The sequence below is a fragment of the Carettochelys insculpta genome, chromosome 9 (genome assembly GCF_033958435.1).
Source record: "Carettochelys insculpta isolate YL-2023 chromosome 9, ASM3395843v1, whole genome shotgun sequence".
Taxonomy (NCBI): domain Eukaryota; kingdom Metazoa; phylum Chordata; order Testudines; family Carettochelyidae; genus Carettochelys; species Carettochelys insculpta.
Genome location: NC_134145.1, coordinates 46,420,609 through 46,491,800, shown reverse-complemented (window position 1 = coordinate 46,491,800; position 71,192 = coordinate 46,420,609). Strand labels below are relative to the sequence as shown.

Genomic DNA, 71,192 nt, shown 5'->3' with positions numbered 1-71,192 from the left:
CCAGCCTGGCAGTGGTGGCCAGCCCTCTCAGGTGCCTCTGCTGAGCTGGACAGTTCTGGTACCTGGATGAGGCTGGCTGGCCCTAGCAGCAAGGTGGGGCTGGCCCGACCCTCCAACAGTGCAGGTATAAGGAAGAGAGAGAAGAGAAATGGAGAGTCATTCCCACAATTCTGTTAGTCTTGAAAGTGTTGCAGGACTGCTTTTTTGTTTTATTATTAAATGCATTTAATAATGCTTGTTTTTCTTATTGAAACTGAAGTACCACGATAACTCCACAAAATCTACAAATGTTTGTACATATTGCAGTTAACTTGTAGAGCTCTCTGCACTTTCTATTTGCTCTCTTTGTAATTCTTAAATATTTTTGCAATCTTTTAGCCTGACTTGAATTGAACTATTCTGCCTAGGGCACATTCACTGTACTATCCTTCAAAACGAAGATAACACGTCTTCCCGAGAGGAAGTCTTCCTAAAAAGTACAAGCCAAAGAAGCCAAAGCATAGGACAGAGCTGCAATAGCTCCTGTCCATATATGCTAGAGATGTAATAATGGATCAGAGAACTATCCCATTAAACATTTCCCAGATACGGTGGGGGACTCAACGAAGGAACAGGGCACTGGCAGACTACTCTTCCCACACCAGGTACTTATTATATATCGCACCGAAGTTAGCCCATGTCATTAACATGACTACAGTACGATACTACAGGTGATCTCATCTGCAATAATAGTAAATTATAGGAGACATCAACAGCTCTCTCCTGTTCACTAGTTACCATCTAATTATACAGTGACTTGTAATTACAAGCCACTGTCACAAAATTTCATGATAATTTAAAGGGCAGAGGAGATGATCTTATATAATATATGCAACTCCAGGGAAAGGAAGAAGGATAACAGTAAGGAATAACATATTTAATATTGGTCTCGCTGTTCTGCTCATGCTGCCTCTTTGATCCACCTCTGTAACAAGCACACTGGATATTGCCATTAATGAGCGTATGAGCATTACGAAAATTCAGACCATCCAGTTTCTGATCAGCTCCTCAAAGAGCTCCAATCTCCTAATCTGCTCACGGAAAAAATGTCCAGCCCCCCTACCTCCACTTTTTTTGTAGCCACTCTATGTCCAATCTGTTATTTAAAAGGAAAATGTTTAACTCTCTACTCCATTATTTAGAAGAATGCCAAAGGCCTGCGTCTCATCCACCCTCAAGATATGGCTAAGCTGTGGTTTGGACTGCGTGTATAGGCATACCCAGGTTAGCTCAGACTGGGCTAGAAACAGCAGTGTCTCCACAGCAGCACAGGTGCAGCAATGGCGTAGCAGCCCATGTATGTACCTTGGGAGAACTGTACTTGGCCTACTAGCCCAAATCACAACAGCTACACATCTACTTGTAGCAAGCAACCAGATCAAAGCTCGTGAGAGTATGGATTAGACAGACTGCAGTCGTTTTCCCCCGGTGCATCACAGACATATGCTAAAGTCTCCTTAGCATTGCTCCACTAGAGTGGAGGATGAAACCAGGGTGTAACTGAGAATCAGGGCCCATTATTCCCCAAAGTGCCTGACAATGGTAATATGGAAATCATGCAGGGAGAACTCAAGCTTAAGTTATAGGGCTTCAAAGCAAAGATTAAAAAATCAGTGTGGGGCTTAAATAATGCTGAGGCTCAGCACAACCCATATTTTATTACTAGTGATATATTTATTTACATGGGAGCAGTGCTCATTACTGCTAACCTCTCCATTATACTATGCATTATGCAAATGCAGGACACAGTCCCTAGTCCAAAGAGCTTAATGTGGGAGGAACTGCTGGCAGTAAAATAAATCAATGAAAACATTTCACAACTAGAGCACAACTGCAGTTGTTGCAGCAGAAGAACATAGCACTTAGCAAACAGGTAAGAGATGATAAGGGGGGAGGAAAATCATTTGCTGAACCCACGTGAGTATGGTTGGCTACATCAAACGTAGGAGCAGATATAGTCCATTTAGCATATTAAAATCACTTGGCTATACACCAACTAACAGGCTGTTTTCATTTCTGGATTCACAAATGCGTGGTATTTTTACACTCCAATTTGATCGTGCTATCAAGCTTAGAGAGCTGAAAAAGCAAAAGAGCTCATTGAGCAGCATTTCAGAAAAAATGTCTTCTTCCCACTCACAGAAAGGTCAGCTTGTACTGAAGCAGCAGTCTGCTGAAGGACACACTCACGAGGATACACTATATCATTTCCCAACGTGCCTCATAGATAGGGTGACCATACATCCCTGTCGCAAATATTGGACAGGGTGCTATGGGGCGGAAGGGGCGGCTCCTCCCAGGGGCACCAAGCCCCAGGGAGCCGCCAATCCCTGCCTCCCCAGCCCTGGGGAAGCGGCAGCCACAGACACTCCCAGCCGGGAGACCCAGGGGGAAAGTAGCAGCCACAGGTGTTTCTGGCCCCACCCTGGCCCCCAAGGGCCTAAATACAGGACACTTCATCCTGTTTAAAAGATAAATCGGGACACCTTTTAGGCATCCCAAATATGGGACCATTCCACCCAGTATGGGACGGTTGGTCACCCTCCTAATGGATGGTTCTCTGTCTGGAAGTGTGATTCTGAAGATATTGATAGTTCTTCCTCAGAACTCTGCAAGAAATACCAAGAAAAAATAGTGCCACACATTTAAAGGAACAATCTATTCTGACTGATGAGTAGTAAATCTACAGGAAGAGCTTCTGTTATGCAGCTAAAATGCTTCTAACAAACTAGGGAGGAGAGAGCTGATCTATGTGAAACACAGACACATTTAGGTACTGCCACGCTGGTAAGGGATTCTGAACAAAGAAAAAGCAGCTCTATCAGCAGTTCTACGAAAAGGTAGGTAAGAATCAGCTTACAGCTTGCAAGTTTTAAGCAAGGAAACACCATAAGAAGCATGAAATACTGAGTAAAACTACCAAGTCTGATGATTATGTAATAAAAATACTATCAGAACCCTGCACAGTTATAGCAGCGCTACAAGCTCAGCAAAGGACTGTACTACTGAGTTGCGAGATTGTCCCTTTTCTTGTGAGACTGGAAAGAACGTAGCTAGTACACTGGATTCAGCCTGGGTGCGTACATAAAATCAGGTGCTATGGTATCATTGACCTCTGAATTGTCACTACAGGTGTGTCTACATGGCAAAGTTATTCCAAAATAATGGACGTTATTTCAGAATAACTTTGCGAGCATCTACGCAACCCAACTGCTATTTTGAAATAATTTCAAAATAGCGGACGGCTTATTTCGAATTTGGTAAACTTCATTGTACAAGGAATAACGCCTATTCCAAAATCCATATTTCAGAACAGGGGCCGTGTAGACAGGGAATAGGGGCTATTTTGAAATAAGGTATTCCAGAACAGCTTATGCTGAAACAGTTCTGCTGCGTAGCCATGGTATTTAGGATGAGAGCCCCTGGCAGCACTGCTTCCAGAGGCTCTAATCTGAAATAGGCTCTACTGTGTGTAGACACACTATTTTGGGCTAATAATAGAGAGGTAGCCATGTTAGTCTGTACTCCAATAAAACTAAACAGTAGAAATGTAGCATTTTGAAGAATATCAAAATGATTTATTTGGTGATGAACTCTCATAGAACAGACCCACTTCATCAGATCAATTTCATTTCCAATACAGACTGACATCTATAAGCAGAGAGGACAAAAAAAAAAGCAATAGAAACTGAAAAATCAAATAGGATTGAAGGAAGGGCGTGAGGGGTGGGAGGACGTTAACTGTCCTGTCTGACATCCCCCCACCTCTCACCCCCTTCCTTCAATCCTATTTGATTTGTCAGTTTTTATTGCTTTTTTTTTTTTTTTGGTCCTCTCTGCTTATAGATGTCAGTCTGTATTGGAAATTAAACTGATCTGAAGAAGTGGGCCCGTCCCATGAAAGCTCATCACCCAATAAATCATTTTGTTAGTCTTTAAAGTGCTACATTTCTGCTGCTTGGTTTTATTTTGGGAAAAGTTTTAAGTTTTATTCTGGGGCTTTCCTGCAGTATAGATGCCTTATTCTAGAACATAACAACAACTCCAGAATAAGCTATTCAGGAATAACCTTGCTGTGTAGACATACCCGAAAAGCCCATACATTAGAATCAACCAAAATTCAACCACATGTGTCTAGAGACTCCAGAGATGTTCCCAAACACCTCCGGGATTTCCACGAGCAGCAATTTAAAGTCTGCACCTCTGGTGACCTCCTGCTCCTAGGCATACAAATAATCAACAGGAATTCTGTAGGTGAGACTGGGGATCTGGTTCTCTGTTGCCCTGCACCACAGGGAGTTTTTTACACCAGTACAAAGCCAAGTGCTATCCCAAATCAGAATGGTAGCTTTTCACATTCACTGTGCACTCGCAGAAAGCATCTCCTCTAGGAGCAGGGCCTGGTGATCAAATCAGTCCCCACGTGTTATGTTCGTAACTGTCCCATCTTGATGCCCTGCCAGCCCTTGGATATTTACTGATTCTAACAGCTTTGGTCTGATTTCAGGCACTTAATACAGAGGTACTATTTTGCACTTCACTTTTATTCTGAACACTAACATAAGGGCAGTGAAAAGGTACAAGGCAAGGATCTGAGAGAGGACCTCTCCCACACATTCTTGGACTCATATACTATGGGCTTGTCTACACTACCACCTTCCCTCAAAGAAAGGATGGTAATTAGGGTGTTGGGAGTTTACTGATGAAGTGCTGCTGTGCATAGGCAGCACTTCATCAGTAAACTCCCAACACCCTAATTACCATCCTTTCTTTGAGGGAAGGTGGTAGTGTAGACACAGCCAATATGTGGGCAAAATGAAAGTGTGGCAGGAGACCCTGCCCAGCTTGTACCTCAAGAACCTGTGGCAGGTTATTCAGAGGGAATAAGGCAATTTTCCTTACAGTCACAGGCCTCTGCGCCAATAGGTCCTACATGTCGGTCTCTTTTTATTGCTCTCACTCCCATTGCTTAGCCAAACAGCAGTTGTTGAGTAAGTGTGAGTGACATCAGTGGCAAAGCTTTAAAACTAGAGCCAGTCAGGAATTTTCAACTAACCGCTTTTGACCAAATCTGCTGATTCAGAGAAACTGGAACTGTTTACAGGAAAGGACCAATTTTGAAGAATTTTCCTCTTTAAAACATTTTTGAACAGTACAGCTTCAGAAAAGTTCCCATGTTGGCTTCAGTTTTAAGTTTAAAAGGTAGTGAGCAGTTAAAAATAAAAAAGACATAGTCCAAATAAAACACTGTGATGTATCTGACCTAAACAGAAATGTTAGGGATTAGAAATTTACAGATTTTAAGTTTGCAAAAATGTTAGATTCCAGACTGGGGGTGGGAACATTTTTTGCATTCTCACAAGACAGGAAAACAGTTGCCCACTCCACTCTATTTCAAATCTTGTATGCAAGTGCCTGAGATCTGACACCCCTAATGTTCTGGGCTTGCAAAGTCCCCATCCTATATGACGTGGTCACAGTCAAAAATACTGATATCAAACTCTGATGGTAAGCCAGGCCTCCCCCTCCCCAAATGTCAGAACAAGGGGGACTAAGGGAGAGCACAGCTCACCTTCCTGTGCAGGGAGTGAAGGCCTCTGTAACCAGCTTTCCCTCATCTCAACTGGTGCAGCCAGATTGCCCTCCCCTGTTTCAATTTACTTTAGCCACTGCCAATCTGCCCCGATTCTTACTGTCTTTTACCCAGCATTTATCACCTCTTCCAAGCTACCTGGAACACCAAAAAGGCTTTGACTGAACCTCCTTCCACATCACACTCCCCCCACTGTTCCCAGACCATAGCTCAAAGCCACTTGCAACTCCAAGGGGTTTGGAACACCACACTCCCCCATTTCAGAGCAATTCCCCCCTCCTCCCACCCACACAAACAATGGACAGCAAAATACCCCTAGCAATCAGCCCTTCCCAAAACGAAACCAGCTGCTGCTGCTGGAGATCAAGCTGGCATTCCCCTTCCACAGTTCCCTTTCCCTCTTGCATTCTGTGCCCCAACACCTCCACCTAACTCTGTGGACAGCCACTTGGCAGCTTGGTCTCAGCACATAATTCAGGATCTCTGCTACTCAATCCCCTCTAATTCCTAGCAATCATTCGTTGTCACTACTGTCAGGAGAGCACTGCTTGTCTGAAGTCTGGAAGGAAACTCTCCAGGCAGCTGCAATCTCCCTCAGGTTGGTCATAGTATGAGTGGTTCAAAGCATTCCAGCACCATCACCTGTTTCCCACGGCTACCCCAGCTCTGCCAAGGGTCTGATAATCCTTTCTCCAGATTGCCCGATCAGGACTGAAAACCCCAGTTAACTGTTCTGTTCTGAGCTGCTTCTATGACTTGCACCACATGGACCCTTTGAAAAGCAGCAATCATCTTACCTTGATTCATCACTCTGATGAGACCGGGAACACCCTCTCCAGCAGGCTGTGGGAGAATATCCTGTGAAAAGCTGCAGAAATCCCACTGCTTGAGTAATTTAAAACTGCAAAAATGGTTGAATATATTAGCTGGGACAACCCCCCATTGCAAGAGATAGCCTAGATGTGAAAACTGGCTGTTCCATAGGGCCAAACAACAGGCAAAACACCTGTTATATCAGTGACAACAGAGCAGCATCACATACTCTCAGCTTTAACCTGCTCACATTGACTTCAGTGGGGTGTCGTCAGACCCTGTGCTTATCATGCACCACGGCCTTTATTCAGTAAAATTCACACTGGTGTGAAGTCACTGAAATCAGCAGTTAGATGGTAGCACCTGGATGTCTATCTGGCTGCGTCTACACTACAGCGATCTTTCAAAAGAAGATTTTTCCGGAAGATCTCTTCCGAAAAAATCTTATTTTGAAAGAATGCATCCACACACAAAGAAGCGGATTGAAAAAGTGACCCGCTCCTTGGATAGAGAGCGTCCACACAGCCCCTGCTCTCCTGAAAGAACGTGCCAGGGATTGAAAAATCCCACACCATTGGTTCTGCTCTTCCTGAAAAAGAGCCTGCAGAGCGTCTACACACACTTTCTTTTGAAGGAAGCTTTTGAAAGAAGGTGCTCTTCCTGATCTGGGAGTGGAAGACAGCTTACAGAAGAAGAGCCACGTTCTTCCAATTTTGAATTGAAAGACTGCATTTTGGGTTTAGACGCTCTCTCTGTTCCTTCAAAATAGGGATGGATTTTCTAAAAGAACTTGCTAGTGGAGATGCAGACCCTGTGACAGGGTTTGTCACAGCATAGCAGATATTCTCAGGTGTTAAGCCACGTGGTCTGCAACCCCTCACTGCAAAAGTAATAGACGTGTGTGTTGGCTGGTTCCAGGGTTTCATGGCTGAAGTTCACGAGGAATCTATTCTGTCAAAATTTAAAAGAGAAGTGTCCAAACTCCCACAGATGTTAAATATGAAAAGAACTGCAGGAGAGAGGCCAATATCTGCATCAGTGAGCACACTTTACTGCATTCAATTTACTGACATTGACAACAAATAAACATCTGAAATAGGATATTCAGCCAGGATCTTAATTTGTGAAGTAGAATATTTTGGGTGACCAGGAGCCATGTCTACACGTGCACGCTACTTCGAAGTAGCGGCACTAACTTCAAAATAGCGCCGGTCACGGCTACACGTGTTGGGCGCTATTTCGATGTTAACATCGACGTTAAGCGGCGAGACGTCGAAGCCGCTAACCCCATGAGGGGATAGGAATAGCGCCCTACTTCGACGTTCAACATAGAAGTAGTGACCGTGTAGTCGTTGCGCGTCCCGCAACATCGAAATTGCGGGGTCCTCCATGGTGGCCATCAGCTGAGGGGTTGAGAGACGCTCTCTCTCCAGCCCCTGCGGGGCTCTATGGTCACCGTGGGCAGCAGCCCTTAGCCCAGGGCTTCTGGCTGCTGCTGCTGCAGCTGGGGATCCATGCTGCACGCACAGGGTCTGCAACCAGTTGTCGGCTCTGTGGATCTTGTGTTGTTTAGTGCAACTGTGTCTGGGAGGGGCCCTTTAAGGGAGCGGCTTGCTGTTGAGTCCGCCCTGTGACCCTGTCTGCAGCTGTGCCTGGCACCCTTATTTCGATGTGTGCTACTGTGGCGTGTAGACGTTCCCTCACAGTGCCTATTTCGATGTGGTGCTGCGCAACATCAATGTTGAACGTCGACGTTGCCAGCCCTGGAGGACGTGTAGACGTTATTCATTGAAATAGCCTATTTTGATGTAGCATTCACGTGTAGACGTAGCCCAGGTGTCCTGTTTTTAAAGGCACAGTCCCATATTTAAACCTCCTGCAGGTGTCTTGACTTTTTCTTATAAAGAGGCAAATTGTCCCATATTTTCTGTCTCCCCCGCTATCAGTACTAGTGGGTACCACTGTTGGCTGGATCCCTGCACGCTAGCAGCCAGCAACGTGGATAGGTTGGGGGGCAGAGGCGGATGACTGGGGTAGATGTGCAAGGCTGGTGGTCGGGAAAAGTTGAAACATGTGAGGCTGGCCACTCCCCCTGCTGGTTTGTTGGCACAGGCTCCATGCAAGCATAACCCTGTCCCTGATCACATTTCCAGCTGTCACTGACTGTTTGGTGCAAGTGGTCAGTTGCCAGCTGGCTACGGGTTGCCTCTGCTCCCAACCATTGACTCTTAATGTGATCCACCTCTTGCTGTCCTCTCCCTGCTTTGCACCTGCACCCTCCCACCCACAAGGCCCACTGTCCCTCCATGCCCCCCAACCGGGCACACCCTACTCCCGGTACTCTGCAAAGAACCAGCCCCTGGTTGGAGTTCTCAGCTGACCAACAGCATGGTAGGCAGGCTCCTTCCTTCACCCCACTGCCTCTGGATGGGCTGGCACTTCAGGAAAGCTCTAGACCTTCTGGCCCAGAGTGGTGGCCAGGAGAAGCCCAGCCCTGTATGTGCCAAAGCCCCGCACAGTATTGGCAGAGGGAAACCTCTCCACCCCAGGTGAACTCTGGAGTGCCATGGGGCAGAGGAGTTATTACCAGCCTGTTCATGACATGAGCCCTAGGCAGGAGCTTAGGACCCTCTCCCTCCCACACTTACCTCACCACCCTTGGGTCCTGCCCACAGGGACCATGGGACAGCTCTGTCCCCTAGGCATCCTCCACTGCTGATCCATATCTCTGGCCAGGTTCACAGAAGCCCCAGCACTGAGGTTCCCTGGGCCCTGGAGCACAATGCATCCTTAGAGCTTACCTCTCTCCTGCCCCTGCAGCAGCTGGGGGCAGGAGGTGGCTGGGTTATGTCAGTGGCTGTGCAGGCAGGTAGGGGACAAGCTGCTTCCAGTGATGGGGTGGGAAGAAGGAGAAAAGAGATGAGCTCTGCAAAGACACAAGCGAGGTCATCCCTTTCTCTGCCCTCCCCACATACAAATAACACAGTATAGATTTCACCGGTGTACACAGAGAGTATATCTTAATTTCATGTCAGAGATTATCTTGTATGTGTGGGTGTGGTTGCAAGGGATCGCACACTTGCTCTAACAACAAGGTGCCCGCTGGCATCTTAGGGACTAAGGGATATATGTGAGCATGGAAGGTGGAGTTTTACCCCCAAAAACTTATGACCAAATCAATTGGTTGGTCCTTAAGGTGCCACAGGACTTCATGTTGTTTTTTGCAGATACAGACTAGCGCAGCTATCTCCCTCTTACTTGCTGTGTGCGCAAATGAAAAGGACTTTATTGTGGAGCTGCGTCCATACAGCTGAATCCCTCCCATCTGCACTGGTGTAAAATCAGGAGCATGCTACTGGAACCAATGGAGTTACACGAAGCAAAACTGGTGTTAGTGAGAAGAGAAACAAGCCCAGTGAGTCTGTAAAAAGCCTGTGAATTGAGCACAGGTTATCTGACTGGTGACTACCTTTGTAGGAAACGAACTCAACTAACTAAAAGTTAGTAACAGGGTTATTTTAATAATGTAAGACAAAAGATCTATAATACACACTTCTAGTCTCTGCAAAACAAAAAGGACAACAAACTATCTAAACTACTTCATACCACAGGATCCTGTAACCTCAAAAACCTCAGCTCACCGGATAATATTGTTAACCTTTCCAGCCAGACTTAGTCCTGCAGAAGAGTCTGTCCTATCCCGGAGAATTTCTTTCTGCCCCACCACTCCCACAAACATGAGACAACTTTGTGGTGACCCTGAAGCCTTTTTTCACAGTCTCAGTCTGAGGGAATATTTCCAACGCACCAATGAATATCAAGCTGAGCCACTAGATACCCCTCTTCTAACCAAAAGAGAAGAAGAAGTCTATGTAGACTCTTCCCCAATGGTCATAATGACAGTCTGGACTTCTATACTCAATGCTTCCGCAACCGTACACAGGCTGACGTTGTGTGCAAATAGCAGCAAATGAGATAATCTCAGCTGTGTTGAACACAATGCTGTCCAGAGTCTCAGAAATAACTCTGACATTATAATTAAGCCAACTGACAAAGGAAGTGCTGTAGTCATCATGAATAAGTCGGACTATGAACAGGAGGTGGCTAGACAACTCTCCAACACCACATTTTACAGATGTCTTTCCTCTGATCCCATGGTAGACTACCAAAAGAAACTACAACATTAGCTTAAGAAACTCCCTGTCTCTACTCAAGACCAAATTCACACAGACACGCCTTCTGAGCTCTGGCCAGTGTTATTCTGGCTGCTCTTCAAAATTCATAAACCTGGAAACCCCAAACATGCTGTCATTTCAGGTATTGGCACCCTTACCACTGGACTGTCCTGCTATGTGGACTCCTCCCTCAGACCCTGTGCTACCAAAACTCCTAGCTATTGCCGAGATACCATGGGCTTCCTGAGGAAATTATAGAACATCCAAAATCTTCCTGACAATGCCATCCTTGCCACTATGGATGCAGAAGTGCTTTACACCAATATTCATCAGGAATAGCAATGCTACTATGGGCACCCTCATGGGCCCACAGTATGCTAACATTTCTATGGTTGACTTTGAACAATTTTTCCTCAGCTCCTGTCCCCTATTCCCCCTCCTTCACTTATGCTACATTGATGAGATCTTTATCATTTGGACTGATGGTAAAGAGACCCCTTGAAGTATTCCACGGGGATTTCAACAACTTGCATCCCGCCACCCGTCTCAACCTTGACCATTCCATGCGAGAAATCCATTTCCTGGGTATCACATGACAAACCACTGATGGCCAAATCAATACCACTGTCTACCAGAAAACCCACTGACTGCTACACTTACCTACATGCTTCCAGCTTCCATCCCAGACACATCACATGATCCATCATTTATAGTCAAGCGCTAACATATAACTGCAACTGTTCCAGTTCTACTGATAGAGACCAAAAACTTCAAGATCTCTACCAGGCATTCGTAAAACATAATTACCTACCAGTAATTACCCAGAGAAATAAAAAACAAATTGACAGGGACAGACATATACCCATAAACCAGGTAGTTCTAGATAGGCCCAAGAAGTTTATTAACAGCTTGTAGTCACCTACGGCCCCCAGCTCAAACCCTGCCCCCCCCAATGCATTATTGACAATCTACAAGCTATACTGGAACATGATGCTGCATTCTCACAGGCCGCAGGTGACAGACCTGTTCTTTCCTACAGACAGTCACCTACCCTCAGGAAAATTCTCACTAGCAACCCAACGGCACACCACAGAAATACTAATCCTGGAACTTTTCCTTGCAACAAACCCCGTTGCCAACTCTGTCCACATATTTACATTGGAGACAACATCACTGGAACTAACCAGGTCAGTTATATGATCAGGGGCTCATATTCCTTCACTTCCGCTAATGTGATATATGCTGTCATGTGCCAGCAATGCCCCCTGCCTTGTATACTGGACAAACTGGACAGTCAATTAGCCAAAGAATTAATTGATACAAATCAGACATTAGGAATCTAAATAAACATAAACCTGTAAGTGAGCACTTCAATTTAGCAGATCATAGTATCCGACACTTAATGGTGTGCATTCTAAAACAAAGACTTTAGCACCAGATTACAAAGGGAGACAGCTGAACTGGAATTTATTGTCAAATTTGATACCTATCATCTCGGACTCAACAAAAATGTCAATTATCTTATGCATTACAAAGACAATTTCCCCACCTTTGATATTTGCAGTAACCCCAGGAAGCCCATTTAACTTAACAGACCCTTGCACAAATCTTTTTTTCTTTCCCTTCCCTCTCCTTCTGTCCAATCTAGCTGATTTGTCAGTTTTTATTTCTTTTTTCCCATCTTTATTTTAAATTCTCTTCACCTCAGTTATCAGGATTCTCCAGATGTGAAGAAGGTCTGTGCCATGAAACCGCATCATATGTTAAATTACATTGTTATTCTTTAAGGTGCTACAGGACTTTTTGTAGGGTTATTTGTGTGAGCTGTAACTATTATATAATCAGTACAGGTTGTTACACTCATCTTACTAATTAAATTAAAGAATGTTATGGGAAAGATGATAAATTATATTTTTCAGCGTAGATGCAATATTTATATGCATTTGATACTTCTAAGCATCATAAACAGAGCTATATGAACCTATAAAACATTTTAAAATATAGTGATACAATTTGGGACACTCATGTCATGAGCTAACAATACCAAGGATCAAGATCTTCTTATGCTGTGGACTAAAATATGTGATGTTTGTAAGTTGATATGCTGTCCTTTTATTTTTTCAAATAAAAAAAGAAAAATACAATTAACTTTAACCTTAATACAATTGAGAACACAAAAATGACTGTGTAGTGGGGCACTACAAGGAAGAAACTAAGGCAAGACAGAGAGAATCTGACCGGCACCCTGCCAATGGATGAAGGGCTTCTGGGGGGATCCAATCAGAGGGCAGCTTGCTGGTATACAAGGAACTGCTCCAGTAGAGTTTGGTAGCTGGGTTCTGGCCAGGGAAGGTACAGGACCAACTCTCAGAGAGAGCTAGTACCTAACATAGGGCAGTGGTTGGTAGGCTAAGGGGAGCCTGGGGAACTTCCAGCCTGACCCCTGCCAAACTGTGGGCCCTCAGGTAGAGGTCCCGAAGGTGCAAGGGGTCACAGTGGAAATGACCCAGGGAGTAAGGCAGTGATGGGGAAAGAGGAAGAGGGCAAGACCAAGCTGCGGTCAGAGGGTCCCTGAGGTCCCCTGGGCTGGGACTTAGAGTAGTGGGCAGGCCTGAGTGCCTCTGCTTTCCCCTTCTACCACACTTAGCCACACCAACTCTGCCTAACAGGGCAGTGGCTTGCCCCTAGGGTACAGAGATAGATAGAGGCTGCAGCTGGCCATATTGGCAGGCACCCTGAATTAGGACTGCTGGGGCCCCTGGAAGGGAGCGAGGGACTGTAGTGGGCACTGCTGAGGGCTGTGCTCTGAAGAGGACCCAGCAATCCTGGGAGTAACAAGGCTTCTGAAGAGAGCACAAGGTAGAGTGGGGAGTACACAACACACTGCCAGAGGTGCTCCACTGAGGAGAATGAGCTAATTCCCTCATTGCCCAGCAGGAGGCACCCTGGCTATGAGTTCCCCCGGTAAGACTGAAGAGGACATTTGGCAGATGTACAGCCATCACTGCACAGAAAAGGTCCTTACTGGGGTTGCCGCTGAGTTACCAAAGGGGTGACCATTTGAAAGCCTTGCAACCTGCGCAAAGAGCATTTTGTGACTCTTCACTGCAGAATCTCAGGCAGCAGCCGACTTTGTCTGCCCACTTGCTGTGTCTCGAGCAGGACAGTCACTTCCTCGCCCAGCCAGGAAATCCAGCTACTAAGAAGTGCTCCAACACAAAATGGCAAACAGACCTATTTAGTATTCTCCTTTCAAGGCTGTGACCTCGCAAATGCATCCCACAGGTGCCAGCAGGAGTTGGCCAGAACGCTGCTTAGCAGCAATATGCAATCATTACGCATTGCCTGTGAACCCCCTCGTCCCTATACAATGGGTCACACCTGCAGGGACCTGGACACTATTGCACCGATTCCAAGGGCCTTCCTGGAGTGGGCGGCCCGGTTGGGCCGCTAGGAGCTGTCCAGGCAGCCAAGAGAAGCCAGGCTACAGGCTCCCTGCAGGGCTGCCGCTGCCTTCCCCGGCCTTGGAGGAGGCCGGCGCGTGACAAGCGGCAGGGGACAGCACTAGGAGCAGAGCTGCGGCCTCTTCTTTCCCGCCTCGCCCGGTGGACGCCGACCGGCAGCGCCTCCGCAGGAGCCCAGCCCCCCAGTCAGGGCTTGAGACCCAGACTTACTTCCTGCCCCGGCGAGATGCACCAGGAACCCAGCCCTCGGCGGGCTGGGGCTCTCGCGTGCCTGCTGCAGGGCCGAGCTCCCGACCTCGGCCGCGTCCCTGCCAGGACCCGGGGCAGGGGCTCGCCTCCCTGAGCGCCTCTTTGCAGCCCGAGCAGCTGGGAGCGGGCGGCGGCGGGGATCGTGGCGCTGCAACTGGAGGCCCGCGCGGTGAGTCCCCCGCTTCCGGCTGGGGCCGGCGGGGCGCTGGCGGGTGCGGCGCTGCAGCTCCTGGCGGTCCCGCTAGGCTGCGCGCTGCAGGCCCGCCCGGGGGAGCGCCTGTGCCCGTGCCCGCGCCGCCTGCAGCTGGCTGTCCCTGCCCCCCTCCCCGCTGCACACGTCGGCCAGGGGGCGGGGGGACAGCGAGTGAATCGGGCGCCGGGAGCTGCCGGCCCAGGGCCCAGCGCTGGCGCTCCATTAGCTAGTGCCAGGCCGCTCAGGCTGCCCGGGCCGGGCTGGTGCGGGGCTCGGCGCTGCCCCCGCCCGCTCTGCGCACCACTGAGCGGCCCGGCCCGGCCCCACAGCAGGAACCAAGTCACCCACTGAGCGCTCCTGGCCCCAGCCCGGCAGCTCCCGCAGAGCCCGGGCCCTGCCCCGGGGCGGGGGCGCTCCGGGCCTGGGCCCCGCGGGTCAGACGTGCCCCAGGAAGAACTGGGGGGCGCCGCGACCCGCTTGCCCAGCCCGCCACCGGCCTCCGCTCGGATAGCCCCGACCGGGCTGTGCACAGAGGGGGGCAACCGTCTCCCGCCAGCGGGGCGCCGACGGGGTCAGTGACTCAGCCCCGGCCTCCAGCAGTCGGCGCCCCGGTCTCCTTGGCGCGGAGAGGGGCTGAGCGGGACCCAGCTCCCAGCGCAGGGCGAAGGGAGGGGGCAGTCTGCGTCGGGCTGTCCGGTGCGCTGCGGCGGGGTACTAGCAGCAGCCCGCTGGGCCCACTGGGCAGCAGCACACCCTGGCTGCAGCAGTACGCGGCCTCCTGCCCTTGCTCTGCGCCACGCCCTCGGGTGGCCCCGGGTGGCCCTTCTCCTCACCGCCCACAGATGTGCAGCGCCGAGCACCTCGGCCTGGGCTGGGCTGGGCCAGGCCGCGCGCCCCTCCTCCCCCGCCCGCACTCAATGCGATGAGCGTGCCCGAGAGCCCAGAGGGCCGGGTGCAGAGTTTTGCCCTCGGCTCCGGCGCGATCGGCTTTGGAAGCGGGTGGTCGCTGCACGGCCCCGGGAAATGCACCGCTCCGGGAGCTCTCCCGCCTGCGCGCTGCCTTTGCCGCGGCCGAGCGGGGCTTAGTAGGTTTTCTGGCCCCTTTGGGCCTCTGGCTCGGCCCGGAGCAGGGATCGCCTGTCCCTGCGGAGACCAAGGAAACGTCCCGCTGGGTCTCTCCTCGCTCCGCGGCGGAGCGTCCTTCGGGTCCAGCCTTTCTAAGCCGTGTCCAGAGCGGCAAGCGCCGAGCAAACCCTGGCGCCTCGGCGCTCCCCGGGGCCATCGCATTGCTGCAGAGGTCGCTGGCTGGGCAGGCCGGTCCAAAGGGCACCTAACCGGTTCCACGGCGCCTTGGCCAGCCACGTGTTTACCTTCCCTCGCATTGAAAATACTCGCACACTTGCCCCACGTGGGTAAATTGCCGTTTGACTTCTCAGCCTCGAAGCCGGCTGGGGGAAAGCGGCTTGCGATCAGGCAGCGCTGCGAAGGTCACACCGCTTTGTAACCATTCAGCTCAGTTACAACACCGGGGAAAGCTCGAGCGCCGTTGGGAAAGGGGAAGAAGGTGGCGGAAGAAAGCCCAACGTTGTGTCATGTCGAAAGGGAAGAGGAAGAGGGGAAAACAGGTCCCAGTCCCTCCCCAGCAGCGGCTGCTGCTTTGATTAGACTCTTCCGCGCCAGAGATTTACACCTTCTTGCAGCTCCGAGCGCAGCCTGGCCCCGGGGGAAAGTCCGTTTTCCTCCAGAGAGCTGCGCATCGTTTCGCTAGCTTCTAATCCAGGCACCTCCGCGGGGGCACAGGGCGAGGGCTGCGCGTGGAGCGATGGTCAAACGTGCCGCGGAGATGTCCTGATCTCGTCATTTGTCAGTTCCCTCCGAGTTACAGCGTGTGAGGGGCAGACCGGAGTCGGGGTGGGAATGCATTTAATCGGGGCTCACCCGCTGAGCCGGGGTCGGTTAAGCGGCTGGATTCGAGGCAGAGGCTGGCAAAGAACTTCCCGTTTGAGATCTAAGAGCTGCAAAAACTGGGGAGAACGAAAACGAGCTCCCTTTGGCGCGCGTGTGCGTGTGTGCGTGTGTGTGTGTGTCAGTCAAAGCCTGGCCTGCAAAACACTGCGGCTCCAGCCGCCGGCTACTTCGTGTCCAGCGGAGTGGCCCGCTTGCATTGCTCTGCGTGCAGGCGTGTGAGTAGGACCCCCTCGTTTGCAGCACGGAGGAGCTGAAAACATTTGCAGCGCTGCCTTCCCGAAAAGCTCTCGGGCAGGTTCCCGTGAAGTTGAGACAAGCCAAGGACATTAAGTTCCGGAAAGGTCGGGGCGGGGGGGCGGATTTTCTTCACGTTAAAATAGGACGTTGCAACATTTCAGGTCCCCCTTATCTCCTGGGGCCGCTGAGACAATTTCACAGGCGTTGTTCGCCGCAGGTTGTGCGGTGTGAGTTGTGTTCCTGTCGGCAGCACGAGATGCCCACCAGAAGAAGCCGCGTGCCACGGACAAACCTTCTCCTCTTACAGGAATGAGCTAACGTGAACCAGCCATTTGGCCCTAGGCGTAATGTAGCTTTCTAGCCTTGTGTTTGGGGATCTGCTTTGTGCTCTAAGAGGGCTCAGGCGGGGGGGCGGATTGGCTGGCGTGGGGGGGTAAATAATCGGTGGCATTTGCCGCCCCGGGTTCGCACTCAGGCTCGCGCCGAGAGGTGGGAGTTTGCTGCTTTGCGCGCGGAGCACGGTTGAAGCAAACAGCAAAAGCCTTGCAGCTTTCAATGGCTGGCGAGCTCGGGCCGGAAGAATCGCTTGCTCTTGCTCCGGGTCGCCCGACTGGGGCGGGCGGCGGCTGAAGCTCAGCGAGGGAACGATTGCCCCTTAGTGAACGCAATGGCGATGCTGCGGAAAACGGAGCAGGAGAAGAGAGGCCGGGGGGAAACACCCCGGAGATTTCCATTTCTCCGCAACTTCGCACTTCTCCGTCCCCGTTGGCTCCTAGTTGCAGAAGTTTTCTTCCCCCGCCCGGGCGCTGGGATTCGCGGCCGAGGCACCTTGGGGCTGGAAACGCCCGAATTGCCTCTGGAGAGAGGCTCGCTCGGCGCGACGTTTGCAAACGCCTCTCCAAGGGGCCGCGAGTGTTTTCCTGCGTCCCGCGGACAGCCCGGCGTGTCCGCTGCTCCTTGGCCCGGCGCGGCTCGGGGCAGAAGCTTCCCGTGGGAAGGAGATCCTCGGGAAGCGGCCCCCGGGCGCTGATGAGGCCCGTTTGCCGGGAGTTGCCAGGCTTATTTTCCCGTAGGCCGGAGGGCGCAGGAGACCAACCGATCCAATATGTAGGGTCAGTGGAAGTGGGGCTGCGCTTTCCCCGTGTGATTGCGGGGGCTACTGCCCCGCTCTGTTTCTCCCGCAGTGGCCGAAGCTCAGGCTGACCGCAGAGGAGCGGCTCCATCCTTTGCTCCCACCTGGCCCGCAGTGCCGCGGGGAGGCCCCGTCCTCCCTGCCTCCCGCTGCCGGACGAGCGAGATACCCGTGCCTGACGCCGGGTTACCCGCACCCGCGGCAGTGGGAATAACCCCCCAACTAGCCCGCGCGTGGCCGGGTGCTTCGGAGGCGCCATTGGAGGGATGTCCCTTTCCCCCTGCGGAGCGGTGCAACCCACCCTTCCTAGCCGAGCGCACGCTGGGAAAGCCAGGCGAGCGAGGCGGGGAGGGCTCGGCTGGCCTCCACTTTGCTGCCCGCTGCGCCTGCAGAGCCGTAGATCACGGCGCGGGGGGGGGGCGTTGCTGATGGGGGCGGCCAAGCGAGGGCGGTTTTATTGACCCCGCTGGCTGCGAGGGGGAACCTGGAAGCGTCGCCCCGGCGCCCTGGGGCAGCGGGAATGTCCAAGCCCCACGCTTCGCCCCTGCGCGCGGCCTGCGACTGGCGGCCGCTCCCGGGAGAACGGCCCGCGCTGTCTTCCCCCCCGCGCGCCGACGGGCGAAGTCCCCCGGCGGGGGCATGAAACCCCCCTCCCAGCGCAGCCTCACGCCGCTCCTCCGCCAGGCTGGGCCGAAGAGACGGGCTCCGGGCCACCTCGGAGGGGCCGAAAGGCCGGCAGGGCGCACGCCGCGGCCCTCCCCGCCCGGCGGAAAGGAGCGGTGCTGCCCTGGGTGGAAAATTGAAGGAGGCTCCCCTGGCGCACAGTGACCAGGTAAAGTCTACGGGGCGGGAGGGGGGCGCAGCTGGCTTGGCCTTTGGGAATAATTTGCCTTCCCCGCATTTGTCAGTCCGCTCGGGGCCGCCGCCGGAGAGGCGGGCAAGCTGGGTGCAACCGGGAGGGAAGGGAGGAGAGCCGGGAAATACTCCTGAGCGCCCAAGAGGTGCTTAACCGCTGCTGGGGGGAAAGGCTCCGGCTCAGCCTGGGTTTAAACCCTCGCGCGGTGACCCGCGCCGGCAGGGAGGAGTGTGAGGCTGGATCCGCAGGACAACGAGAAGTCCTGGGGCACCTTAGAGGCGAGCCGATATTTTGGAGCATCAGCTTTCGTGGGCTTTCCCACGAAAGCTGATGCTCCAAAATATCGGCTCGCCTCTAAGGTGCCCCAGGACTTCTCGAGTTTAAATCCTGCTCCGCTTCCCAGCAGCCGTCTGCGCCTCCGCTCTCCTGTTTTTCTGGCTCTCATCAGGCGGACTCTCCCCCGCCCAGGGCTGACTCGGGTTTCCACGGGTCGGTGAACATTTCTACCCCCCACCCCCCACCCCACCAAGCACCTGACGAGGCGGCTCCTTCCTGCCTGCCTCCCCTCCGATCTGCTGGGCGAGCCGGGTTATCTCCCTCCCCCCCCCACCTGCCCCGGGAGCTCCAACTTAGAAAAAGGCCCGTGGGGGGGGTTACCTTGAGCTGCTGTGACAAACAGATTCTCCCCTCCGCCTCCCTCCAGGTCTGGGGGCTGCGGAGCACTCGCGACCAGCAACTCTTGGCAGTTGCGCGGTGCCCCGGGTGGCTCCCCTGGCAGCTGGGGTGGAGGGAAGTGGCTCGACACCCGCCCTCCAACGCCGCCTGGGCCCCCATGCTAAGGTTTAGGTCGTCTGAACGTTAGCGCAGCCTCCTGGCGGCATGAAACGCCCGAGTGGGTTTCCGTTGGCGCACTCAGCTCGTTCCTTACGCGCCGGCACTGGAGAGCCGCGCTCCGGAGCTGCATTGCGGATGGGAAACGGCGCGCAGCGGCGCTGGAGTGTCCGGAGCGCTCCAGGCCCTGCCTGCAAATCCACGCGGGGGGGGGGCAGCTTTGTGGCGGGGAAAAGCAGGCGAGAAAAAGCCCCCAGGAACGGAGCTGCTGCACCGCAGAGCCGCCCAGGGCGCCATCCGGTCCAATCCCGTCGCTGGAAGTTAAGGAGCCGCCAGGCACCGGTTCCCTTTGTTGTCCGCCCGGGGGGGGGGGACCCGTCGCTCTAGGGTCTCTTATGAGCAGCGGAATTGCCCCGTGCGCGCTGCGGTTCGGTCCACTCCGCGGCGATAATATCAAGGACATCAAAGGGGGCATTGCTCAGACGTGACGCAGCCGAGCCCTGCTCGGTCCTCGGCCTCGCGGCGGGGAGTGGGAGAAGAGCACGTACAGATGCTACGTGCTTTTCTGGCTAAAAGCCGGCAAGGGGGTGGGAAATCGCGCGCAGGCTCCTCTGGGTGTGGTTTGCGCGTGGGAAGGACAACGCCCCGGGGCACATCAAATGCAGGAGCGGTTCTCTTCGCCCCCGTTCTGGGTTGGAGAGGAGCAAAGCTGAGGCGGAGAGGGGCCGGCGACAGCCGCACCGACAGGGGCCCGGAGCACGGCAAAAAAAGGCTCCTTCGACGGGAGCAGAAAGGAGAAGACCCGGGAAGCGCGGGCGTCCCAAGAAATGAACGGACTAGCTGTTTGCAGCATCGATTCCAGCACCAGGCCCGGCCCTGGCAGATGGAGACACGCGGCCGCTGCAATTACAGCTGCTCGGTATTCAGGGCTGTCCTTGCCATCGGCTTTAAGCTCCCTGCTTCGAGGTGGAGTCCATGAAAAACCCTGCCAAAAGGATCACCTCCTTGCACAGGGTGAAAAGAAAATACACCTGCCGCTCCCTAAGGCCAGGCGGGCAAACGCTGCGGGGTTGTTTTCTCACCCGCCCCCAAAATAGCCATCCCGCAAAAATACTTCTCGTGTTATGTACTACGAGGGAGCCGGATGAGTCCGCAGCTGCAAAACCAAGAAGTCCTGGGGCACCTGAGAGACTAACAGATATTTTGGCGCATCAGCTTTCGTGGGCTTGCCCACGAAAGCTGATGCGCCAAAATATCTGTTAGTCTCTCAGGTGCCCCAGGACTTCTCGTTGTTTCTGCGGATACAGATTCACCCGGCTCCCTTCTGATGCGTGGTTTCAAACCAAGCTGAGCCACAGGAGGGCTCCCTCAAAAAAAAAGCCCCCACGAAAGCTTAGGCTCCAAAATAGCTGTTCGTCGCTAAGGGGCCCCAGGGCTTTTCGTTGTTTCGATTTTACAGCGGTTTCATCTCTCTCCCTCCTTGACACCGGCTCAGTCCGTGCGTTCAGACGTGCGGCTGTAGGGAGAGCTTGGGGTATTTACTGCCGAGCCACGCGAAATGCCTGCGGGGAGGGGAGTTAACAAGCCCCGCTCCCCAAACCCCGGTTTCAAGCAGGGTGCTTCAAGGCATTGTCACATAAGCCCCCTGGCTCGCTGTAAGGCCCAGGGATGGGTCTGTTCAGTACAACGGGAGCGAGCCCTTCCCACCGCGCTTTGGGTTGACGGGGTTCCCGTTGGGAAGGACGTGGTGCCAGTCACTGCGGTGATACGAACTCAGTTCCCTCCAGCAGCCGTGTGCTCTCCCTCTCTCTCTCTCTCTCACACACACACACACACTCTCAGAAACACACTTTCACAACAGTCTCACACGCTCTCTGACACACACATACACGCTCGCTCTCACACACACACACACTGTCTAACAAACACACTTTCTCTTTCACACATTCACACACACTGACACACACACATACACTCACACACACTCTCTCTCTCTGCGAGAGTCGAGGCACGCCAGGGAACTTGCAGAACCGCCCGAGTGCGTCTGATCCCTCGCCCCTTTCTGGCCCAGCACCTGGTCTGGCGCGGCAGGAGCGAATGGCTCTGCGCTCCCTAGCGCTGCTGCCAGACTACCGCGGCCCAGGCGCTTTGCCCCCGCCTTTGGGCGAGCAGTAGCGCTCCGTGCCGTTTCGACTGAAGAGCCGCCTTGGCCCTGTGCACTGCATGGCCCCGTCGCTTCGGCGAGAGGAGCTGTGTGTCACACGAGAAAGGGAGGAGACCTCTCTGCTCCCGGGCCAGACCCCACTGCCCACCGCCAGGCTCCTTACGGGAAGCCCATCCGGAGAGCCGCCCTGTATATAACGGGTGGGGAAGAGGCGTGCGCGCTGGGTGCCCCCTAAGCGCAAGGCTGCGTCCCCAGGGCTCCAGGCGGTGCGCGGGGGCTCGCCACGCTCCTGGAAGGGCGATGACGCTCCCCGCAGTGCTGTCTGGGGCTGAGTCAGTGGCTCCGTGGCCAGCCGTGCCCTCGCCCGAGGAGCCCTGGTTTCGATCCTTCTTGGCATCTGCTGCTAAAGCGGCGGCTGCTTGCCAGCTCCCCGGGGTCTGGCCGCGCCGTAGCGCAGGGACCGCCCGTCCCACCGGGTCTGGCGAGGCGCGCGTCGGGTCCCAGCAGAGCCGGCCGGAGTTTGCTGGGTGGGTGGGGAGGGACTCCGCGTGCGAGGGGCTTTGCGCACGGCAGAGGCAAGGCTCGCTGCGTCCCGGGGCTGGGTCCCTCGGAGAAGTGCCGTGAACCGGCGCGGCTGGAACTGATGCCAGGACTGGGGAGCTCTCCGTGCAGCGCTGGAGCAGCCCCGGCGGCTTGCAAAGCCCCGAGCAAACCCGCACACAACCCTCCCAGGTTATGTGCTTGAGCAGTGTTATTTACAACCAGCTCCGCTTGGCATCTCCGCTGAGCACAGAGGGGGCAGAGCTTACGGGGGAGCGGGAGCGGGAAACCCCGCACGCCGGCTGCCTCTGCGGGGTGGGGTTTGCAGACTATTGTTTTTCCAGGGCTCGTTCGGAACCAGCAGCGGAAGCGCACCCCGCAAAGGGAAGGGCAGCGCTGCGCGCCGGCGGGGCAGAGGGCCCAGGAGACGCCCCCGGCAAGGCCGCGGGCCGGGCTGTGGCGCGCAAGAGGGAGAGCAGGAAGCTCTTGGCACCCAGCAGCTTGTTGGTTTTAATTAACACAGGGAGGCTCGGCGGGGAACACGGCACAAGCTCCATCGACCGGCTGGATCGGAGCGGCTCGCCTGCTGCCTAACCAGACCCTCGCGCGGTGAGGAGGGCGCAGCGCGCAGCGCAGCCGCAAGGGCTCAAGGTAAGAACCCGCCGGAGGAGGCGGCTGGTTGCAGCTCCCGGGGGCCGCCTGCCTCTTCGGAGCAGCACACAATGGGCCTGGCCCCAGGTGTCCTGGCAGGGAGGTTGGGTGCCCGCGGGTGTTTTCCTGGGGATTGAGCCAGGCGAGGGCGGGGGGAGATTTTCAGCTGCTTTACCCGGTGCAACCACCCAGGTTCCGTGCGCCCCTGTTCCGATCACAAGCAGGGCGCAGAACCCAGCCGCGGGCAGGCGAGGCGAGGGACGCGCACACAGCCCGGGCCGGGCCGGCTCCTTGCCCGGATGCGGCTGTGGCTGCGGTTACTGCCCCATTTGGCTCTGCCTTTGGCATTCCTGTGGAACCGCCATCACCCCTCTCGGGCCGCGGCCGGCTTGGCTCTGCCTGGGCTCTCCCCTCGCGCTGGGCTGTAGCCGCTGGGGCTGGGGCTGGGCTCCCCAAGGCCGAGCGCCCCGGGAGGCTGGGTTGGGGCCTCAGAGGTGCTGGGGCACCAGTCCCCCAGTTCTGCCCGCCGCTTGCTCAGCGGCGGCGTGTGCGGCTGCAGGCGGCGGATTTCCGACAGCCAAGCGGAGCTGCTCCCGGCCGCCGCGTTCCTGAAAGCGCGATTCCTTTGGAGCTGGAAAGCGGCCGCGCCCGAGGGCCCCGCCGGCGAGCTGGGACGAGGCGCAGCTCCCCTGGGTGCCGGCCCGGCTTGCCTGACCCGCGGGCTGGGGGCCGGGTGGCCCGCTAGGCCGCCGGGTGAGAGCAGCGTTCCCCAGCTGCTGCCTGCCGGAGCACAGAACGGCGGCGGGGCTGGGAAGCGTCGCGGGCGCCCCGGGCGCCAGGCCCGGCGCGGCTGGATCGGGGGGTGGCCAGTTCCTTTGGATCCCCGGCAGCAGGGAGCGGCTAGAAAGGCTGGGGCGCGTGTAGCGCTGCCGGGGGGTGGCTGGGGCCCGGCTTGCCAGAGCAGCACCGCACCCCCTGGCCCTGGCCCTGGCCCTGGCCCTGCCCCGCGCCAGCCAACGCCTCATTCAGGCCGACTGCGCTTGGAGATCCCGCCGGCCGGGCTACCCGCCTGCCCCGGCGTTAGCCGCCAGGCCTTAACGCGTGGCTGGGCGCAGAAGCAGCAGCCCGAGGCCAAAAGGTTCCGGCTCCCACGCGTGAAGTGGGCCCGGAGCGCAGACTCAGCACAAGGCTGGCAATGGCTCCCGCGTGGGAGGGCAGCGCGGTGGGAGTGCCGGGGCGGGGCGGGGCGGCGGTTGGGGCGTGGAGGCGATCGCGATCCGTATCGCGACAGAGGCAGGGCGGCGTTTGGCTTCCGTCGGAACAATAGACCCTGTCTGGCCGCTTCCGGCCTCTGCCTGGGCAGCGAGCTAAGGGGATGGCACAGCAGGGCTTGCAAATAGCCGGGGCAGCGTGGCTTCCCGCTAGGCGAGGTAGGGGAACCGGGCTGAGCCCGGCTCAAGGAGCGCCGGCGGAAGGGGAGTCCCAGCGGGTCCCCGGGGTTCCCTCGGCCTGGGGCTTCCCTGGGGGGCTGCCTTGAGTCTCCCCCTCCCCACCGGCACCCCCCGCTCCACAGCTCCCTGCGCCCACCGCCGGCCCCGGGGCGGCTCCCAGGCGCCCCGAGACAGGAGGGCTTGGCCGCCCCCTTTCCCCCCACGGAAACAGCCAGGCGGGGCCAGACTTCCAGGCGGGGTCGGACGCGTCCCGCACCTGCGGCTCGGCGCTGGGGAGCCCCGGGGGCTGGGGGCCGCTCGCACCGCACTCGCCTCTCCAGGCGCTGAGGTTGTTGGGGCTCAGGGCAGGGGCTGGAGTACCCCGGCCGCGCTCTGCGGGGAGGACGCCCCACGTCGGGCGAGGGCCCCGCACGCCCAGCCCGGGGGCGTTGGGCGCGCCTGTCTCTTGCAAAGGCGGGCGTCTCCCGTCTGCAAGCCCGGCCTGCGGGGCCCAGCGCCTCCCTCCTCCCGGAGCCCCGGGGGGCGGCCCGCTGGGGGCCTTGGCACCTGGAAGTGCGGAGAGAAACCTCAGGCCAGGGCCGGGCGCCCCCGCCGCCAGCTCTCACCCAGGAGAGGCGTTAACCCCTGCCCGGCCCGCCCTAACTTCTGCGCTCCAGCCGCCGGCCTGGCGCGTCCACACCGCGCCTGCTCCGCTCCCTGTCCTCCCGCAAGGCCACCTCCAGCACGGCCCCCAGCCTGGCTTCTGGCTCCCTTGCTGCAGCTGCGCCTGCCAGACGGGCCGGGCCGCGCCTCTCACCCCCTCTAGCTGCTTTTTCGTAGCGGGGGGAGGCACCTTTCCCACGGCCGGGCCGGTTTGGGGCCCCCGGGCAGCGATCAAACGACCCTCGCAGCCCGGGGGGAGTCCGCCCCGTTCGCCCTGGCCTCGTGCCCCTCGAGTGGCTTCTCCAAGCAGAGCGGCTCCCGACGCGGACCCCTTCCCGGGGCAGGGGGATCCCGGCCTTCCCCACGGGCCGCCCCACGGCTGGTTTCCATCCCAAGGGGCTCAGCGCGTTACTGCAGTGAGCAGCCGTCCGGCGGGAAACCGCTGCCCGGGGGTGCGCGGGGAAGGAAGGGAAGGGGCGCTGGGCTGCCCGGGCGGGGGGGCTCCGGGACTCTCCCCCGAGGAGAGCGAAAGGAGCGGGGGGGCGCGGCGCGGCGAGCCCCGAGCGGGAGGGCGAGGGAGCTGCCCGGCCCGCCGGAGCCTCTGCCCGCCGCGCCTGGCCCGCCCAGGGCTTCTCCTGCGGCGCGGGGCCGCCTCCCGGGGCTGGGCTGACCCCGGCCGGCAGTGGGGAGCGGGAGACGCGCGGGGTCCGCGGTGCCAGGCGGCGGGGCGGGAGCTGCGTGGCTGGAACCAGCCCGAGGCGCGACGCCCCGAGCCAGGGGGCGGATTAGCCGGGCCCCTGGGCGGGGGAGCCCGCAGGCCCGGCCGCTCCCCGCGACAGTTTCCCCCTCCCCCGCCCCCCAAGCGGGGCCAAGGGAGACGAGGGACGCGCCCACCCCCGGCCCAGCCCCCGCCGGCCCGCCCGTCGCGGGGGGTGAGGGGCGGCTGACAGGTCTTTGTTGTCTGAGTGAAAGCCGCGGCGGCGGCTCGGGGGCGCGGGCTCCTCCTCCCCCATCACCACAGATGGGCTGGCTCTAGGCTGCCCACAAATTGGCCGGCGCCGCGGAGAGCGGCAGTCCCGAACCCGACCTGCGGGCGCGGGGAACTTCGCGGCAGCCGGGACCGCTGCCCGCGGCGCGGCTCTGCGCCCCCGAGCGCCCTGCCCGGCTCTCGGGCCCCGCTCCGCAGCGCAGGGAGCCGCCCGCCCGCCGGGCGTTGCTGCTCTCACTCCCCCCCCTCCGCCCTTGTTTGTTTCCGCGCCTCTCCAGGACGCCCTCGGTGCGGGAGCGGGAGAAGCCGCCGCGCGCCCGGGGGGCGCCTCGGATGCTCTCGAGACTCGGGGCTTGTCTATGGAAATAGTGGGGCGCAGAGCAGAGGAGAACGCGCGCCCCCTGCGCCCCCCAGCCATGCTCTTCCACGGGATCTCCGGCGGCCACATCCAGGGCATCATGGAGGAGATGGAGAGGCGCTCCAAGAGCGAGGCCCGCCTGGCCAAGGGCGGCCCGATGAACGGCCGGGAGGCGGTAAGAGAGACGCTGGAGTCGCCCTGGCGGGGCCGCCGCACGGGACGGGCCCGGAGAGCCCGATCCCCTCCCTCCCCAGGCCCGGCGCCGGCGCTGGCGCGGTAATGGAGGCCGCGGGGCTGAGCCCGGCCGGCCGAGTCACCCGAGGGGCAGGGCCGGGAGTTCCCAGCGCGCGCGCGTGGGGGCCGCCGCGGCAGCCCCGGCTGGAGACCTCGGGCGCGCCCCCTCCGTGCACCGCTCGGGTCGCCGGCCAGGGAAGCCGGGGGCCGTGCCGGGCTCGCCCCGCTGGCGCTGCGGCGCTGCCGTAGCCCGATCCCGCTGCTTTCACTTCTGGGGCGCTGGTAGTGACGCGCCTCTGCTCCCGGGACTCCCCGGGCGGCGGCCCCCAGGACGGAGCCGTGGCCGGGACCCCTGGCCGACATTTTGGTTGCTCTCAGTTAATTCCCTTCCCCCTTCCCGGCTGCTCCGGGGGCCTGTGGGCACGTGCGGCGGCTCTGGAAGCGCGCTCCGATTTCTCCCCGGGGCGCACGGGCCAGTGCAGCCGGGGTCTGTCCCCCTGCGCTCCGGGCGGCCCAGCACCCAGAGGTGCGATCTGAGAACCACAGCCGCTCGGGACCTCCCCCGGCCCGGGCCAGGAAACAACCGGGGCTCGCTGCCCAGCCAGGCCTAGGCCCCAGCTGCCGGCACTGCAGTGAAGGGAGGTTTCACGGGCGAAGCCGGCGAGCCGCGTCCCAGGCCGGAGTCCCCCCGGGGAGCCGCTCTGTCCACGCCAGCGCGGCCGGTCCGGCTTCCCGCGGCTCGGAGGTGCCCCGGCCCGCAAGCCTCACCCCGGCCGCTGGGCCCCAGCGCCTTGCTCACCCCGGCTGTGCTTGCCTCGCAGAACATGCCCCCGCCGAGCCCCGAGAAGCCGGCCCTGTGCGCTGGCTGCGGGGGGAAGATCTCCGACAGGTATTACCTGCTGGCTGTGGACAAGCAGTGGCACCTGCGGTGCCTGAAGTGCTGTGAATGTAAACTGGCCCTGGAGTCCGAGCTCACCTGCTTCGCCAAGGACGGCAGCATTTACTGCAAGGAGGATTATTACAGGTACGGCGCCGGGCCCCCGCCCCAGAGCCGCAGGGACCAGGCCGCCCCGCCCAGGCTCCCCGGGGGTGCGCACGTGGCGGGAGGGCAGTGGCAGCCCGCGGGCTTCCCCCAGGGAATCTGCGGGTGCTGCCCGAGGGCCCGACGGGTGAGGGGACCCCGCTGCCCCAGCCCTGGAGAGAAGCTTCGCTCTCGCCGCCGCGGCTCTGCCGCTTCCCCAGCCAGCGCAGCTGCTCGGGAGCTCGGGCACCGGGCGGCGGCCTGGCTCCGGCGGCACAGGCGGCTCTGAGGGGCAGGACGAAGCCAAAGCCGCCGCTGGGGACCGGCGGGTGCTTCTCCTCGGCCAGCGGCTCGAGCCCGGAAGCGCGGCCGGCACCCCGCGCCCCCAACCGCCTGGGCGCAGGGCGGGGCAGGATGCGCTGCCGGCTGTGACGCCCCCGGCCCCGGCAGGGTTGTCCCTCCCCTGCCCAGCGCCTCCTCTGCCCGTCGGGGTGATGCCGGCCGCCCCCTCTCCCCCAGGAGGTTCTCCGTGCAGAGATGCGCCCGCTGCCACCTGGGGATCTCCGCCTCGGAGATGGTCATGCGAGCGCGGGAGTCGGTCTATCACCTGAGCTGCTTCACCTGCGCCACGTGCAACAAGACGCTGAGCACGGGCGACCACTTCGGCATGCGGGACAGCCGGGTGTACTGCCGGGCGCACTTCGAGAGCCTGCTGCAGGGCGAGTACCCGCTCAGCTACCCCGAGCTGGCGGCCAAGAGCGGCGCCCTGGCGCTGCCCTACTTCAACGGCGCCGGCACCGTGCAGAAGGGGCGGCCCAGGAAGAGGAAGAGCCCCGCGCTGGGAGTCGACCTCGTCAGTTACAGCTCAGGTGGGGACGGGGCCCGGCCCCCCTCGCTCCGCAGGCCGGGCGGGAACCCAAGGGCCTTTCCTCGCGGGCAGCCCCTGCCGGCCGCTTCCCGGGGGCAGCTCCGAACCCTGCCCGCCGCCACCGGCCCGGGCGCCCCTTCCAGCCGCCCGCTGCCCGCCGGGGCCCGCCAAAGGGACTGGCCGGTGCCGCCGAAAGGGTCCCCTCGCCCTGCCCCGCTCGGAGGCGCCGGGCTTGTCCCGCTCCGCCGGGGCAGGGATCGGGCGCTGGGGCGGCCCGGCCCGGCCCGGCCCGGCACGCGGCGGCGGCGGCGGGGGAGCGGTGCCGACCGGCACGTGCGGGATGGGCGGGACGAGCCCCCGGGGCTGGCCGGCAGCCAGGCGTGTGCCAGGACGGGCCGGGGGAGAGGGAGCCGCTTCCGACCCGCACAGGGACTGTGGCGCCGGCACATGGGGCAGGGGGAATGAAAAGCCAGTGCTGGGACATGGTGTGTGTGTGTGTGTGTGTGTGAGAGAGAGAAAAGGCAGTGCTGGGACATGGTGTGTGTGTGTGTGTGTGTGTGAGAGAGAGAAAAGGCAGTGCTGGGACATGGTGTGTGTGTGTGTGTGTGAGAGAGAGAGAAAAGGCAGTGCTGGGACATGGTGTGTGTGTGTGTGTGTGTGAGAGAGAGAGAAAAGGCAGTGCTGGGACATGGTGTGTGTGTGTGTGTGTGTGTGAGAGAGAGAAAAGGCAGTGCTGGGACATGGTGTGTGTGTGTGTGAGAGAGAGTGAGTGTGTGTGAAAAGCCAATGCTGGCACATGGGGTAGAGGAAAAAGCCAATGCTGGCACATGGTGTGTGTGTGTGTGTGTGTGAGAGAGAGAAAGGGAGAGTGTGTGTGTGTGTGTGTGTGTGTGTGTGAAAAGCCAGTGCTGGCACAGCATGTGTGTGTAAGGGTGTGTATGGGTGGGTGTGTGAAAAGCCGGTGCCGGCCCAGGGCCCCCAGGAAGTACATTCATTTTACCTCTAAACCAAAGGGGAGCTAGTGCTGACCCTGCCAACCCACTGACCATTTCACCCCAGCAGCCAATCAAGCAACAGACTGCCAGACAGCTAGAGGGTGGCATGAAGTGGCACTATCAATAGAGACACATGGCTCTGTGACAGAAAGAAAAATCTCTGCAGTAGGCAGCCACTGAACCATTTTCCCTCATCCGCCTTTGGATTCAGGATTGAGAACTGCTCTTTTCGGTAACTGTCCCCAAAGAGGAACAAATATTTCTTTGAACAGAAATAAATGTACAAGATTTGAAACATAAACGGGACACTTACATGGATTGGGAGTTAAAAAGTCCTTTCCAAAGCGGGGGGAAACTAACCAGCTGTACTTTAGGGTCCCTCTCTCCCAGCTAGTAGCTGCACCATGCCAGGGCCTTCTGCACACGTAATTAAGGGACAGGAAGGATGAGGTGAAAGTGTTTTGTCAGACACAGTGTATTTGGTTTTAAATATCACTCTCGTTATGTGGTAGGGCAGAAAAAAGTGTTTTCTCTGTGGGAGTGATTCAATAAATTCAATAATTTCATCTCTAAAACGCTGTAATTCCAACTCTACTACTACTTTTCAAACTCCAAAATCTTCAAACTGCTAAATGAGTGTGGCAGTGACCCCTAGTGGCATCTGAACGCAGGATTATTTCTTAGATAAAGGCTGAGAACTCATTAAAGAACTATATTTATCTGATCATTACTAAACTCCAAAGTATGTGTCTTTAGACCTGTTATCTGCAAGTTTACACCCTGCTGTGTTCCTGAACATGGACACCAGTGCTCTGTGATTGGTTTGTCTCTTAGGTGTAACTCACTGTGAAATAGACTCAATTTAGAAGCGAGTACTAGGAAATGATTTAAACATTCCCATAATGTATTTGTGCTAAAAGTTATCACATTTCAAAGGCTGCACCACACAGACATACAAAAGAAACCGTTTGTGGTGTTCAAAGTTAGATTATAATTGACAATGTAAGAGACTCCAAAGAGGAATCAAAGACTAATCTTTCCAATCAATCAGGAGGCTTTCCTAACCAAAACACATCTATCACCCTATTCATGATGTAGGTTATTCTGCAACTCCAACTTTAAAAAATCGAATGAAATGAGCTGTGATTCAGCAACCAGTTTGACAATATAATGGAGAAAAAAGTATTTTCAAACAAAAATTGTATGACTCTTGCTTAGATTAAATGTGTGGCTATAGATATAGAGGTGCACACATCTGAAAAAAAAAGGAAGAAGCATGTTATGGTGAGGCTCTGGAGTAGTTAGGAGACTGTGTTTTGTCTTTGGTTCTGGCAGTCTTTTTCTGTGACCTTGGATGAATCATTTAATTTCGTTATTTCTCTGTTTCTCAACTGTAAATTGGAGATGTAACAATACTTCAGAGAGTTATGAAGCTAAGGTCATTAATGTTTGTGAGGGGCTCAGATACATCAGTGGTATGTGCCCTAGAAATATATTTACTTGATCCATATTAGTTGCTGTATGTTAGAAATAATTTCTATTATGAGAATAACTGTAGGGTCCAAGGATGAGAAAAGGGTGTATAATCATCTCAAAATGGAGGCAAAATTTTTCTTTCCCTAGGGCAATGTTTTGCATGGCTGTTGCTCAAGAACTCACTTTTGAATGGTGTTTAAATGTAATAACTATGCACAGTGTATTTGGCGAGGTTTTGTCTCAAAAACTCTCTAGGGTAGACGTAGCCACAATGAATGCAGTAGGACTTCATGTGAAATAAAGTGTTATTTGGTAAGAGTGAAAACATTGGAAACCTGATCCTAAATTACTTTCAAGGAAATTTCTAAGATTAAGATGGTTTCAGAGCTGTCAGTTTACTTTATTTGAAACAATAGATATGACTTTAATTGCAGCTAGAATCTCTTCCATCCTAGGTGAGCTGGTCTTTATGTATGTGTTGTGCAGCTAGCGCATGTTGACTTGTCTCTTAATTCAGTAGGGAGCAAAGGTCTGAGAAGGCTTGAGTTTTTCATTTTTGGAGGGTTGGAAGTTGTTTTTAGCACTGCCAGGGCTAATTTATTAGATACATTCTTAACCATGTTTATTTTTAAAAAAACATGTTCTTTTCTTATCTAACAATCAGGCGTGTCATTTTGTAAAATATAATTGGAAAAGTTATAACAGTATTTTTCAGGCCAAAAGGTAAAACATGCATGACTTACTTATTTTTCTTAGTATCTGTGTCATTTCTATCCCAAACATAGCCAGTGGCAGGGTGGTACCCAGCACTGTCAGCGTTGTGCAACACACAGCAATGAAGCCGTAATGTGTAATTCATTTCTTAGGCAAGGTCATTTTGACAACCTTGTTCATCATCAACGCAAGGCAGATCTTTAGCCCTGTTGTCTGGTGTTTGGCCATTCTGCAAAATGGTCTATGTAAATGCATTTATTCTGGATAATATCAACAAAGAGTGCAGTATTTATACTTATCAAGACAAGGCTTCCCACAAGGGAAGAAGGGTTCTTTTGAAGATGGGGTTTACTTTCAAAAGAGCTGCATCTACGTGGCTTTTCTTCTTTCGAGAGAAGCTTTCAAAAGAAGAATATGCAAATAAGGTCCCAGATATGTAAATCTGCACCTCATTTGCTTTTTCCCATTTCCATCATTTGCATGCCTCTTTCGAAAGAGGAATGGAAGTGTAGAAACAGCCGGCAAGTCTGCCCTGGCCTCAATACACTGTTTCCTTAACAGGTGTGAGACCAGGGTATATAGTAAATGTTAAGAACAGGAAAGGGCCATCCTCCTGATTTTGTTTGTTAATCTAAATCCTACCTCCTGCCCATCCTGACACAATATTAGCTCAATCTCCTCTTTCTTCTCCAAAGAGAGTGTGTGATCCTAGAAACTTGCTTTAGTTTTATTTACTACCATATAATGAATAATCTCCACCAACTCCTTGTTGTGTCATGTTGTTTGCTGACCAGGTTGTAATGAGAATGAGGCAGATCACCTGGACAGAGACCAGCAGCCTTACCCCCCTTCCCAGAAGACTAAGCGCATGCGCACCTCCTTCAAACACCACCAGCTCCGCACCATGAAGTCCTACTTTGCTATCAATCACAACCCAGACGCCAAGGACCTCAAGCAACTTGCCCAGAAAACGGGCCTCACCAAGCGAGTTCTTCAGGTAAGAAGCCACCATCAAAGGCTTGACAAAACTCTCCTTCCCCTGCCAATACAGTAGTATCTCCCTTATTTATATGTATATCTCTTTGTCTTAGTGTAAGATTGCAGTGTCCCTCCCTAGTGGGTGTGCAGAGAACTTCATGGGTAAAATACCATATGGCAGAGGTGTCCCGTGTATAGCTCACCACCCAGATTCAGCCCACAGCATTCTAAAATGTGGGTTGTGATCATCCTCATCTCGAGACGCTAAAAGCTCCGGCAAGGGAGGCACTGCACCCCCACATTTGTCTCTGTGTGGTGACTGATATATGAAGGAGGTAGAAGCAATCTGCTCCATTTCACACAAATCTGGTGCGGACCTTTGGGCTCCCTTTATGTTGCTGTGGTGGCCCTTGGTTGGGCAAAAACTGGGTTTCCTTGGGATATTGCAAAAAAGCTTTGGCTTGTATGGCCCTCTAGGACCAGACTGCTTCCTTTCTCCATGTCTATCACTAAGGGCCTTCATAGTAAAATCCAGAGTTAGTCTTTCCCCTGCCTAAATATATGGATACCTACCTGTCTCATAGAACCCAAATGGACCTTCAGAGGTCATCAGGTACAGTCCTCCACACTCACGGCAGGACATGTCACCATCCCTGGCAATTTTTTTAATCAATTTGCCCCAGATCCCTAAATGGCCCTCTCAAGGATTGAGCTCACAGCCCTGGGTTTAGCAGGCCCAGGTGCAAATCACTGAGCGAAGCTACTCCCAATTAAAAAAAAGCCCTTTTAAAATATAAATAGCTGAAAATCTCCACTGGTGTGTTAGCTCAGTAAAGTGAAAGTGAGGTATATAGTGCTGTGTGCAGAGGAATGACAATGATCGAGGCAGAAGGAGAATCTATTAACATTATTTGCTTCCTGAGCTACATATCATTTAAAACATTTGAAATTAACCCACTGCTTTATAGGGCAGAGAAGGATTAGGAAATCCCTATTAAAAACAGTGCTGCAGGGGATGGTGTAACTTCCCCTTCCCAAGTCTTCAGACTTTAAAGATAGTCACAGAAGTTTTCCAGCCTAAGCACAACATTTTCACTCATCCTTTACCATGGTGAGCTAGGCAGTGGAACAACATCCCCTCACCCCCAAGGATGTGTTGCTTGCCCATTTGAAAAGTTACTGTCCTTGGATAAGTGGGTAAGTAGAGTTCTGCAAGGCTGCTCTAAGAAATCCTCATCATGGGCTTCAATATTCCATTAATTGGCACCCACCATGCTTGGCCTAGAGTACAGATGCCTTTGTAAGACAGAAATTACACAAATTCATAGCAAACAAAGATGTAGAGTTGCGTGGATGATTTGCCAAACAAAAACAAACATAAAATACATAAAAGCAAAAGCAAAAACGAAAAAGCAAACATCGGTAAAGAAATCAATTGGGATTGGTTTGCAGGTTTGGTTCCAAAACGCAAGAGCCAAATTCAGAAGGAACCTTTTGCGGCAGGAGAATGGGGGTGTCGATAAAGCTGATGGCACGTCACTTCCGGCACCGCCCTCAGCAGACAGCGGCGCTCTCACTCCACCCGGCACTGCGACCACTTTAACAGACCTGACCAATCCCACTATCACTGTAGTGACATCAGTGACCTCTAACTTGGACAGCCACGAATCCGGGAGCCCCTCACAAACTACCTTAACGAACCTTTTCTAACATTTGAGCTTTTTATTCTTATTCTTCTTTATTATTATTTACAAGACTCTTTAGGTTTTTTTTAAACAAACCCACAAAATATTTGGGAAAACAGACAGCTTGGTGTGTAGCATCTGCAGCCACTTGGCAAATGAGTTTGCAGTAATATGTCTCCATTATACATGAACATATTTTGTCTATAAATTGTATTCGGTTTTTTAAATTTATCAGACAATTAAAGGAATCTCGTGAATCATTCTAATAAGTGCCTCTTAAAATTGTATATTACTTATTTCCAGAATCTTGGGGGAGATTAAGGAGAAGAAAATTTTGTTCCCACTCTGATAATCAGAAAAAGGCCTCTGACAGTTCATTTAAAGCCAATAATTTGCTGCTCTAGGATTGCTTGTGCATTTGTGGAATTGCAGAGTCCCAATTCTAACTTTATTTTTGTAATACTTGTTTAATATTCATACTATTTTTCCACACCTACGAAAAAAGTCAAATTAGGAATTGGAATAGACAGAGGCATTCCAAGTGTCAAAGCTTCTTATTCTTTTTGTATAAACACTAGTTATGAGCTTGACCCTGTATTCCCTGAGCACCTAAAATTCCCACACAAGTCAATTAACCCAGCCCTGCAAGCCATTCATCCATGTGGAATATTCATTGACATCAATGGGACTAGGGCATGAATGGAGGGCTTGCAGAACGAGGCTCAACGGGAGTGGCGTGTGGATGTAGGTAAAGGCTGCAAGATCAAGCCCTCGATCTGTGAATTGTGCATTATGCACACCCAATAGCCTGATCCTCCAAACCCTTCTGCTTCAGAGTTAACTTTACTCATGTGCAGAGACTCACTGAAGGAACTACTCAAATGAAAAATCCCATTGCTTTTAATGAGTCTTCTCACACAGGTGACATTACTCTGGTGCATGACTGTTTGTGGGATTGGGTCTCATGGCTGAATAATTCAATAAAAAATTTAGTATTGACTAGGCAACAGTTCGTTTTTCCCTCCCTGCCATAAAAGCTACTGATTTCAATTGTGACAAATGAAAGCAATTCACTCTACATGGCTCTGATCCTGTACCATTAAAGCCAATGGGAGATTTGCCATTGTGAGTGTAGGAGAACATTCTAAAAGCACGCATTTATTAGTAAAGCAATTCTTGATAAATTAAATTTTTTCAGGGAAGATGGAAATAAGCAAAATATAATTTATTAAGAAGTTTAAGGAAAATGATTTTAGTACATTCTGTTCATGCTATTTTGACTTTATTTTAGATGTTTCATGAAATTCTATGAGACACTTTGTTTAATACATGAACTTAAATGTTTAGTACATTAATATTTCTAATATATACTTTAGTTTTTTAACTTTTGTATAAACGAAAATGCATTAGAAGAAATCTTATGAAATTTGGAATTGGCAGTGAATAGCTTTGAGGCAGATAAACTCAGAAGCCCTTGTGGATGCTGATCAAAATACATTTCCTAGTTTACAATAGCAATTTTTTTCTTTCTTTTTCTTTTTTTCTTTTTTAATTTTAATTAAGCGAAAAGTCTGAATGGTCTGGGCAGTGGTGAATGTTCATTTGTTCCCCTTTATTATAGTTAAAAACAATTAGATTGTGGAAAGTCTCAGAAATAAACAAACAAAACCAGTCAAGATCTACATCTTGCTTTTAGTGGATTGTTGAGAATAACTTTGCACATAGTATCCACTTTTTAGACCACATAAAGTCTCTCTTTTGGTGGTGAAAGTGGCTATTTAATATATTTTAAAGGTGTCCTCTTTGGCTGTAGAAATGTGTGGTTATGTATTGACAGTTCACTGCCCACATTAAAGTGCATTATTGTACCTTTTGCTCAGGGTTTTTAGAAAATTAGCACAGAAAAGTAGCTTATTTTTTAAAAAAAGATGATGGAAGAGATGTTAACACTGTAATAGAAGAAAGGTGTGTTTGCCATTATATATTTAGCAAGTATGGTTATCATCTTCTGTGGAGCTTAAATCTTGACTTTTCCTGTTTCTGTTACCTTATGGGCATTTACCACTAACCAGACCAAACAACCTTGGTAAGGCTGAGATCTTTATTAATACACTTTTACAGGTTAAAATATTGATACATATAAATTTTGTTCTTTGACAGAACAATATATGGTACTATAGATCTACTTTATTAAGTAGACTAATTATAACTCAGTTCTACTATGTGCCTTATGATATAACTTGGGAGTAAGTTTGTGAAAGATCAGGATATATGTGTTGTTTGTTAAATTAACTGTTTTAAGCCCTTTTGACACCTCACTAGTTTTGTACTGTTTTACCTCTTACTTCTGAAACTCTTTTTATGGTGTATCCTGTTAGAGGGGACAAACATGTCATAGAAAGCAGTTGTGCACTCTTTCAGATATAGTTGATAAATTCAATAATCTTATATATTGAGCTTCGTGTTTATAGTACAGTAAGTGGTCTAGCTAAATTGTCCATGTTTCTTTGTTTATTGATAAATGCATTGTATAGAAACTATTTCCCCTAAATATTTATGGACCAAACAATTGTGATATATCCTATTAAATTTGTGTGAATAAATCATTTTGGATCCAAGGAGTTTTATTTCCCATCAGTTTTTTTTTAATTTAAAGTCCACCTGTACCAATGTGTCTCTCTGCATTTGCACTCTGTATGAGTGAATGAATGAATGAATGAATGGTGGTGAACATGGAGACACAAGCTTATAAATGTAATTTCTTTTTAGGTTTTCAGTTTCTCCATAGTTAATGTACTTTTTTGCACATGAAAAGTAATGCCCCACTGATTTGATATTGCAACCTTATCTTAGGCTTTTAAAATCAGATAACTATCAGCTAAAGTAATTGCATGAGAAATATAACAAATAATTATGGTAAAATGAATCAAGATTTAATGCTAGGTATATTGAACACAAACTAGAATTGCAGACCCCTAAAAGCCAGGTTGCTCTGTAGTTTAATAAATTGTCACTATGATTTCTTTCAGGGAGAACAAATCTTGGGGCATTACAGCCAAACATCCCGACGTTTGAAAATTCCCTAAAGTATTAAAAGAAGGGGAAAGTTTGATCGGAAAACCACTGCAGTGAAGACAAAGACACTATTAGGTTATGATAATCATACAGTTAAAATTTACTGAGCCAAAAAATTTAAATAAAATAAAAGACTCAAATGTCATTTCCTGAATGTTAAGAAAACACATGTTATTTTATGGTGTTTAATTATCAGAACAAAAGGCTTAAACAATTTGTATGGTATTAAAAAACAAATTCAGAAAAACTGTGTATAAAACCAGAGCAACCTGGCAGCAATGTACCCAGCCCACATTTGAAGACAAGTCTTCTTTAAAAAAATTAAGTCACATTTGTCAAGCACAAGTACTTGTAAAATAAAATTCCAATTCATTCATTTCGCCTGCTTGCTAATGTGTATTAGTCATACCTGTTAAATGGCATATTGTAAATTCAGAGGAAAAAAAAAACTTTTCATTAATTAAGATCATAGGGATCAAAACCCAGTAATTTTAGTATGATTGTTTTTGACTTTTTTTAATAAAACAACTCTGCATGCACTTTTCCATCTGTCACCAAAAGTGTACATTTCTGTATGATGAATTTTCTCTTTGATGTTTCTTGTATAATAAATAGATTTCATTAATAAACATTTTATTTGATGCAAACATAGCTAACTTCATGTAAACATATATCTAACTGTTGACATTAATTTAAATTAATTTTTTTAAAAGAAGCAGTATGATACCTTTCCATCGTGTTATATATAGAAAATCAAAAGAATGAGGTAGCAATAATGTTGAAAAATGTAAAATTATTTCCTTTGGTGTTTAAATGTTTCATTTTCTTCTCTCCATTTGTTGTGTATAATTGACATATTTAAAACAAAATTAATAATTCCATCAGCCTCAACAACAAAACTAACAACATGAAGTCAGCACAGGAAAGCAGATGCAGTATAGGATGCAAAACCATCAATGACTTTTTAGAATGCAAAAGTTTAATTTATGGAACCTTGTGATGTTTATATCTTCACTATGCAATGAACAAATTTGTTGAACTGTTAAGAAAAGGCTGTACTTAGAAAGAGCTTATCTTTTCCCATTCCAAATCATAGCTGAATTTAACAAGCCAACAAGCAACTGTAAAGATAACCAATTCTCAGTAATGAGGTTTTTGTAATTGTTCAAAGGACTATTTGCAGAAAGTTTTTAAAGCTATATTGCTATTTAGCTGTATGTCCAAAGCATATGTTAAAGAAATTAACATATACAAGATTGCCAGAAAACCTTTTCATTAAGATAAACTTTTTATTATATAGAAATGAACCCTATGTAAACAATGTAACTTTTATGAATACTGACAGACATTAAATATTTCACTTACATGGATCCTCACCATTCTGAATGTTTTCTTAAACTCCGAATTTCTGAATAAGAGAAAAATCTGAACAAGCCCAGCACACAATATTATTAATAACATAATACAAAATTGCACACAGATTATGTCAATAATCTTCTGAACACCAGTAACCAGAACATTCAAGCTTCAGTTAGTTCTAATTTACTATGGGCAGTTCTGGTGACTATTGTTTATATAACATTTTTACAGTGTGTGGTAAAATAATGCTGAGAAAAATTGACACATAGGCTGTTGCTGAAATCAGCTTGAGAATTTTAAATATGTTTTGAAATCCTTGGACTACATTGTTGTATGAAGCAACTAAATGTCAGAAAGCAATGAGTCATGCTGCATCCAGGGTTCCCTCTAATTTTTTCCATCCATCGGTGGAATAAATTTTGTTATGTGCTCCAATGCATGCATGGATGTGCACCACCAGTGAAACATATGCTCTCCACTGTGGTTACTCTGGGCACTTTACTAATCAGCTGGGTGGCTCCTGAATGTCTCCTGGGTGGCCGCCTAAGTGCTCAGCTTGTAGGGAACATTGGTTCCTTGGCCGTGCTTAGACAAATAGTGGCATTATAAACCTTGAGAAATTGATCTAACCAGTAAGAGATTTCTGAGTAGTGGCTTGGCAGGTAGAAGGGAGGCCGGGTTGAAATTTATCTACTCTGTGTTAATTCCTGTACAAACCAATGTGTTTATTGTCACTGGTAAATGGCTTTCCATATTTTCTATACTTTCATTAACACATATCCTGCATGCTGCCCACTTTCATGTGATTTAAAAGAGGGAGGGGAGAGAATATTGTTTTAACTAAGAGCACTAGGTGAAACCCTGACTCAATTGAAGTCAATGATGGCAAAACTCCTACTGACTTCAGCTAGGCCAAAATTTATCTGTCCTATCTGTCTAGTGCTAGGGGAACAGATTCTGCAAATTGATCTATACCCAGAACTTCTAGTGACTTGAATGAGAGAGGTACACATGGTGCTATGGCTCATCTGGAGATTTCCCCTACTGTGGCAGGACGAGGTCAGAGGGCTCATTCAGAGGGGGAGAACATCAGCCCAAACAGCCAGAAGGACCTGCTAAATACAGGCAGGGCAATTACAAGCAGCTGTATGGGAGCTGGGTCAGCCAAACTGGGGCCAGCCAACTCCACTGCTGGCTTGATAAGAGGCCTTTAAAAAACCCTCCACCGCGGAAGTGGATGGGAGGAAATTCTGAAGGGCGGACAGCCTTAGTGAGCTTCAATTAAGACTGAGGCAGACCAGCTTTGGGCTAGGACAGCAGAGAAGTGAGCTCCTGGAGCAGTGCTGGGCTCCCTACCCTGGGGACCTATAGCAAGCCCCTGTCCCTATCCCTGCCCCTGGGAGAAAAGGGGTGAGAGAGCAGAAAGACTGAAAAGACTAAACTGAACCTTGGCCTGTGTGAGAGGGGCCCTTGCCTGTGCTATCTAAAGTTGTTCCAAGCAGGACACAAGGGTATGTCCACCAGGCAGTGTGATTTCAAAATAATGTTTCCTGTGCACCCAAAGTGTGTTTTGAAATAGCACTCTGCTATTGTGTAACGGAGCTGCCGCACAGCTAGGATGCTAACTCGGATGTTGGGCCCTCTCGAAACGCTTCAGGCAAGGCACCAGGGCTAAAGTCACTTCCTGTGGCTGCTGCCTGAGAGCATCTGAGGCTCAGACTTAAAGATGCCCCCCTGGACAGCTGCTTCTCAGGTTGCCCTGCTGGCTTGCCCACCTCTCTGAGGAACAGCAAAGCATGGCCACCACCTGCTCTGGTTGCTCTGATCCTGCAGGCTGCCTCCCACGACCTGCAGGATCCCAACCCCTGCCTGTGCAGCAGACCCTGTCCAGGTATCTGGGGGAGCAGTTCTAGCAGCTGGAGGCTGCCCATCATAGACCAGCTGCTATGCCCTGCAGCATTTGGCTTCTGCACAACAGTGCAGACTGGTGGGAGCACATCTTCTGGAATCACTGGGAGGACCAGCAATGCCCCCACAACTTTACGCTGAAGAAAGAAACCTTCCTTAAGTTCTGTGAGTGGCTTCCCACTGCCTTGTGTTGACAGGACACACAGCTCCCTCCTCCTGAAGAAGAGGATCACCACTGCCCTCTGGAAACTCGCCACATCAGACAGCTACCCATCTGTGGGGAGCCAGTTCAGCATGGAGAAATCGATGGTCGGGGTCCTGCTCATGCAGGTATGGCAGTCGCAGGCCACTGGTCCAGAATGGAGGTGGGAGGATGGGATGGGCATTCCTGGAGAATGAGGGGTGAGGGAGATGCAAGCTCCTGCACCCAGGAGGGTGTGTTCTGTCCTGCCCCTGGAAAGCCCAGCCAGGAGAGGGCATGATTGCAGGGGTTGTTTCTTGGTGAATCTGGAGGGAGAGGGAGAAACTGGCAAGCACCCTGGCACCCCTGAGATTCCCATGTTGTCTGTCCCACCTGCAGGTGGTGGGGGCCGTGAACAGTATCCTGCTGTGCAGGGTCATCTGCCCGGTGGATGTGGATGCTGTCATGGGATTTGGCACCCTGGGCTTCCCCAACTGCGGAGGGGCTACCAGTGGACACCCATCCATATCCTTGCCCCAGACCAACAGGAACAATGTACATCAACAGAAAGGGATACTTTCTGGTGGTCCTTCAGTCTGTGAAATAAAACAAAATGAGCTCAATGAGTTTCCCTAAAGGAGAAAATTAACACCATTCCTGTTCATTAGGATATTTTATGGGGTGATCTTAAAATAGCAATGCTGACCCATGTTACTAGGGCTGGTAACATGTTTAGTACACAGAATCAGCAGTGTTCCACGAGCAACTATTCAATGTTCTGTTTTCTCCTCAACCAGTGGCCCTAGGATTCTTATAGAATACTATTTAAATCATCCCAGCCAGAGCTTTGTCAACTCAGAACTTAAGGACCTCTTGGGAAGTCAGTTTCTACCATCTCCCTAGGTAACCACTCCCAGAGCTTCATCGCTCTCCTAGTGAAAGTTCTTCCTAATATTCAACCTAGAGATCCCTAACTGCTACTTGGGACCATTGATCCTTGTTCTGCCTTCTGTCACTGCTGAGAACCACCAGATCAGGCGGTCTGTCTCTCCATCCTCTTTGGAACCCTGCTCCAGGAAGTTGAAGACTGCTATCAACTCCCTGCCAACTCATCTAGTCTTTAGACTAAATAAACCCAAATCCCTCAGCTGCTGCTCATGAGTCATGTGCTCCAGCCCCCTAATCATTTTTTTGTCACCATCCACTGGATTCTCTCCAGTGTGTACACATTCTCCCTGATGGAGAAGGCGTGGGTGTCCCAGAACCAGACACAATGCTCCAGATGCAGCCTCCCCAGTGTCATATGAAGGCAAATAATCACTTCCCTAGGTCCGCTGGCAATGCTCCTACTAATGCACTCTAGTATGGCCTTAGCTTTCTTGACTAGAAGGGCACACTCTTGGTTCATATCCAGCTTCACTGTAATCCCCAGGTCCATTATGGCAGAACTGCTGTTTAGCCAGTCAGTTCCTAGACTGTAGCTGTTCTTGGGATTCCCCCATCCCAGGTACAGAACTCTCACTCAATTTCTTTTAGCCCAGTCCTACAATTTGTCTAGGTCTCTCTGGATCCTATCCCTGCCCACCATCTTATCAGCTTCTCCCCTTAGTTTATTGTCATCCACACATTTGCTGAGGGTGCAAGAAATCCCCGCATCCAGATCATTAAAAAAGATGCCCCAGAACCAACCCTTGGGGTTCTGTGCTTGATACTGGCTGCCAACCAAACATCGTCTTTGATCACTGTCTGTTGAGCTTGATGATCCAAAGTGCCAGTTACCTCATTATAGAAGGTGATTAGATTAATCAGGCATGATTTACCCTTGGTCAATCCATGTTGACTATTTCTGATCACTTTCCTCTCTGCCAAGTGCATGAAAATAGAGTCCTTGAGGGTCCCATCCATGATTTTTCCAGACACTGGGGTTAGGCTGACTGACCTGTAATTCCCTGGATTATCCTTCTTACCCCTTTTAAAGACGGGCACTACATTTGCCTTTTCCCAATCACCCGTGAGATCCTCCAAACACCACAAATTTTCTAGGATAATCTGCAATCACATCAGCCAACTCCCTCAGCACGCTTGGATTTGTACATGTCCAGCTTTTCTAAATAGTTCTTAACCTGTTCTTTCTTCACTGAGGGCTGCTCATCTCTTTCCCTTTCTGTGATGTCTAGTGCAGACCTGTGGGAGCTGACCTTGTCTGTAAAGACAGAGGCAAAAAAAGCATTGAGCACTTCAGCTTTTCCCACATCTTCTGTCACAAGGTTACTTCCCTCATCTAGTAACAGCCCCACACCCTCCCAGACGAGCCTTTCATTGCTAAGATGGCTGTAGAAACCTTTCTTGTTCCATTTTATATCCCTTGCTAGATGCATGTCCAATTGATGTTTGGCCTCCCTGAGTACATCCCTGCATTCTCCATCAATATAGTTACACTTTTTCCTCGTCATCTGTCCAAGTGTCTACTTCTTGTGAGCTTCCTTTCTGTGTTTAAGCTCACCACCGATTTCTCCATTAAGCCAGGCTGGTTGCCTACCATACTTGTTTTTCTTACTGAACATCAGGGTGGTGTGTTCCTATGTCATTAGTAAGGTATCTTTAAAATACAGCCAACTTTCCTGAGTTAATTGCAAAAATAGAGAGAAACAGCGTACCTGTGCCAAAATGCCGGTTCTGAATACCTTCATCTTTGAGAGTTTGGATCTGGACTGATCATCTCTTTGCTAATCTGTGTAAATTTGTCTCCAGACTTGAACTTTGCATTTTGGGAGGACCTATAATAGTTATGACATTAATTCAACCTTCTTGTTATCTTACTGATGCTAAGTTCTGGCTAGAATTGATGAGGTATCATATGAAGCAAATTCAGACGTGATGTGTTCAGTTTGTTTTTGTTCGTAGCATTATATTATTTATTATGAGTGTAGTGGGTATTTACAAATGTTTACTGATGCACAAAAATCTTCAAATTACGTTTTTGTTCAAAAACTGTGGTGATCGTTTTTTGCCACTTTACATTTTCTTATTTTAAAAGGTTTCAGCCATCCATTCAGGGAGCAGTAATATTACCATATGAGTCACGTGACCAATCAGACTGTGAATGGTTAACTGCATAACTGAAGTAAATAAACCTGTCAGAAATGCAGCCAAATGCAATCTGATGAATATTTGAAACCAACAAATGATATGTTAAATTAAATAATTTTTACGCTGAACAATCAATTACGATAATTTGTGACAACTGAACATGCTTTACTCCTGCACTAGTGTTATCTGATCCACCTCCTCACAAAGAAAACATTTTCATCTGACTTAGGAAGGACTTTGACATATTCTGTTGCTCACAGCATTCTTTGCTATCCTAACATTTCCTCCACTGCCTGCTGCAAGCATGTTCTCCCTAAAAGACAACTGTCATGTTGTTTTCTGAATGTCAGTCAGGTGTAAGATAGCCCAAGCTCAGAATGTTACATATATTCTCAAGCTGAAATACTATTAAGGCCCTAATCTTAACTGACAAAAGCAAGACAATTTTGAGGTGAAGCTTCTTTTTCTTTAATTCCTCCTATTATAATTGAATAATTCAGGAGTCTTAGAAAAGTGCTTGCCTCCTACAGTTTCATAACACAGTCTACAATACAGAAGGGTAAGAAAATAAGCATCAGCTCTCTTCTCTTAGGTTGCGTCTGCACTAGCAAGTTCTTTTGAAAAAATCGGGCCTTTTCCAAAAGAACCCGTGGAACGTCTACACACACAGTTCACTCTTTTGATCTGAAATTGAAAGAATGCAGCACTTTTTTCTGGTGGCCCCCCTCCTCTCCCAGATGAGGAAGAGAGCCTTGTCCCAAAAGATTCTTTGGGGGGAAAAAAGAAAAAGTGTATAGGTGCCTCAGGCACCCTTTTTGCAAAGGAGCAGTCTTTATGGTGCCAGATTTTTCGATCTCCAGATCATTCTTTCGAAAGATTGGAGGCTGTATGGATGCTCTATTGAAAGAGCGGATCACTTTTTCGATCTGCTTTTTTGTGTGTGGATGCATTCTTTCGAAAGAAGTTCAACAGTTTCAGAAGATCACTGTAGTGTAGACATAGCCTTACAGGCAAAGGGTTGCCTACCGCACAAGATTGGACTTGGACAATAAAGGGACAATGTTCCCTCTATTTTTTTTAAAGATAAGCCTGTATGTAAAGTCTTGCAGAATTAGAGCCTAATTTATTAGTTCATTAACAGCTTTTCCATTCCATAGAATCTCAAAGCACTCCATACACTTAGTACAGGACTGGGAAACATTTCTCTGGACGGTTTTATTATGGCTTTTTGTTGGTTTGTTAAATGGCAACTGTTTTGGATTATTAGAATAAACCCACAGGGGGCAGATGGATTAGTGATCCATCACTCATTAGAGTGAAGGTGATCAAGAAGTAAAAAGGTCAATGGAATTCTTTGATAGCATTCTCTGTATACACAGGAAACTCTTTCATAGCCAACATTCTATCATCCAGAACTCTCAACTAACTGGCATTCTAACAGCAAGTAAATTTTAGTTATGTTTTCCATAAGTACAGTATAGTGAGAGTAAATGCAAATACAGCATACATTTACAGTGCACAATACTGCTGTTGGTAGAGAGTACTCTGCGTGCATTTTTGTTTGTTTCTTAATATCTAATCTTGTTTTTTCTTTAGACCTATGTGTTGCTAGGTATAGCTCTCTGTTCTGCAGAATATTTGAATATCCAGCAACCTCCCAGTCCCAGGCCTGCTGGATATGGCAGAGTTTACTGTGCACTGTTCCCTAGGAAGCTGGCACAGCTTGGACACCTACAGCTGGCATTTCAGATTATTACTGATATGGTGATTCCTCTAGTCCTCTGTATATGACAGCAGGGCTGACCTTGTGCATAAATGAAATACAAAGCTGCTTGGGGCACCCAAAAATTGGTGCTGTATGTGCCTCAGGCTGCTCTGGGAGCTGGGGCAGGGGGTGGCAACAGCCACTACAGACCCTGGGGCAATGTGGGAGAGGGGCCTGGCTCTGTGTCCTGGAAGGGGCAAGTGCAAGGGAAGAATGGGTGGAGCCAAAGGCAGAAGGGGCCTGGCTGGGGGGCAGTCAACCCTTGGTTGCACTGGGCCCCCACTCAGAGCTATGTCTAGTGGCGAGCAGCAGCCGCGGTGGCTGGAGCTCTTGACCCCTCTGAAGGGCCGCGCCCCCGTGCGACTACCTCCCATCAGCAGGCCTGTCTGGGGGAGGGCTAAACTGTAATTTCTGCCCCCTTCCTCTTCCACTCTCTACCCACCCCATTTGGCCAGGCTGGAATGGGGGAGTCCTGCTTAGACTCTGTGGCTGCTCCAGCCCCACCTCCTCCACACAGAGGAGCTCATACCACTTGGTGGTTTGGTGGGGAGGAAGCTCAGCAGCAGGTCTGGGGGTTCTGGCTGCTGTGTATCATGGACGGCAGAGCTTTACCATTGACCGCTGCCTCCCCCTGCTCTCAGGGACTCCTGCTGGGTGCTACAGTGCTGCTATCTCCACCCCCACCCCCCACAAGCTCATCTGAGAAGTGGCCCTTCCAGCATTTGAATGTGGAGACGGGACAGCTTGTTATCTCGGACCATGCAGGGCAGGAGGTGGGACCTCCGGACCCATCCCCCACCATCACCAGTGCCCCTGGTTTTGGGAGGGATATGGGTTGGGTCCGGTTTGGAAAGGTTGGCCTGGTCTCTTGGGGGCACCGCCTGCCCTGATCCTTACCTCTGTGCCTCCCTCCCTGGGGGGAAGATGGGCAAGACACGTAGGAATGAAGACACCGTAAATAAAATGTAAACGAGTCTTTCATGCTTTTATTTTTAAAATGTTTTAAACAGTTTCTAAATTCATCCCAATTTCAGGCAAATATTTAACAGAAGCCGGGGTAACAGCTCTGAGAAACGTGAAGGAGGAGATGGTGTGATGTCCCCTTTTAGTGGGGGCAACATCTGGCTGGTGTTTGGCCAGCTTTGAATTTTCTTAGCAGTTTTTATTACCACACATACACAAAACAGCAAGACGTCCTGCGGCACCTCATAGAGTAACAGATATTGTGGGAATACATAGAATGGGTCTTTGCCCACAAAAGCTTATGCTCCAAAAATCTGTGTCTATACTGTGCTGCAGGACTTTTCGTTTTTGCAGACAGAGACTAACACGGCTCCCCTCTCATACTCTCCCCTCACACACACACAGAATCACCCTCATGTTGTCCCCCACCACCTTCAACACACACTCCTGGGCTCTGTGTTCCCCTGCCTGGGTTGCTCTACAAGGCATCAGGAGCTGCTGCTCTCACTCCCTCTCCCTCTGCAACCCAGGCAGAGAAAGTGACCTGGATGCAGGGAATCCTGAAGTCACTCCTTGCTTCCCCCGATAGCCCCTGTGTGCATGTGGGGCACAGGAACAACAACGCTAGCTGCTTTGTTCATCCAGATCAGCATCCCCACAAGGGTGCAGGAGAGCGGATGCGGTGCTTGGCAGTGAGGGAGTGCAGAGATTAGGATGGGGTCAGCAACTAAAATAGCAAGAAGAGCCATTTTTTCAAATTTGGTTAAAAAAAACCCACTCTATAATTCAAGAGCTGCAAAGCATGTGAATAAGAGACAGTCCTTAATGTCAAACCTTACCTTTTGTAACCCATTTTAAGAACAGCGCACACACACACACAGTGATTTGTAATGTGATACGTGTTTACTGCAGGACATTCACATATTTTTGCATATTCTATTTCCTCACACGTTATCTGTGTGCCACTATCTTCCCAACCTTCCCTCCCAAACTTTCTCTCTCTGGAGGATGCCAATGTTTCGAGATTGCATCGTTTGCCTTCTAGATGTTCATCATTCATCAAAAACCATCAGGAGGGATTTTTTTTTTGACTTTGCAATTATAGCACTGCAAGTCACAAAAGTCCTGAATGAGCTGCATCTGGATCCCGAGGCACAGGTTGCAGACCCCTGAATTAGGGGCACTGGGGGAGTACAGTCTGTCTGTGTGTGGCTCAAGACAGGTATGAACAGTACCATCTCTGCAAACATCAGCAGGTAGATGGGTGGAGGAGCAGAGGGAGGAGCCAGCCAGGAGCTGAGCTTGGCCAGGAGTCAGGGCAGGATGGGTTTGTTCTGTTCCCCTGGCCTTGGTCTCTCTCCAAAACGGCTGTGAGGGACTTGCTCTGGCCAGAGGCTGAGGGGCTCTGCCTGTGGGGCAGGGGAGTGGGAAGGGTGCAAGGAGAAATCTGGCTCCTGCACAGGTTTTGTTCTGGGGCTGTGCCCCCTTGAAACACTTGGAGCAGTGCGGCACCATTTCATAATCCTGCAAAGGGCCCCATAAATCCTAGAGACAGCCTCGTATGAGTGAGCCACAAATACGTAGCAATACAGTAAGTGAAGAGGAATTAACTCATCATTAATCTCTTTCTACATAGAGAGTGGAAGGCTTTGGATTCTAAGGCCTGAGGGTCAAAGAAGGGTTATGGTTTCTGAGCAGGTGGGGAGAGAGGCAGCCTGGATGATTTTTGGACTCGAGAAGAGGCACGTGTGGACAACCCTGTCTATCTGGTTTTCAGATCAAGATGCATTCATTTCTCGGTGGCCTAATGTTAAAGTGGTTTCATGAGCCTTCCATTTACATTGTGATATGGAGGCCAATGCATTGATGTGGCCTTAAGGTGCTACATATCACTTAGGGCTGGAAGGGACCTCAAGAGGTCCTTGAGTCTCTTCCCCTTCACTCACAGCAGGCCACATCCCCACCCCTGCCAGGCTTTTTTAAAGTATTATTATTAAATCTGTTTACCCCAGACCCCTAAGTGGCCCCCTGAAGAATCAGGCTCACAACAGGGGGCTTAGCAGGCCCATGTATTAACCACTGAGCTATCTCTTCCTGCCCCTACAGGCCTTCTTGTGTTTTGTGAAGCTACAGGCTAACACCGCTACCCCCTGAGGCAAACAAACGTTTCTAGAGGGGAGCAGCCTCTCATAATCCCCTACAAGCATGACCATAACACTTACAACCAACCATTTCACCCTTTTACAGGTCACCTCAGCAGGATAACAGTTTGCCCAGTGCAAATCCCCTGTTGTGAAGATTGTCAGTTGATTCTGACCATAAAATGCAGGGAGGATAATCACGCTGCTAGTACACATGCTATCCGCTTCACTGCTTTTCTGCTGGGCCTTGATGCTGATATGTGTCAGGATGCAGGCTGCCATTTCCTCTCTGGCTAATAGGAGTGTGTGTCCTGGGGTGTGTTTTCACCTGGAGTGCTAATGACAGACCTGTTCAGAGAGCTGCTGCTTCTGATCCCCTGAAGGGTCTGTCAGTTCGCTCACTGATTAGAGTAAAGCCACTTGTTGACTGCTGACCATGCCCTGATCTCAGAGGGCATCAGAACACTTGTATTGTTACATGGGTTGTTTCCTGATGGTACTGTGTAGGGAACGTGGTGGATTCTATATGGGTGATATACATTTCCGCGGGGAAAACACAGCTGAAGGCTTATGCACCACTACTTGAGCCCTCAGTAAGTGATGTGCATGGCAGGCATTTCTGCACTGGTAAATTGGACCCTTTGTGGTTGTGTCACAGCAAAGAAGAGCAGTGGGTCTCCAATCACAGGGAAGGACTGACGTCCGGTACACCTGGACTGATTAGCTGTTGCCCAGCTGGGCTCAAGGGAGGGCACCTAGGCCTTAAAAAAAGATGAAAGTGATTGGGCAATGTCAGTAGAGTATGGTGGTTCTCACCATGTTTGAGTTAGGGGAGGAAGTTGTCTCTTGGAGAACCCAAACTCCAGGCAAGAGGTGTTGGGGGAGCAAGAATACAGCAGCTGAAGTAGAAGAGTGTTTGAATCCTGGAAGGAAGATGGATTGCCTGGGAGGAAGGGCTGGGCCCCACTAAAATTGCAATGAAGTTTGCAAAGGTTTGAGGTTCTCTTTTGAAAGATTTCTTGTTGAATGTAATAAATTGAACTCCAGAAGGAGGACTATTTGCCTTTTTCTAAAGGAGCCCAAGTTAAGGAGATGCTGAAGCAGGCCCCAGGGGAGCTATGATTGCCCCCAACTGGGTGCTGCTAGGAATGTTTGCCTTTGACTTATGGCTGTATTTGCAGGATTGTTAGATGGACATCCTCCCACCCTGCCTACATAGCAAAGACTGAAACTAGCCAACCTCTCAAACTGCCAGGTAGAGCAGGACCACGCAAGTTCCAGCACAGCTCATTGGGGATGTCCAGGCTTCCATGGCACCATTTTTGAGGGAATCCACTTCCAGGAAGAGACTAGCTGCCCCAGAGGCAGAAAGGAAAAGAGGTGTGGGCCCCATCCAGTTGTATGGATGTAATGTGGGCAAGGACAACTAAGGTGTTTGTTTTCCATCACCCATATCCTGATTATGAGGCCTGGCCCGTTGCATAGGACCCTATGAAAGCTTGAGGAGGTGGCATGTTAAAGACACTGCATTGCAGGGGCTCTGACTATTCTGGGACTGAAAAGGAGGACTGTGGATACTCAGTTTGGATGGAGAAAAACAAATGCCCTCTTTCCCCGTCTCCGCCCCTGGGTTTAGTTTGGCTGTGGAGAGAAATATGAAAGTTCGAAGAGGGCCTAGGTGGGGAGATATAACTCCCACAATAATGTTGGTGGAAGAACAGAAGTTGGTTCAATTAAAGGAAACTCTGAAGCCTCAGATAAGAGTACACAGACCTGAGTCACTGGAAACAGTGGGGGGAAAGTGGATCTTATTCTGGCATTCTCCATGCTGAAGGAACCCAGGGGAGGCACTTCCTTTGAGCTGTGAAACAGCATTGTACAAAGTTAACCACAGTCGTAGACTGACCTTGTAGATTGCTTTTCCGGTAGCCTCAGGACCTTGTTTTAAATCACGGCATGCTGAGAACTGCGCGGGATTACATGAGTTATGTAAAGTGCCTTGGAGGTAGTGCTGGCCTGGCTTTTGTCAGGTTCCAAGTGGTCCAAAAAAAAAAAAAGGCTAGTGACAAAGATTTGCTAGTCCTTTTAGTGTCAGAGCAGCAGCAGTGGCTAAGCCTCTGGAGACCATGAATCTGATGTCCACCAAGCCTCCATTTGGACACAAGAAGGCTCGGGGGCAGAGGGGTGGTACACTGGACCCTGCTCCCTTTCTTGAAGGGCCCATTTACCCTGTGACAGCCATTAGCAAGGAAATAAAATCCTCCACTGCCCCTGGAAAGGAAATTCCATATACAGAAGCACCGGTGAGACCCTGACACCCTGGGGCATAATTCGAGGTGATAGGAGCCCAAGTGCACAGCTCTTAGAATGACCAGTGTGTGTAAATCTCCTCTTGTGGAGAGTGTCAGCTTATTCCAGTTTGATCTTGCTCACTCTGTTACTTCATTTGGCTTGAGTCACGTGTCTCCATTACACTTAAGTGAGTTTCAAGACAATCAGGCCAACATTCTCAAAAGTAAGAAGTCCCGTGGCACCTTACAGACTGACAGATATTTTGGAGTCTCACACATCTGATGAAGCGGGTCTTTGCCCATGAAAGTTTATGCTTGAAAATATCTGTTAGTCTATAAGGTGTCACAGGACTTCTTGTTGTTTTTGAAGATACAGAACAACTTGGCCACCTCTCTGATACTCAGGCTTGAGATCTTTCTTCCTATGGTCCTTACTTTTGCTTGTCCCCTGATTGTGTGTGGTGTGCTTGTGGAGACGAACAAATAGGATCACAGCAGAGAGAAATCGGTGTACTCGGGGAATAAATGGAATTAAATCAATATAGCTTATAGTACCCCTCGTGATCCATAGCCTGTTTGAAGGGTCACTGCAGGCATTAGCAAAACATCAATGCCTGTCCCTTTAAAATCACGCAATGTCAGTTTGTTACCAAGAAGCCTTTGGGGAGCCTTTCCTTTATGCTTTAGTCATAACATGTATGTATTAAGCCTTAGTGATGCTAGTATATGGACACAGGGACAGGGGAAATATTCATTTTTATTTTTAATTTTTAGGTGAGGAAGCTTCTGAACTTTTGCTTAATGACCCTTAAAGGCATCAATCAGTAAAAGCAGAAGTAGAATTATCTAGGGCTTATTATTCCAAGTGATGACATTTGCATGGTGAGTTGTAATCTGTTTGCCTGATTCCGGTATTCAAATGCATTGATGAAGCGGGTTTTGTGCGCAAAAGCTCATGCCCAAATAAATCTGTTAGTCACCTCAGGTAGGTTTACACTGCAGAGCTATTTGGGATCCTGCCGTGTCTCAAAATATCTACCCCATGTCTAAGACATGCTCCTGGTGTTTTGAAATATTTTTTGAAACAATGGGTGCCCTATTTCAGCATCCCCGTACACCTCATCGGAGGAGGAGTGAGGGAGGCCTGAAACAGCACAGTATTTCGACATTTGGTGCTGTATACCCAGCACTAACTGCTGAAATAGCCTGTTTAGAAATTAACTTGGCTAGGAAATGCAATTTGCGTAGCGCAAATTGTGTATCTGATTTCAAGTTAAGAGCATAGTGTAAATGTAGCGCTATGGGTGTGCTGGTTAAAGCTTGGCTTTATTCACAAGTCCACTGCGTCTCCGCCAAAAGCTCTTTCAAACTGTTTGCTAATGCTGTTTGTAAAGTGGGGTTGCTCAGATTTATCAAGGCTGTGACTTTGCTATCGAGTTCCTCCGAAATACTGTTTGACAAGAGGTCAAGTATCGGAGGGGTAGCCGTGTTAGTCTGGATCTGTAACAGCAACGATGGGTCCTGTGGCACCTTATAGACTAACAGAAGAATTTTGAGCATGAGCTTTCATGAGCTCACGAAAGCTCATGCTCAGAACTTTTCTGTTAGTCTATAAGGTGCCACAGGACCCTTCGTTGCTTTGACAGGAGGGGCTCTTTTGACATATCCTGCGGAGCGTCTACACTCCAAACTCGTTCTTTCGAAAGGAATTTCAAAAGAACATGTCCCGCCTTTCGAAATGGCACTTCCATGCCTGTTTCAGGAAGAACGCCCCTTTCGAAAGGCTCTTTTGAAAGAAAACAGGTGCAGACGCTGTGTTGGTGCTGGCCAACGGGAGCACGGAGATGCCCCTGCCTGCACAAGCAGGGCTGTCTGGTCTCCGTCTGGCCTGTTTAAAGATGCAGAGACCCAGACTCCCCATGGCAGGCAGGTGAGAGCACGCCAGCAGCAGGGAGGATATGAGCCTCCTGCAATACACCTTCCTGTCACACTCTAAAGCAGCAAGCCACCCCACCACACTCATGGCCAGGGCGCAGGACCCCCGTACCCCCCAGGTGCTCCCCTCTGACATTGCCCAGGGCTCCCAGGAGCCCGGCCAGCCAGGGCCCCTCATGGACTGAAGCCAAGGTGAAAGGTCTCCTGGGACTGGGGTGTTGTGACATTTGTATGGCTGAATTGCAATCTCTTTGTGTGGTTCAGCTATCCAGATGCATTGATGAAGTGGGCTTTGTGAACAACACCTTATGCCCAAATACATCTGTTAGTCTTTAAGGTGCAGTCCTCCACACCAGCCGCCAGCTCCAGACCGCCATGGCTCTTGACCGGCTGCCCTTTGGTCTGAGTACCCAGGGGCGCCCCAGCCACACACCAGGCCAAGTAGGATCCAAACTCAAAGAACTGCTGCAGGCCCACTGCCCTGCCTAGGATGCAGCCAGCCACTCGGGGGCAGTGCCCACCAGCTTCCCCAACTTTGAGCAGCTGGATCACCTCCTTGGGATGAAGAAGGCAGCCCCCCACTTGTGGTGGTCAACACCGCCAGACCAGAACCAGAGCCCGAGATGGAGCCAGAGGACCAGCTGGGACCTTCAGGCATCGCCATCCCCTGGAAGCTGGTGTAGGAAACGGACCCCCCCAGGTGATGATAAGGGCTTCAGTGACGGCTCTCTCGTCATCGCAATCTCCTCCAGGTTGTCCAGCCTGCTCCTCTGCACCAGGGCCTCCCCCGCATTCCTGGAGGGACCTCCAGGTAGGTACTAGACATTCCAGTGCCCTGGGGTATGGGGAGGGGGCACCTGCCTCTGCCACAGCTGGCAGGGGGCTGCTCACATGGCGGCTCACCCCAGTCTGGATGTACCCCAGACAGCCGTGCTTTTCAGGCCTCAGAGAGGGCCATGTGTGACACTCAGCAGCTGCCTCACATGGACAGCACCACAGGCCACATGCCCAGGGAGGAAATGGAGGGGCTGACCAAACCAGACATGTGCCCCACATGTGTGGGGCCCCTCAGTGCCCAGGATCCCACAGGGCCCCCAGGCCATCAAACAGGAGGGGGGACTTCAGGGGTGGAGGGCACAGCCCCTAGGGCCAGGTCATGGGACTGATGGGTCATCCCTCTCTCTCCTTCTGTCTCCACAGCTCTGCTCTGAGGAGGCTGGCCAAGCCCCATCCATGGGGAGGGGAGCCCTGCAGCTGCTGGCCAGGGGGCTGGGGTACCCCACCCATGTAGGTCGGTGGCAGGGGTGTGCACTTGCACAACTGGGGGGAGGAGGTTGCTGCCACCCACACGGCTGCCCTGTGGGAGCAGAACAGCATCCTGCAGGAGTGACTGGTGATGGAGCAGGGGTCTGAGATCAGGTGGCAGGCACCCTTGATGCCCTCATCTAGCCTGTAACCATCAGTCCCAGACTCCTGCTCTTTCCATGCCCCCCAACAGCCCTCCCACAGCCCCTGCCCTCACTGCCCTACTCCTGCCTGACCTCCCTGCAGCTGCCTGGCTGGCCCATGGCCAGTGGATTGTGGCCAGTGTGGGCCAAGATGAGCAGCTCTCCTGACCTTCTGGAACCTCCTTCCCCCCTGTGCACCCTTCTGAGCCTGAGTCCACTGGATCTCTCCTGCACCCCTACCTCCCCATAGTCCCAGCCCCATCCCAACCCCGATGGGGATCCCAGACCTGGGGCAGTAGGAGTTCACGCAGTTGGTGTGGCTCATGGTCCTCCACCCCAGAGAAAGACTAAGGACCCCCCTCCCCAGGACTACCCACCAAGTTTGTTGCCCCTACCCACCACATTGTACCTAGTTCCCCCTCCATCCTCCTCTGTACATAGTCCCTTGTATAGTTTGTAGTTAAAAATAGTTCCAACATACAGTTAGTTTATTTTCAACCAGCCCTGTGTCCCTTGTGATTGGTGGGGGAGCGGTGAAGGGTGGGTGTGCAGGGAGGAGCAGTGAGGGATGGGTGTGTGGGAGATAGCAGTGATGGATGGGTGTGTGTGGGGAGGGGGGGATCCTGGTGGAGGGTGTCTGGGGGAGGGTCATTGGAGTCCCTGAATGAAGGCCTCTCGGAGGGCGTCCCTGACCTGCACCCCATTCCGGTATGCCTGGTAGTACGGGGCAGCACCCAGCTGCTCATAGCTGGGGCCAGCCTCAGCAGTCCACCCCTGCATGAACAGCTCATGCTTTCTCACTACAACATTGTGGAGAGTGCAGCATACTCCCACCATACTGGGCACATTGCATAGTGACCGCCAGCCATGTCAGGAGTCACCAAAAGTGCCCCTTCAGGTGCCCAAATGCCCACTCTACTGTGTTCCGGGCCTGCTTCAGGTGACTGTTAAAAGGTCCTGGCATATGACAGCCATGATGCAGAGGAGCATAGTCGTGTCCCTGACTGGGAGCTCCAGTGGGGAGGATGTAGGTTCCCTCCTATATCCTGTGCCTAAGCCACGAGTTCCTAAATACCCGGGCATCATGGGCCCAGCCCACACAGATGTCCATGAATCACCCTTTGGCATCTAGGAGGGCCTGGAGCACCACAGAGTGGTACTCCTTCTGGTTGAGAAAAGCACCCTTGCTGTGGCCCAAGGCCTGGACCACAATGTAGGTCCCATCCAATGCACCAGAACAGTTGCGGAACCCCAGCTCTGAGAATCCTGCGAGGGCGATGTCAAGGTCCCTGACACAGACAACCTGGCACAGGAAGATGCTGATTATTGCCCTGAAGACTTGCATGGGATGGAGGGTGAATGTGTCTGTGAGTGCATGGGAGGGTGCTCCAGGTTCCCCCAGCCCTGGCCCCGCCCCTCTGCCTGTCCCCTCCAGACCGCCTCTCCTGTTTCTGAGAGTTCCCCTTTCCTGGGAGCTCCTTCACCTCTCCCCATGGTGGGTGTGTGACCCAAGCATGCCATACCTCTATGGGGACAGCCCTGATGGTCACCTTGCCCACTTCGAACTGGTGCCCAACTGACCAGTGGCTGTCTGGGATGGTCAGCTTCTAGATGGCAAGCATGACCCTCTTCTCCAGGGGGAACATGGGCCTCATACAGGTGTCCTGGTGCTAGAGGGCAGGGGCAAGCCAGTGAAAGCTCCAGAAATGTGTGCTTGGCCATGCACAAGTTTTGGAGCCAGTGGTTGTCATTCCCAGTCTCCCAGCATGAGCTGGTTCCACCACTCAGTAGTGGTGGAATAGCCCCTCAGGCTCCATCTGGCCCAGGAAAGTGGGTGTGGCCATTGCCCCATGGAGGAGGCCTGCAGGAAGGCAGCTAGGCAGCTGCCCCCCCGGTGGTGCTGGAGGATGGCCCCAAGCAATGTGGCCAGGAGGCTGACCACAGCCTTGAGGAGTTCCCCATTGGGGAGTTGGTCGGGATCCATGTGCCTCTACAATGGCATCTGGTCCCTGAACCGGGCCTGCAGTGCTATGTGTGGCAAAGCAGCCCTCAGTGTGTGCAGGGCCAGGGTTCTTCAGAGGGGCCCTTTAAGGGAGTGGCTTGCTGCAGCCCCCCAGAAAGGCTTGTCAGCCATGTGACCCCATCCACAGTGCTTCCTGGCCTGCTATTTCGAAGGAGTGCCCAGAGCAGCGCGGGCTCTTTAGAAAGAACGGACTGGTCTCTCGAAAGAGCTGGTCGAAATCCCAATCTGCTTTTGGCATGTAGATGCGCTGTTTTGAAAGGTGACCTTCTGCAAGATACCTTCTGGAAGAACACTGTAGTGTGGGTGTAGCCCAGATACTTGCCGCTGTCTAGGCTTTGAGATCTACAGATGAGCAAACGCTATGTGAGTGCAACATAGTCTTACTAGACAGCTTTTAAAATGAGATGGAAACACCGACACAGGCTCTCATTTGCAAGTCAAATGAAGTGGATTCATTCTTTAGTCTGACACTTATTAGCTGTGACTCTTTGAGAACTCACTGGGTTTTTTTCTGTCCCTAAAATGGGGATATGAAGGGTTATCTACCTTACTGGCGGCCAAAAAGATTAATAAGGAATATTTGCACTATTGACTGAAATTATCTGCCTCCTATTTGGAACTGCAATGAGCTCTGGATGGCAAAGAACGTGAACGCCTCCCACTCTGCTAGGTCTTCCTTTCAGAGCCAATTTGGGGAGAGACTCGCAGGATAGGTAAGTAGAGAAGGGCATGGGAGGGGGAGGGGAAATATGTAGTCCAAACATTTTCCAGGGAGAGAAAAGTTGATCTATAAGGGGAGTAAGAGGGAAGGCCCCAGGGGTGCAGTGAAGCATTTGTGCGCTGTTGGATGAGCTTCAGCAATCTAAAAAGGTGGTTTGAAACTTACTTTTCCTGGAGCTGCTGGTTTAAAGTCACACTTGCATCTGCAAGGCAGGGACACATTATTCCATGTCATTTACCACCTGACTTCTTCAGACTAGAACTGAAGCATTTATCACCTCATTGACATTCAGACCCTGGGCTGCAATTTGTAAAATGCTACTCTTTCCTGTTTCCGCACTGTTCTGTAATGTGCCTTGTAAGTCAGTCCTTCCTAGGGTTTGGCCCTGAGTCAAATGGACCATCTTGACAAAATGAGTTAGATATACAACAAATGTAAATGGTACCGAGTATTTGGTCTAATCGGCAGGGAAGCCAACAGACTTTTCAAGACCGAGGGCAAGGTGTGGCGGAAGCAGGGGCTTCTGGAAGGAGGGTTTCCTTCCAGAAGATCCCCCTGGGCTGCACATCTGCACGTGTACTTTGGAGGCTGGAAGAGCGTCTTCTGGACTCCAAACCACATGTTGATATGCTAATTAGGTGCAGAAAATTTGCATATGTGCCTCATTAGCGTCTTCCGGGTATCTCATTACCATGCTGCTTTTTCCGGAAGAAGCGGCACATGCAGACACAGCCCTAGTGAAATAGTTTTTCCAAACATCCAACCTAGACTGCCTCATTGCAACTTTAGACCATCGCTCCTTGTTCTGCCATCAGCACCACTGAGAACAGCCTCTCTCCATCCTCTCTGGAACCCCCAACAGGAAGCTGACGGCTGCTATCAAATCCCCCCACTTCTCTTCTGTAGACTGACTAAACCCAAATCCCTCAGTCTTTCCTCATGAGTTATGTGCTTCAGCCCCTAATCATTTTTGTCACCCACCGTTGGACTCTCGCCAGTGCATCCACATCCTTCCTGTAATGGGGGCAGAGAATTGGACACTTTACTCCAGATGCAGCCTCACTAGTGTGGAGTAAAGGGGGATAATCACTTCCCTAGATCTGCTGGCAGCATTCCCACGAATGCACCCCAATATGCCATTAGCCTTCTTGGCTCCCCGCCTCCCTCCTTATCCTGTACTAGCTGATCCACTGTACACTCTAACCCAGCTGGCTTCTGTGTGATGTCATACAGTTCTTTCAAGTTTCTCCAGCCTGTGGCTTGTTCTGCTTGTTGTGCAAGTTTTCCACAAAGTTTTCTTGTCCCATTTGACAGCCTTTTTAACTTCTCGGTTGGCTTCTGAATACAGTCTCTAAGCTTCCATCTTGGCTACTTTTGTTTTGCTGTTGTTGATTTTCTGCTTTTCTCTCCTTTTGTTCCTTTGCTTTTTCTCGGAGTTTTTGCTGTCCATTCTTTGTGATGCCTTGTGCTCTTTCCCAATGTTTTATTACAGGTCTCTTCCCAGGCTGTTTTGGTGTGTTCCCAAATTTGTTCCACAGTAGCATCTTCCAGGCTGAGGTTTGTCAGAGTGCTTATCTATTGGCCAGCTCCACTTGGAAACCAGCTCTTGTCTCTAAATCCTTCAGCTGTTGCATGTTGTATCTCAGTCCTGGTTTGGCCACTTTTGTGATGTACCCCTTGAGACTGAACTTGAGTTTTATTGGACCATATAGTGGTCTGAACCTACATCTGCTCCTTTTCTAGTGCAGACACCCTGCATGAATCTTCTGAGAGAACTGCTGATACACATGTGATCAGTCTGGGTTTCTGACTGAGGGTTTGGTGAAACTCAAGTGACCTTATGGATTCTTTTGTGTGGCAAAGCAACACCACCTATCCCCAAACTACAGAAGGAACAAAAGTCACTGAAGCGCTTTCCGTTTTCATTCATGTTACCTATGCCTTCTTTTCCCATGGTCTGTTCTCTGCTTGTATTCATGTTTCCAAGCTTCACATTGAAATCTCCCATCAAAATCAAGATATCTTTCTGTGTTTTGTGCTACATAATGCATTGTAGTTTCTCATTAGAAACCTGTTTTACATTTTCCTCAGCTGCTTCATTGGTTGGTGCATAACTTTGCAAAATCACTACCTTCTGCACTTCGGAGTACAATCTGGCTGTGGTGATACTGCTGTCCACTCCATTAAAGCACCAGATACCTCGTTTGATAACATAAAGCTCACACATTCTGTGTGTGGTGCACCCTCTTCTTCATGTCCTGAACAGATGAGGGTTTCATCTGTTGCCAGGTGTAGCTGCCCAGATTGCGTCCATCTTGTCTCTCACACGCCCAAAATTACATGCTCGTACTGATTCATCTCTGTTACAATCTGTGCTGTCTTTCCTGCTTGATGCATGGTCCAAACATTCCATGTACCAAACTGGGCGGTTGTCCTGGATGAGAGAAGGGTCATTTATGGGGCAGCCCCCTTTTGGTTTTCCCTGCCAAGCTTCATACTCAATCCATGCAGATTGCCAGCTCTTTCCAAGACTTGTATAGTCATAGATTTCTTTGTAGATGTTTGTGTAACCTTTTTTTTTTTTTTACAGATAGGGTTGTTAACCCTAAGCAAACACTTTCACCTTGGGGAGAAGTGATTCTGGTTGACGTTGCCCTGCTTTCACACTAACATGAAAGCATGGAAGAAAAGGTCTCAACTACACAAAGCTATCTCAATGATTGGACTGAGCATTAACACAGGAAAGACCAAGACCATGAGAATCAACCAGTTCAGCGAAAACACCGTCACACTGGGAGGGGATGACCTGGAAGATGTGGAGCAGTTCATCTACTTGGGGAATATTATGGGCACAGATGGAAGAAAAGATAAGGATATCTGTGCCAGGACAGGGAAAGCAGCAGCTGCATTCGAGACTTTGAATCTCACATGGAGTTCAGAAGCAACATCTGTGAAGATGAAAGAGCAGATCTTCAGCACAAAGGTTGTTGTATGGTTATATGGTTGCAAGACCTGGCATACTAAAAAGTCTTCAGATCACAAGCTGCAGACGTTCGTAAACCGCTGCCTGAGGTACATCCTTCACATCAAATGACAAGACTTCTTCACAGATGAGGAGCTTTGGAACAGAGAACAAGAACCACTTGATGTTCATAGCAATAGAAGAAAGTGGGGGTGGCTTGGCCACACTCCCAGAAAACCATCATCTAGCATAGTCTGTGAAGCTCTCACAAGGAACCTGCAAGGAAAATACATAAGAGGAAGCCCTTGGACAGTGTAGAGAAGATCTACTGCAATTAAAGGATAACTGTGGTGCTCCTGGAATCAGCCAGAAGTTTTGTCTCAAGACAGAGTGAAGTAGAGGAGACTTGTAGCATAAGTCATCTACACTCTGAATACAAGGATTTAAGTCTAGTAAGACAGTAAATCTTCTTGGCTATAAGGGCACACTGTTGGATCATATCCAGCTTCTCATCCACTGTAATCTCCATGTCCTTTTCTGCAGAACTAGTGCTTAGCCTGTAAATCCCTACCTTATACCAGTACTTAGGACTCCTCCATCATAAATGCAGGACTCTGCACTTGTCCTTGTTGAAACTCATCAGATTTCTTTTGGCCCAATCCTCCAATTTGTCTAGGTCTCTTTGGACTCTATCTCTACCCTCCATGGTATCAATCTCTCAACCTACTTTATCTTCATCCACACATATGATGAAGATGCAATAAATCCCTTCACCCAGGTGATTAATAGACTTTGAACAAAACCAGCCCCAGAATTGATCCTTGGGGCACCCTGCTTGATACAGGCTACCAACCAGACATAGAGCCATTGATCACTACCCATTGAGTCTGACAATCTAGCCAGTTTTCTATCCACTTTACAGTCCATTTATACAATCCATGAGTCTTTAACTTGCTGGCACAGATACAGTGTGATACTTTATCTAAAGTTTTGCTAAAGTCAAGGGATATTACATGCACTGTCTTTCCCATATCCACAGAGCCAATTACCTAGTCCTAGAAGGCAATCACGTTGGTCAGGCATGACTTGCCCTTGGTGAATCCATTTTGACTATTCCTGATCACTTTCCTCTCCTCCCAAGTGCTTCAGAAGGGATTCTCTGAGGATCCTCTCCATGAATTTTCCAGGGACTGAGGTGAGGCTGACCGGACTATAGTTCCTCAGATTCTCCTTCTTCCCTCTTTTAAAGATGGTCACTACATTTGCCTTTTTCCAGTTGTCCGAGACCTCCCCCAGTCACTGCACATTTTCAAAGATAATGGCCAATGGTTCTGCAATCACATCAGCCAACTCCCCTAGCACCCTCACATACATTTGATCCAATCCCATGGATTTGTATATGTCCAGATTTTCCAACTAGTTCTTAACCTGTTCTTTCTCCACTGAGGGCTGCCCACCTCCTTCCCATTCTGTGCTGCCTAGTGCAGCACTCAGGAAGGTGACCTTGACTGTAAAGACAGACACAATAAAAAGGATTGAGTACTTCAGATTTTCTACATCATCTGTCACTAGGTTACCTCCTTCGTTCAGTAAAGGTCCCACATCTTCCCAGTCCTGCTTCTTAATGCTAACATGGCTGTAGAAACCTTTCTTGTTCACTTTCACATCTCTTGCTAGCTGCACCTCCAATTGATATTTGGCCTTCCTGATTACACTGCTGCATTTGCCAACAACATATTTACACTTTTTCCTAGTCATGTATCCAAGTTTCCACTACTTATAAGCTTCCTTTTTTGTGTTTAAGCTCACCATTGATTTCTCCATTAAGCCAGGCTGGTCACCTACCATATGTAAATAATTGCACATTTGGATGGTGTGTTCCTGTGACTTTAAGGTTTCATTAAAATACAGCCAGGTTTCCTGGATTCCATTCTCCCTCATGTTAGTATCTCAGGGGATCCTGCCCATAAGTTTTCTGAGGCAATGTTCAGATTGTCGAGACCTGTCAGCAAAAGATACGCAAATACATTACATGATTTGCATATCTTTTGCCGACAATTCTGTTGGGAGAGGCTTTTCCAACATTTGACCCATTCACATGGGGCCAAAGGTTGGGAAGAACCCTCTGTTGAGACATCCCTTCTTTCTCATGGAACAAGGCATACAGTGATGCCCACAGAATGCTCCCAACCAGCAGATCTCTGCCGACAGACCTGTGGTCTGGACACCTGTTCTGTCGACAAAACTGTCAACAGCAGTTTTTGTTGACAGAAGGCTGCAGTCTAGACATAGCCTGGGGGGGTTAATCTGCTTTTGCGCTCTCCTTTCTTCCTTGTTCAGATTTCTGAACCATCTCATGATCACTGCTGCCCAGGTAGTTACCTACATCTACTTCCCTGCCAATTCCTCCCTATTAGGGAACAGCAGGTTGAGCTGAGCACGGCCACTGGTTGGGTCCTTCACCATGTGTGCCAGGAAGTAGTCTCCAGAACTTCCTGGATTGCCCGTGTACTACGGTATTGGTCTCCCAGAAGATGTCAGGGTGACTGAAGTCCCACAGCAGAACCAGGACTGTGATCAGCAAACGTCTTACTTCTTTGCATAAAGTCTCATCTACCTCTGCCACCTGATCTGGTGGTCTATAGCAGACCTTCATGACAACATCAACCTTGTGACTGTCACCTCTAAACTTAACCCAGAGACTCTCAATATACTATTCTCCACTTTCACACTGGAGCTCTGAGCAATCATACTGCTCTTTTACATACAGTGCAACTACACCACCTTTTCTTCCCTTCCCGTCCCTTTTGAACAGTTTATACTCTCTCATGACAGTGTTCCAATCGTCTAAAACATCTCACCAAGTCTCCATTAGTCCAATCAAAACACAGTCCTTTAGTGTGCTAGGACTTCCAATTCAATGCCTTGCAAGTGTGGTGGAGGGGACCAGGTTTTTATAACAGTAGTTGTAGCTATCTGCCGAGTGATGACTACTCATCTTAGCACACTATTACCCTTCGTTAGCATCTTAACCACTTTACTATTTTATCTTAAAAACGTTCTACATTACATTACTCTATTAAAAGTAATGCACAAGTATTTAGAACATATGTTGCTGCAAATCAATACAATAAATACACAAAAATTTGTCGTTAGCAGCTAGCTATATACATGACAGCACAGCCTATTTGACTATAAGAAGCGCAGGCCTGTATCACATCATTATCCAGCAGAACTAAGCCTTCTCTGCCACTAGAGGGTGAAACAACTACAAACCAATAAGCATGTAAGCACACACATACTACTTAGTCAATCCCATGAAGAACATCTATTTTGCACCACTGTATGTTAGCTTGTGAGTCAGTCAGAAGATCACACATTAGCACACATTATGACTTCCCAACTTCTCTAAATACAAAGAGCTAATAAATATTGCAAGCATCTTCAATTTCCATTTGTCTCAAATGTCGGAATCTGTAAGGAAATAAGGAACTAATATATGCTATAGCAATGCAGACAAATACAGCGTAGTGTACTGGAATGTGGACAGTTTCATTTTCAAGATAAGAATTTGTCATCCCCAAGTCCATGTAAAAACAAAAGTCTGATTCAGATCTTGAATTTGTATCAATCATCTGTTCCTGATAAGAACAAATTCTTTATGAACCACAGAACCAGGTCCTCCGCTATGCTATTCAACACCTGAGACATGGCTGATGATTATTCCCAGGGCTAGTGATTCCACTCAGCCTTTCCTTGGAAGCTTGTTCTACTGCATAACTGTTCATGAATTTGTAACATTGTCCTATTGTTGAACCAATATTTTCCTGCTGCAGCTCACTATTTACCTCTTCAAGACAAATGAAACAGATCCTTCTTCTTTTATGAAGTCTCGTTACATATCTACAGAGGCTTACGTCTCGTCCCTTGCTCTAAAATAAATCAGCTCTTTTCTCCTCATCTTTCCGCATTTCCCAAATCTTTTATTACTTCTGTTGTGTATATTTAGTATGTCTTAAGATATTTCAGTTAGAGCAGAAACACCTTTCATATCTACTGGTATATCTTCGTTCTTATGGAATCCAGTTTCTTACCTTTCTTGACTAAACACTTCACAAATATGTACCATTTTGGTGTCCTTAGAAGGTTTTTTCCCCCTCAAATAAACTTCCATAAACCACAAAAAAATGCTATTTGCTTTTTCAACTTATAAAAGCTATACATTACAAAACAGGGATTTCAGAAGGTAATTGTTTTTAAAGAAATGTTTTCTTGATTTAAAACAAATCAGATCCCAGCAGGTACTGTAACATCAAATAATTGCTTTCTTTTGTTTGTTTTTGGTAAGCCCTCTGAAGAAGTCCATCCTTAAATATGTTTTGACAATGACTGGCTGACTGCCTAGTTTTTGCATTGACACCAGTTTTCTGAGGGCCCAAGTTAAGCGTCCCTTTTTAAGAAACACTTTTGATATTAAAACTTATAATAATACTACAAGTCAAAATTCCAGAGATTCAACAGCAGCTGAGGCAAAAGGATCACTTGTAGAAGCAATAAAAGTAGCTGCAAAGAATCATAAACAAATCATTTTCTTTTTTAAATGTCACAGCAGTCATTTCAGTACATTGCCTGAAAGATTCAGATAACTTAGCTGTCTTCTGTTACTATAATGCTTGAAAGTGGCAAGAATTCATGATATTTCATTAGCACTATTGATAGAAACAGTGCAATGAGTCTTCTGCATTTAATCCACAGAAGAGAAAAGCAAGGTGGGATTTGATAGCAGCCTTCAGCTATCTGAACGGGGGTTCCAAAGTGGATGGAGAGAGACTCCTTCTCAGTGGTGACATATGAGGAGAGATGGTCTCAAACTGTTCTGGGGATGGTTTAGGTTGGATATTAGGAAAATATATTTCACTAGGAAAGTGGTGAAGCCCTGGACTGGATTACCTAGGGAGGTGGTAGAATCACTTTCCCTAGAGGTCTTTAAGATTCAACTTGACAAAGCCCTGGCTGGCATGATTTGGTTGGGATTGGCCCTGCTTTCAGCAGGTGGTTGGACTCAATGACCTCCTGAGGTCTCTTCCAACCCTATGATTCTGTGATTTAGGTAATTCCATTTCTCACTGTCCATACTCATAGTTTAATTATGTATGCAAAATTTCATGCTTTTTTAACCAATAAAGCAATCTTTGGAGACATGTACTAGGGCTTTCTTGACAAATATGTATTGGATTTCACAGCTTTCCTCCCTGTAAGTGATTCAAAAAAGCACTTGCTTACAGTTAAGCATATGAGTAGTCTCATTAAGGCCAATAGGATCTGGGCCTTAAAAAAAATCCACCCAGTTCTTATTGCTTTGTAAATCCATAAATATAGTGCCACATTTTTAGAAATTCAGTGAAACACAGTCTGTGAACAATGGTTTTTGCATTTTTAAAAATAACTTTAGATTTGTTTCTCTTGTCCCTTGACTCTTCTGAGGCTTTCCACTGAAAATAAACAAATGACGTTCCCTTATGCAGACATTAAAATTCTCTGGTTCCTTCCTGTGGGCTTTTTCTGAGAGTGTCCTAAATACCATAGGGGCAATAGAGCATTTGTAGTTTGCAGCAATGCTTTTCTGTCCCTTTTTCATTAAAAGGTATGATAGGGCCCAAAAGGAGAATTCCTCAAACCCTTAGAGTGACTCAATCTATTCAGTCCAAATTTTCTCAAACTCTTTTGTAAATCACAGCTGCTGTACCCAAAGTGAACAGAGTGAAATATTTTCCCTTTTCGGATCTCACAAACTGCTCAAAGTGTATAAAAGAAATCCATTGTGTTTTTTGAGGATCACACTGGGACAATGTCTTCTAGGGGAGAAGACTCTAGAATTAAAAATAAAGTAACTGTTGAAATATTGCTTTGAGTAGATTTGTACCATGGCTAAATTTGTCCACTTTATTAAAAGTGAGGTAAATGTGTTTCTGGTCCAAACTCAAGGGTTGCTCTTATTAAGAAACCCTTTAACTATATTTGGGAAGAGGGGGAAAGCCCTTCCAAGCCCCCTGCTACCTGTGCTGACATACACAAATGAGATCGCTTGAGTGTCTGATTGTACAAAGTGTGGAGTATCTGAATCACCAAATGACTTCTATGGAAGCTAGGGCACCCAGCATTTTTAAGCATCAGGCCTTAAAGTATAACTTTCCTTTAGAGAAACAAAACTGTGCATATAAAAAGGGAAACAACAGCTGGTTTTCCTCTTCTAATTTTAGTTTTTTCTTCTACACATAAATACTGCAGATTTTATCGCCCATTGGTCCCTAGAGGTTTGATTCAGAACTCCAAGAAGTCAGTAGAAAGATTCCTATTGACTTGGTGGGCTTGAATGAGGCCCCAAAAGCTGCTTGAAAGAGGGCTTCCTTCAAATCTTATGAGCAATGATCTGACTTTACAGGGGAAATACCTAAGAACCCCATTTATGGCTTTTAATTTTTCTACTGAGAACTTTGCTGTGGCTTTTCATGGAATTACAATGTTCAGTGGCAGAACAGACATAGGAAGTCACGAGTCCACTTTCTGAAAATGGACCCAAGTAAAGGAAAAAATAATACCAATGCTTGCAGTGTGTGTTACCATTCTGGTGTCTTTCATGACCATGCCTGAGGTTTCTCTATCTCATTTTCTTCCCCTCAGGTGCCTCATTTCCCCCTTGCTTTATGGGGGTTGGATGACTTAGCCTTTCAGGTCAGCTATAAATCTCCTCAGCCTGAGATAAACAAATACACAGTGCATCTGTAGTCTTTCTGGCACCCTGGTCTTGCCTTGTTGATGCAGAAGGGAGCAATGCCAACAGTGGCTTGATCTCTCCAGGTAAAACAGTTCAATAGTCCTTCCATTCAGGATCTGCCCTGGCCTTCACCTGTGGCTGCCAGGGCTTTCTCAATCCTTTTCTGGAAGCCTCAGGTATAAGCCCTAGAACAGAAAGCCAGCAATAGTCTCATCCCAAGCCATTATGCCTCCCATGTTCCCCAACAGCTTCCTCTGATTCTCCCCAGTGTCCTGCTGTATCCTGACTACTTGTAAATGGTCTTCCCAATGTAGAGCCCCACTCCATGTCTCCCCTTATCCCAGGCCTTCCTCCAGTATGAGGAAAGGCTGATCTTTATATTCACATATTATATAGCTGAAACCCAACAAGCTCACACTCAGCATTGCTGTCTCCTTGTCTTCTGAGGGACAAGGGGTATATGGCTTCACACAGAAGGATGGAAACATGGATTGGTTCTAATCCCTTATACAGCAGCATAATTTGTGAAGTGGTTTATGGGACCTTGTGTCTTGGCAGGGCATTAGACTAGGTGGTCCTTGTGGTTCCATCTAACTCTGTGGTGCTATGATTTTATGACCTGAGATTCCTAACTTGTGTGTAAGTAAGACGTAGCTTCATTGAAGGCAGTGGGCCAGATCCCCAGCTGATGTGAATTGATATAGCTCCACTGGCTTCAGTCTTTAATATACACATTCTCACAATGCCGCTGTCAGATGTGATGTGTCTTTATCCCTGTTTTACTGACTGAGAATGTCGAAGTAGGCAGGAGGAAGCCGGTGCTGAGAATTGAACCCGGTTTGACAGAGTTCCAGATTTGTGCTTTAAACACTGGGCCAGCCATATTCTTGTTAGTAAAGTGACTATTTACAGCTCCCTGCAATCCTTACACATCCTAACCCCCAGCTCTTCCAAGGGGAGTAGCAGAAGTTAAAGCTGCTGATGGCACTTCTGCAGGTGCTTCTGCGGGTGACTCAGGTAGCATTCCAAAGCTCAGTGGCTTCCAAGCTCTGCTATCCTTCTATCTCAACATGCCCCTTCATTACTTATTAAATCTACTCTCCTCAATGTTCATGCAGATGTAGTCCTGGGGGTGGAAGGAGCTTGGGAGCATCAGATAAGCAACTAGTTCTGGACTTTTCCTTTTTGTGCTCCTTTGCATCCCATAGATTGGCCTCCAGCTCTAGCTGATCTGACATCCATTTCCACAGAAACATGAGTGGGAATGGCAGCTAGCAGTGGAGTGGTTACATCTCTTGCCTAGTTTCAGATGTGGCTGTCAGAAAAAAAGCAAAAAGTGGCACTTTTCAAGCAGCATCCGCAGACAGGCTATTATAAGACTAAGCCAGCAACCAAAGAGAACCCACTGCTCTTCTCTGAGACTTTCAAAAGAGGTCAACAATTTTATTCCAGATATAAATGTGTTTGATGATTTGGTATTTTCAGGTATGAACTACCCATCATTGAAATAACCTGAATGCATCTGTTTTATGACACGTTATAAAGTATCCAACCTTCAAAATAATTATTTGTTTTAAAGGTTGAACATGTTAGACAGCAATAACATCTAACTAGCAGCTAACAAATGTCTGAGATACAGGGGCAATGAGAGGAAGCTGGGAAAGCAGAAGGTGATGATAAAGAACTAAGAGATGCAAGACTCCTGAAAAAGCTTTCATTTTTATCAAATATATTGGGTTAAGGACATGTCATCTGGACCAGGCCTTTTCTGTCAGCTAAACTGGAAACAATATTTTCACTTAGGCTATTCAATCTTGGTTACATCAACAAGGTTGAAGTGGTGTGAGATTGGAATGAGGCACACTTCACATATATTAGACTCTCTATACAAGCAGTTATGTTGGTATAACTTCTATGTTGTTAATATGTGTGAATATGCCATCTTGCCTTGAGTGACATAGTTACACTACTGCTCATAGGGGGTGGATTAATTAAATTGTGGAAGAAGTAGCAGAGGGGTAGCCGTGTCAGTCTGTATCCACAGAACCAATGAGAAGTCCTGTGGGACCTTATAGACTAATAGATTTTTGGAGCAGAAACTTTTATGGGCAAAGTGTATGTGATGAAGTGGGTCTTTGCCCATGAAAGCTTATGGTCCAAAAAATCTGTTAGGCTATGGCCGTGTCTACACGTGTCCCAAACTTCGAAATGGCCATGCAAATGGCCATTTCGAAGTTTACTAATGAAGCGCTGAAATGCATATTCAGCGCTTCATTAGCATGCGGGCTGCCGCCGTGCTTCGAAATTGACGCAGCTTGCCGCCACGCTTCTCGTCCAGACGGGGCTCCTTTTCGAAAGGCCTCCAGCTACTTCGAAGTCCCCTTATTCCTATGAGCTCATGGGAATAAGGGGACTTCGAAGTAGGCAGGGTCCTTTCGAAAAGGAGCCCCGTCTGGACGAGATGCGCGGCGGCAAGCCGCGTCAATTTTGAAGCACGGCGGCCGCCCGCATGCTAATGAAGCACTAAATATGCATTTCAGCACTTCATTAGTAAACTTCAAAATGGCCATTTGCGTGGCCATTTCGAAGTTTGGGGCACGTGTAGACGTAGCCTATAAGGTGCCACAGGACTTTGCATTGTTTTTGATGAGAGAAGTCTGCCCCCTTACCTTAGAGTGACTACACTTGAGAGACCGTACTGGTGCAGAGCTTTTTAGTCACTTGCTCGTGAATGACACAGGAGACTGAGGCTATGCCTACACTTACCTTGAAGGTCAATGGCTGTTACGCCATTTTCAGCACCCCAACTGCATATCAAAAATTGACTTTGCAGCCGTCGACTTCCGTGCTTGTCTTCATGACAGAATGTCGATGGTAATGGTCCCCTTGTTGACCTTCATAGAATCATAGACTACTAGGACTGGAAGGGACCTCACGAGGCCATCGAGTCCAGCCCCCTGACCCAATGGCAGGACCAAGTACTGTCTAAACCATCCCTGATAGACATCTATCTAACCTGTTCTTAAGTATCTCCAAAGATGGATATTCCACAATCTCCCTTGGCAATTTATTCCACTGTTTGCCCACCCTGACAGTTAGGAGCTTTTTCCTAATGTCCAACCTAAACCTCCCTTACTGCAGTTTAAGCCCATTGCCTCTTGTTCTATCCTCAGAGGCCAAAAAGAACAAGTTTTCTCCCTCCTCCTTATGACACCCTTTTAGATACCTGAAGATTCCTTAGTCCTCATGGCTCGAGAGGAGTTCCAGGGTCAATGCTGACCCTGGAATGTGCCATTTCGCACATGTGTGAAATGGTACTCTGGAAGATTGACCTGCAATGGTCGATCTTCTATGGTAAGTCTAAGTCTCAACAGACAATCCTGCTGCTTTCCACTACCATTCCATCTCCTTTCCGCATTCACGAATCCAGATTCCAGCCCAGTTACTGTATGGTTGAAATAAGGAAGAAAATTAGGAGTATTTTCATCTCCATGTCCAGCAGGGCAACTTGGTCCAAACTCAATTTTGCAATAGCACTCTGAACAATATATTTGTGAATTTGTGGGAACATGCCCCTTGTATCTCATGCAAAGGGCAAAACATATATTTTCATTTTCCACTTTTTGAGTTGCGGACCTCTAAAGATAAACACATCCAAGTATGGCAATACAGGTGCATCTATATGTGTATTTCTGATGATACGCATGCTAAAATGCATCAGGATTTAATAATTGCACTTTGAAATGCACAGTGGTACTTACTTCTCCACAGTCCTGCACCTTAGGTAGCCGCTTGTACTGTGCAAAGTGGGTTTCAAATGTTACCACATCAGAATATTCAAGTCTCACATCTACTTTGCATTGGCCTAAATGGTTTCAGAGGGTGAAGAATCAGACCTTTGAAAGTGAATAAAAATTAATTCAATATTGCAACTTACATCGAACCTATACTTACAGAATATTAGTTGCAACTTCTCACCAAGAAATCTATGGATTGTAGTCAAGGTGATTTTGAATAGCTAAGACAGCACTTGCTTTTATATGATGTTAATATGACTTTATTTTTCATAATTAAGTAATCAGCCATCGTCACCTCCTCAGTCACTGTAGGAAAGATAGTGAGGCCTGAAATATTGCAGGAGAGAACTTTAATAGAATAAGACATTCTGTCATGACAGACAGCAAAGGAACATGATAACAGGAGTCTGGGCTGTGACAAATGTTAGGGAAACAGAAACTAG

General features: G+C 49.9%; 1 protein-coding gene across 3 annotated transcripts; it reads left to right on the top strand.

The window, feature by feature from the left end:
• Nucleotides 1-26,345: 26,345 nt before the first annotated feature.
• LHX9 (LIM homeobox 9) lies at nt 26,346-37,401 on the top strand. 3 transcript variants are annotated; one of them, XM_075002872.1, is made up of 6 exons: nt 26,403-26,481; nt 27,341-27,602; nt 28,119-28,468; nt 31,326-31,331; nt 32,447-32,649; nt 34,083-34,340. In XM_075002872.1, the coding sequence occupies exons 1-6, from the start codon at nt 26,403-26,405 to the stop codon at nt 34,338-34,340; spliced, it is 1,158 nt and encodes a 385-aa protein (XP_074858973.1). The 3 variants fall into 3 exon arrangements, with proteins under 3 accessions (XP_074858974.1, XP_074858972.1, XP_074858973.1); XM_075002873.1 differs by lacking the exons at nt 31,326-31,331; nt 34,083-34,340 and adding an exon at nt 37,345-37,401 and having other exon boundaries at nt 26,346-26,519; nt 27,400-27,602; XM_075002871.1 differs by lacking the exon at nt 31,326-31,331 and having other exon boundaries at nt 26,346-26,519; nt 27,400-27,602.
• The last annotated feature ends 33,791 nt before the right edge of the window (nt 37,402-71,192 follow it).

Bases quoted from the DNA above. Each gene is read 5' to 3' on its own strand.
- LHX9 (XM_075002871.1), top strand. From the start codon at position 26,346: ATGGAAATAGTGGGGCGCAGAGCAGAGGAGAACGCGCGCCCCCTGCGC. The intron at 27,603-28,118 runs GTACGGCGCCGG...CCTCTCCCCCAG, and splicing joins TGCAAGGAGGATTATTACAG to GAGGTTCTCCGTGCAGAGAT. The intron at 32,650-34,082 runs GTAAGAAGCCAC...ATTGGTTTGCAG, and splicing joins TCACCAAGCGAGTTCTTCAG to GTTTGGTTCCAAAACGCAAG.